The sequence below is a fragment of the Amblyomma maculatum genome, chromosome 6 (assembly GCF_055883805.1).
Source record: "Amblyomma maculatum isolate TAMU_Amacu chromosome 6, ASM5588380v1, whole genome shotgun sequence".
NCBI classification, from domain to species: Eukaryota; Metazoa; Arthropoda; class Arachnida; order Ixodida; family Ixodidae; genus Amblyomma; species Amblyomma maculatum.
The window spans coordinates 95,816,886-95,888,974 of NC_139349.1; positions in this window are offsets into that span (position 1 = coordinate 95,816,886).

The window sequence follows — 72,089 nt, forward strand, 5'->3', positions numbered from 1 at the left end:
ATCAGAAAGATTTCCGATTGCTGAAATAAGAAAAACCATCCCACTTTTGGATGCCAAGAAATTTTGAATGCTAATTGTGTGCTTAGAGTTTTGAGCGTCTGAGCGAATGCAAACGAGCTGAGTATTCTGAGAAGTGAATACAAAATAAGTGCACAAAGTGAAATTCGTGCAAAGTCAAAACCATATAACATGCTCTAGAAATCACTGCCTTTTTTTTTTTTGCAGCAAACCGCAAACAAAGAAGTGGGGAGAAACAAAATATGTCACGCACTAGAACATGCTACAGTAGGCCAAAAGATCGCATTCTGCTCGAAATCCCCGGAATCACGTCCACGGAAGCTCGAGCGGGAAAGTGCCCGTATATCCCAGCTCGCAGTACCAAGTTCTCAAGGAGAACATTCTCTTTCTCTCTCTCTCTTCTTTCTTCTCCTTTCATCTGGAGCATTTTCGCTGCTGGTACTCCCCCAAGCCCAACAAACCGACGCGTACCTGGAAATTGGCTGCTCGCGATGAGACGACCCGCTCCGGTGGTGCACGAAGTGCACTCTTTTTCATTTTTGTCGTTGCTTTTAAATCTTGCTCCGAGCATAGCGGCTGCCACACACACACAGTAGGACCTTTTCAATGTAGCCACTTTCGCCGAGCACGCGCAAAGCGCGCCGCGGAATTTTCTTTTCCCACGCGCGTTTCCTCCGCTCGGCGGAAAAAACGCGCGTTGGCGCCCGGCGGCACGGAACGGCCACCGGCGGCAGCCGCGTTGTCCGGGCCGGCCCGGACGCTGCGAACAGGGAAGTACGGAGAGAAAGTGATTTGCCGGATAAGGAAGCAGGCATTTCGACGGCGGCGCCGCCACCGCCGCGATGAGGCACAAAAGCAAAAGGAAGAACTAGGCTTCGGCCCTTGATCTCGACGCCCCAGTGCCCGCGGCACCGAGAGACTACGGAGAAAGGCTTGTCTTGCTTCGGCATACTGCATACACATGCATAGCCTCGCCGGGCCGCTCCGTTCTTGTTTTGCTCCTGAGAGCAGTGCCACTGTATCATTTGTTCTGCAATTCCCGCCGATTTATTTTCATCGCCCAGCTTTTCAGATTTTACAGCCCTGTAAATATCCTGTCCCGGTCTGTGGAGCATAAGTTTAAAAGGCGGCTCCTGCAATGGAAATCGCTTATTTAATGTTTCCTGTCTACCTTCACAGAGATCTTACGTGCTTTCAAAAGTAAGGCTCTTTGTCTGAAAGCTACTGCAGACGTGCGTACTGGTGACTGCAAGTACATATGGTACCTGAAAAGAAAAGAGTACAGAAGCGATAAAATAACTGTTGACATCTGCTCTCCGCTGTAGAGTTTTCACTGGGCTACAGTATTCGTTTGGCAAGACACACTGGTACTGAACGCCAAGCTAGAAATTCAAAGCGCTCACACGCACACACGCACACGCACACACATACGCGCACACGCACATACACGCGCGCGCACACACATACACGCACGCACGCACGCACGCACGCACGCACGCACGCACACACGCACACACACACACACACACACACACACACACACACACACACACACACACACACACACACACACACACACACACACACACACACACACACACACACACACACACACACACACACACACACACACACACACACACACACACACACACACACACACACACACACACACACACACACACACACACACACACACACACACACACACACACACACACACACACACACACACACACACACACACACACACACACACACACACACACACACACACACACACACACACACACACACACACACACACACACACACACACACACACACACACACACACACACACACACACACACACACACACACACACACACACACACACACACACACACACACACACACACACACACACACACACACACACACACACACACACACACACACACACACACACACACACACACACACACACACACACACACACACACACACACACACACACACACACACACACACACACACACACACACACACACACACACACACACACACACACACACACACACACACACACACACACACACACACACACACACACACACACACACACACGTAGAGAACAACAGCATAACGATTATTGGGGATCATGTTATAAAACTCTCAGTAATGCATGGGTTGAGTCGAAAAAAAATCAGGAAGGTTGTGAATGAAGCGACATTTACAGAATAGTCAATTGTAGTTTGATGGCATACTCATGAAGCTCACCCGTAAATTGTCAAGGTTGACCTAACGAACAAAACTCCTCGACGCTCGTTAACTGGTTAGCGAGTCCTTCAACTAAACAAACGGCATGCTTTCAGCGTAGAACAACTGGTAAGGTTCTTCGGATGTTCTTCCACGGGACACATATCAAGCGCGCAGTTCTTGTTTCTCATTGCGAACCCTGGCTTAAGAAAGCGTGAACAAATTTATTGTATTTCCTTTCCCAACACCAATTAATGTTTTTGGTTTAAAATGGCTTTCCGGGATAACCTCAGACGGGTTGAGAGGTGGCGCAGAATCAATAGAATGTCCCTAGATGTTAAAAAATGCCCTCATATTTGCTTCACCAGAGAAAAGAAGAAGTTTTATCAATATTCCCTCTATGGACAATTAACGCAATCAAAAGCGACGTATAAGTATCTAGGTGTTATTCTGTCCGGGGATGGTACATAGTTGGCGCATGTCAATAGTTTAGCAAGAAATGCAGGTAGAGCCCTCAGTTTTCTCCAGCGCAATTTAAGACATGCGCATAGGGAGGCTAAAGAGGCGGCGTGCCAAACACTGTACGTCAGGTCCATCTTAAAGTATGCTTGCCCTGTATGGGATCCGGTTTACTGTATTTATGTACAGATGCTTGAGTGCATACAGTCTACCGCTGCGCGATTTGTCCTTGGCTTCTACGACCGCTTCCTTAAGTAAAATAAAAAAGGAATTGGATTGGGTTTCATTGAGTGAACGCTGCAAGGCTCTACGTTTAAAGCTCTTTTATACAGTCTATCATGGTCAAGCATGAGTTTCATCCAAAGTATATTTGCACCCCCCAGCATCATGCATATTCACAAATTGATCATAATCACAAAGTGCGAACGTATAGCTCAAGGGCAAATATTTTTTAGTATTTTTTTTTTGTGTATGAACCATCAAGAAATGGAATGCACTGCCAAGAGAAGTAATAAGACGATGCACGGCGGATTTCTTTTATAAAGACTTGTATCCCCCGCAATAATGCCTTGTTGGAGCTGCGGGTTTTTACTGAATAGAGAATAAAGTATTTTATCTAGAGTTTGTCCTTCGTAATGCTGTACTGTAATGTTTTCTTATGATTATTTTCCATCAGACGCAAAAGACACATTTACTGGCATGAAACTTAAGTTTAAAAGTGAAACGTTTATTTCGTGTTACTAAATTAGGAACCATCGTGTCAAAATCAATAAGGGCTCCGCGATCACCATATAGAAATTGACGCACGCGTGACCCAACTTAAAGGATGAGTGGACAAGCTATAATCTAATAACGTTGACACGTTGTCTTGCCAAAACAGCAGCAAATCTGTGTTTTTTTTTAAATATTTTTTATTGTTTCTAGGCTATAAAATAAACTTTCGGTGGCGGGATCCTAGCGCTAGTAGACGATTTAATGTGGCTACTGGCCAACTTTTATTTTTTCCTGTGTCTTCACAGTGGCGTAAAAATCACAACACTGATCATCGGAATAATGCCGTACACGTTTCTAAGGCCAGACAGCCTGGTATCGTCGAAGGTGGTAAGGTTATCTGATGGTGAAAGGGATGTAGCTTCGCTTGCCGCTTTTGAGGCTACTGCGAAAACCGACGCGGTACACTTTACAAGCATCCGCACTATACTACCGCTCTGCGCAAAACTGCGTTCCAAGGAAGTGTCGTACTTTAAGTGCTTTGGCAGAACTGATCTAATTTTGCTGCTCTACTGAAGCATGGCGTCTAGAAAAGGTGAAGAGAACAAAGTAAACGCAAGAACACAAGTGGCCTGAAACAAAAGTCTCACCGTACACGCTTTTCAACGCGAGCGCGTTAGTGCAGTCATGTCAGTAAAAAAATGTCTTTAGGCTTCGGCGGTGTTGACATAGGCTGCTTTTTAACTGGAGATCATTATTACCCCTAGGTAAAAAAAAAAAAAAAAAAAAAAATCTTACGGAATCGGCGTCGACTGCCTGAAGTATCGCAACATCGGAAAATCAAGCGGATGATATATGGAGGTGGCAATTGACAAGTGAGACACATCAAGAGACTTGCACCCCCGTTTAAGCTAACTGGTGTCCGGTTGGTGTAGATGGGACTCTGGGTTGGGGCAGGGACAGCATTGCGGGATGATGCTCTGAACGTTCTGAGCTTTACTTCCTTTTTTTTATGATGAATGTAGAAAACCCTAAAATGCGCGAGCAGGAGCGTGGCTGATGACATGACAAATCATTCCACGGAGCCAATCAATGGCCGAATGAGTAGTCTGTATACTCTAACATATACGTGCTACACTGGAGAACCAGGGACGAAACGATACACGCTTTTCTTTGTTGGCATGCGTTTGAATCCTCACAGGATGAGGCATGAAAAAGCTGTGTGCTTAAAAGTTTTTGGAGATGGGCCTGAAAACCTGCCTCTAGCGTCTGCAAATGCAACGGCGAAGATTTGATAGTAGAGCACTGCAGCGGAGTGGTCCATCGATTAGGGGTTTGTGTGCTGTGTTCTCAAACACTGTGGAAAATAATGCTCACGGTGAGCATTTTACGCGCATTTGTTTACAATTAGAAGCGAATTATTCGTACTTAGATCTAAGATAATCTTTATCCTGTCGGCAAGGTTACAGACCTTTCATAAAGTCATGGATATACATGACAACATGATTAGTGCCGGTCCTGTTCTCTCTTTCCGCATCATATAACCCTCGCATTTTAAGGCGCAGTTTTCAGGTTTAACAAAGAAGTTAATGCGCATGTTAAGAAGGAAACATCATACTCCAAGCAATATAATTTGAGCAAATACACTGAATAACAGACAGAACTAAGGTTGGCATAACATACTGCAGAAGTGATCGTTCCCAAGTAAAAAAAAAAAAAAAAAAAAAAAAATATTGTTCTCAAAATGTTACATTTGAAATATTAAAACTCTAACTAAACGCAAAAACAAAGATTGTTAAACTGTAAGACCTAAACGTAAACCATAAGCAGCTTCAGCCCCGTGGTCCACCGTTTCCCTTCGTTCGATTAGCATAACCTTGCAACGTTTTATCGTACTCATCCAAAACGAGATTTAATACTCCCCGACTAGGTACAAGCTCTCTATCGGTACACAGTGAAAGTCTCCTAGGGTAAAACAAGGTTGCGGGTAAGTCAGATGTCCAGCGGCAGGCACTCACTATATAAGCGGCTCGATAAAACGTTACTACTGCGTTTTGGGATCACCATCCCGCATCATCAGTCTCAGCTTGCGTGCCACTTCCGACCCGCAGCCGGCGCGAACAGCCACTTCAGCGTGTTTTTGCACGCCATAAGCTACTATTTCACTCATGCCCAACAAACAAGCTGAGGTCGTAGAGACTCGAAGGGAAGCCCTCTGTAACACCCCTCTGATGTTAGGCTGGATAATTTAATTGCTTAGTGACAGTCGAGGAATATATAACTTGTCCAGCTGTACGTCAGATACATTGAACCCTGCGTCCACCATGGGAGAGTCGGTCTTCAGATTACACGTTTCGTAGTCCACTGACACTGGAGGGTGAGCCGCCGCAGATGGCACAAAAAGGGGCCCATCAAGAATGTCTTGTTCATGAAAGAATCTTTGATACATCATCGTTCATGAAAGCAGTGAGCCCTCCGTCACTTCTCCGACTCTGTCGGCCCGACTTGTAGTTTATAAACTGAACACACTAAGTGAAGAGGTTTGAAATTTCCTCCACTAATTGTTTGACGCCAATCGTCGCTTCGTTTTCAGCGCGGACACAATTAGGAAGCGATTTTCAGATTTTCACGTCAATAAGCTGAGAGCGGTAAAATGTTTTGATTGAATTATATTCCACTAGCTGTCGTGTTTGCAGTTTATTTCCAGCTTTAGAGCTGACGTCAAGGCGGCAGCACCATAAATCTCCCTTCCCGCTAGCGTATTCGTTTATTAAAATAAAGCGAAGAAGCAATGCGAGGCTCGGCCGCAGTGAATATAAAATAGAATTCTGACAATTAGCTTAATCCTTTGTTTCTGATGCATGACTTGCAATCCGCATAATGGCTTAACTGCAGGAATCACTTTAAGGACGCACTCCTGTAGATCTATTTAATGTCCATACTGCAAACACGTACTCGCAAAGGGGGGAAAAGAAGACAAGGACTATGCATTCAAACGAAGGGATGATCTAAGCGGGTTTCTTATTGCCTCGGGGCTTCCGCGGCGATTTTAACACGCGCCGCGCTGACACAGTGCGCCGGCACGTAACCGCACCGAGATTGAGCACGGTCGTGCCGCCGGGCGGCCACGGCCGCGCTCAACTAATGCCGCTGCGGCGAAAGCAGGTCCGCCGCCGAGGGGTTGAATCGGTTACACCGGGCGAGGCGATTGCCGGGTCACTGCCGGGGCCGCGCCGCCGCTGAGGCCAGGGCTGTTTACCCTCACGAAGGGGACTTCCCTTTCCTCCACGCCTCTCCGCTAAGCCCTTTTCCTGGACTCAAAGAGGCTGAGCGCAAAGATATCGTGTCCGCTTTTCGCTCGCGCGTCACCGGGGGGCCTCGTGGGGTCAACCGCTCACTCCATCCAGGGCTGCCATTCTTTATCCGGAGTTCAGTTTTATTCACGCTCGAGGAAGAAGGCGCGCCCTGCACCTCCTCTTGCAAGCTTGTCTGCGCTGTACACCGGTGATGGGCCACTTAAGGGAACCCCTTCTTCTCGTTAGGATCTTGGACACGCAACGCAACACTGCGCCCGCCAGGTGTGCAGCGCATCGACGGGCTTTCACGAGCAGAAAGCTCGTTAGTGTGGCAGCGCGCGCAGCGCATCAATCGTGACTGAAAGATCTGGTGCTGTTTTCCAGGCCCTAGCTTCCTTTCCTGGCCCTATCAGACGGGTCCGCGACCTTTCCGCAATGCTCTTATCACGATTCAAAAAGGAGTAAGTAAGGTAGGAAAATAAAGAAGCTGCTTGTGATGGAAGTCTAAGACTGGTGTGTACGTAGCGCACTTCGCAGTAACCGAACCCAGCAACGAAGGAATCCCTTGCGGCTGTGCAGAAGTCGTATAAAGCCATGCACTATTCACCGGCGAAGCCAAGTGGCTCTTAAAACAGGCTTCGGTTAGGTGCGTGGCATAGGCTCCAATAGTGAAGTGAGCGGATATGTGATAGTAAGTTTCATTAATGAGTTCTCTATGATAAGATGTAAACTAAAACCTATGCATAAGCACAGCCCTTTGATTTATTGATGCTGGTGCGTTACCTCTGTTAGGAATTCAATACGGGGAGCGCTCATGAGTAAGTGCGTCAGTGGATTGGTTCCGCAGGAGATCGCTAAGTTTGCTATTTTTCAATAAGTTTGCTGAGTGTAGGTATATGGTATAGCGGTTGTGATTCTATCAGTTCAGTTCAGTCGTTCAGTCGTGTCCGACTCTTCGTGACCCTATGGACCATGTCACGCCACGCTTTCCGGTCTCTCACTATCTTTCTAACATCACATAACTTCATCTGCAGTGCCTCGAGGATGACATCTAACCATCGCGTTCTCTGCCTACCCCTTCTCCGGCGACCCTCAACCTTTCCCAACATCAAATCTTTCTCCAGCGACTCCTCTCTTCTCATCAGATGACCAAAGTAGCTGAGCTTTAACTTTAGAATTTGACCCTCCAATGAGCAGTCAGGGTTTATAGTCGACAATATCGACTGATTTGATCTTCTGGCAGTTCAAGGAACTCTCAAGAGTCTTCGCCAGCACCACAATTCAAACGCGTCAATTCTTCGGCGGTCAGCCTTTTTCACAGTCCAACTCTCGCATCCATACATCACAACTGGAAAAACCATAGCACGAGTTATACGGATCTTGGTTGGCAGACTAATGTCTCTGCTCTTTACTAGGCGGTCAAGGCTGACCATTGCTCTCTTTCCCAGAAGCATGCGTCTCCTTATTTCATGGCTGCAGTCTCCTTCCGAGGTAATCTTGGAGCCCAAGAAGAGAAAATCTGTCACAGCTTCCACTTCTTGTCCGTTGATGCTCCAGGACTTGATAGGGCAAGACGCCATGGTCTTTGTCTTTTTAATGTTCAGTTTAAGCCCAAACTTCTCACTCTCTTCTTGTACGCGCATAAGAAGTCTCTTGAGTTCCACTTCACTTTCTGTCATTAAAGTGGTATCATCCGCATATCTATGCTTTTGATTCTATGCTTTTGTCTATACCCGTGCAAATTTCTGACGATGATTGATGCCTGGGGTTTTAGAAAGTGCTGAAACAAGATAAGGTGTTACTAGAAGTGGTGAAAAATCTTGATGGAAATTGCGCTTAGTTAGTTTGCTAGACAGGTGTAGTTGAGAACATTTCAGTGGGTAATATTAGTTTGAATTAACATATGCCTTCAGTTCTGAGCCATTTCTGAACATAGGCTTTCCACAAGGTCCTCCCATTAAAACCCGACGTCGGACATCTAAATAACGCGAGAAAATCATCCGTGTATGGCTGTTCGAGTATTTAGAGCATACCCTTCTGACGTTACAAGAGTTGAAACTAAAAATTCCGCAGTGTGTTTCCAGCGGTCCGAAAATATAAAACGGCGCTAAGAATATAAGATACACCACTGCTAATGTTTAGCATTTAAATGGCAAACATTGTCCACACACCTTTAAGGTGCTTACATTCACTGTTAAGCGCGTTATAACGATCCTCTTACACAGCATAATCTCTCGTGCTTTATCACTTCTAGGCTGAGTATAGATTAAGGCGAAAGCCTTTAATGTCTCGTACTGTCAGCGTTTGTTCGGTCACACTATAGCTGCCAATCAAATTCATCAATGAAGATGTCATCAGAAAAAATGAAAATCCTTTCTTCACCGGGAATCGAACCCCCATGGCTCGGATCCCCAGCTGAGCGCTTTAACCAACCACACCAGGGATCATGAAAGGCATATCATACTTCTTATCTACCGTGAGGGTAATAATAGCGATGAGAATGACGCTGCAATTTCTCATAATGAAAATGATGACAGTAGCGATAACAATGACGGTGAATTTAACTTAAGAACAAACGTGATGACCCTGTGCAGCAGCAAGGCTCAGGCTTTCGCATTTCTGCAGTGTAGATTCAACAGCGCTCTCGGAGTTTTCTATCTGAGATGTTTTTGTAATGAGCGTTAGCTCGCATGACAATTTGTGTTCCGAGTACCACGATTTGAGATTATTAGGAATGCAGCTAATTGAGTCCAGTTCTTGTGAACACTAATACTGCATTACTGACATCGACAAAGAACCTAGGACGGTTATTGTGGCGCTTCATAGGGATATATTCCAAATTTGGCACATGTTCTTGAGCATCCCACATAATATATAGTGTCTGAAAATGATGCTTGATGACAACGCATATAGTATCTGGAATATAATATAACCATAGTACGGCGGAGTTGTTCAACGCGGTGGGAGCAATAGTAACTTTGTTTTTCTTTCTAAAAACATGTCTGGAGGAATAGTTGCGGCCACATGTAGGCATTTTTATGACCATTTATTTATCTGCCTTAGACATCTAGCCTTCACTGCCATATACACTAGCCCGAAAGCGTGGTTTGCATTGGAATCCAATCGGGTTCCGTAGTACTATTCTCTTGTTAACGCAAAAAAAGTGGCAGGAAGAGCAGGGCTGCCGCCATAAGACATATGCTCTGCACTGAGCAGCCACCACGCCTACCACGCTTTCGAAGAGGAGTTACACAGGTCGTTTTCCGCGCTAGGTTCGGCACGCTTCCCGGTGCGTCAAAGCGTGTCAAGCCTCTCTTTCCCTCAGTCAACAAAAGCAGCTCCGTGTCGGACACGTCTTTGCGGCTGATATACGAAGCATTTCTACGCTTCACTGGTTTCCACCGCATGTCCTGAGGCGTGTTTTTGCCCGACCGCTCTTGGACTGCAAGATCGAAGTGGTCGTTTTCCCCTGGTTCAACGTGTTTCTCTATTTTTTGCGGATAAGGAAGAAAATGAAAAGGGTACTTGCGTTGCATGGCCTGAAAAGACCATGGCGTTAGTGGCCACAGCTTTAAATAGTGCGCTGGGGATCCATTCGGCATGCGTCATTGAAAGCCGTAGCGGAAAGGCACTTGTGTGTGGCGTCTTATCGGCGAGGCAGTCTTGCTGAATACATCAGGTACACTTGCTGTAAAGCGTCCTGAATAAGATATATAACGCCAAGCTCTTGTGAGGGGAAATACAGACATATGAGTGTATTCCTGATAACGTGATTTACAGCGTTTGAGATGCGTGATCAGCGAGATATTTTTTCAAGAGCGTTAGCTCTTACTACTTACACTTGCCGGTTTCTCGTCCGTTTCTCCGTCGCTCTGAGATTCAAGATAGTGGCCAAGTCATGTGTCATAGCTAGCTCGTTGCAAATATTTCACAGTTACCACGTGATCGCTTATACAATGGAGTCCATCACCTGGTCCACCATGTGTGCCATGTGTGCCGTCATGTTTCTCCAAAACCATTACCGAGAAAACGTTTATTTAAGGATTGAAATTATTTGGAAAAGAGAGTTTAGGATGTTTGTTGCTTTGGGTGGCGGTCCCTACTCCGGGATGCCATTGGGCGTTGCCGCTGCCCAAGCTTTCGTTCGGATCAGAGACCATTGGGCCCCCAGATACAAGCTCGACAGGACCGCTACCTAGCCCTCCCTAGTTGGATGACTGATATTTTTAACTGTTTTCCCTTACAAAAATCATCCCGAGGTCGTGTTGGTGTTCTGTTGAGCAGGCTCAACATGTCATGTTGAATTTGTGTTGGGATCATGCAGAGTGGGGGTTGGAAGAATATTGAGACACAGTTAAATTTCAAAAGAAAACTGGTCGCCTTGCTAGGGTTGAGCATTCTTATCATTATTTCTAAGTTAATTTTTATGTTGAACCCATGTTGAAATTATTGGGCTGATTCAATACACGAATACCTTCTCTGCTAAAAATAATATCAGTAAACGACCGTGTGACAAGCAACTTTCAGAGGCGCTCAATAGTGATACAGCCTACATTTCAGCGTTATCTGCAATATCTAGATGTGGGGTGTTGTTTTTGGCACATATATAAACTTACCAGCACCCTAAAAAAAATACGAGGAGGCAAGCGTGAAATCAGAAAAAGAAAACCTGACCGATGGCGATAAGAGATGACTTTTCTTAATAAATGTTGGCTTGCCTAGCGCCACCGCTTCTGCATACGTTACTGCCCGCTTTTTCTTCCTCCTCCGTAACAAGTTGCTCTGTAAAACCACAACGGAAAATCCACTAGTACCGTTGGGAAAATCAACCCAAAGCCCTCAACTTAAAATATATGATGGGGAAGCACAAGCGAAGTTTTCGCCAGCAGTTGTTGAGTAGACTAACATCTTTGATTTCACGTTCGCATTTTGTCGATTCAGCTCGTACCCAGCAAGGCTTCAACACCAGCTCAAAAGTCATTTCTAAGGGTTATGCTGGCACGCTCACACTACGTAGTATGTATGGGTCAGTACGCGCAGAATTTGCGCCTACCGGTGAATGTCGGGTCCACGTGTTTTAGTATGGCGGGACTTGGGAAGGATTCGGCTTATAGCCTCTCATGTAGCACTTCTTGGATCTTTTGAGGCCCTTGGCGCGTACCGAGCGTGCCCTCCTACAGATGCGTAAATGACCTTCAATCCCCGAATAACAGACTAGTGGGATTAGTATGATTAACGAGATAGAACTTTAGGACTGAGTGGAACGCCAGGGGAGGAACGCGCAGGCGGTATCATGAACGGGCTCGTTACCCTTCACCTCCCGGTGACCACGCACTATTTAATCTATTTTCCAATAGTAGGTGAGTTTGAACTCCTTCTATGTGTTAATTATTATTCTGCGGTCGAGTGGCGCTGTACGAGCACGCGCGGTTTTTCGGCAGGCCTGCTGCAAGTGGAACATCATGTACTCTGCGTCAGATTGTGTGGCGGCCTATGTTATTGCTAATTCCTCCGAGATAAGCTAGTCTTTAGTTTTTACCGAGATCCAGTTCACCTGCTTTCCCTCGTGCACAACGGCGATGTTGCAGATGCCATCCTCGGTGAGACCCGCTGAATCTACGTAATATATTCGCCTGTTTATTGCCATAATCATTTTGTGTAAATTTTCCCTCCTCTTCACGCCTCTTCTGGTTATACCCCATTTTTTATTGCAATAGCAAAAACTGCGCCAGGTTTCGGTCAGTTGCGTCGTCCCGGGAAGGGCAACGTTTGACCTTGAACAGCCAAGAAGATGAGGAAGAAGATGAGGTAGAAGAAGAAGATGAGGAAGAAGAAGAAAAGGAGGAGGAAGAAATATTTTTGGGGGGGAGGCGGCTTAACCATCAAACTATTTTTGTACATTTCTACTTAGACCTTCTTGAGCGATGAAATTAGTTTTGCAATCCAATCCAATCCAATGTACGCTTTCAGGATGACCAACCTGCTTTTGGAGGGGGAAGGGGATTTTGAGGTCACGGAGGAATCTCCTGCCGGCGCGGGTCGGTGATTTCTATTTTTGTTTGTCGCGTTTAGCCACGTTGGTTAAGTGAGATGTGGACGGCGTGCTGTGGTTGTCCCTTTCTTGTGCTTTCTCCTGTAGTAGGCGGTTTCTGGTTTTTCTGTTGGGTATTTTAATCACTTTTAGGTATGGGAGCAGCAGCTGGCCTCCCCTATTATTCAGGTCGTGTCTGTTGGTGTTCATTTTTAAGAAAAATTGAGGTCACTGTCTGCATGTTTTGCTAAATACTTGTTTGTACTTGAGGTATGCACTTTGGTTTATGGACATTTGTATTTATCTGTCTGAGCCTTCGACTGCTGTCAGTTTAATGAACCCGTTTCATAATTAAGACGGCTTTCTCACATAGCACGTTGCCATAATCATGTGTCACTGGCTCTACATGAAACAAGAATAAAGTACTGAAACTGCTTATTGCCACCTCACATATGCACGCGGGAACCACGTGAAATTATTTCGCTACAAAACGTTCCCGATGATCTTCACTTTCAAAACTTTGGTTTTGCGTCATTAGTTTAGCCATCAAACACCGAAGTGAATCTAATTTATTATTAGTCGTTTCACTGTTTCAAATGTACATAAGGGCGCTATTGTGATCAGAGAATGAGTATTTGGCCGCAAAAGTAGGCAGATTGCTCGTTGGAGCAAGAAAATGCTATTCTTAGTGGTAGATCAGGCCATTTGAATGCGCTGAATTAGTGCTGTGCCAAGGGAGCTTACTCGTGTGCAGAATGTGCATACGCTTGGTGAAGTTCTTAATAAATAATAATTGGTTGACAGGAAAGTAAAGGTGCAGTATCTGTCACATTTTTTTCTGTGGGCACTTGAACCGCGCCGTAAGGGAAGGGAGAAGGTTGGAATAAAAGCGGAAAGAGAGAAAGAGGTGTTTTTCTGGGCAACTTTCCCATTTGCTATAGGTGATTTCACATGAAGCGAGTTAGATCGGAGGTAGGGATTTCTGTGGGTGCAGTGTGCTCTTTTTGTGTTGCTTCATTTCAGTCGAGCTGTAATTTACTATTTTCGGTGAATGTTTGTATATCTGTAGGGCTATGAGTTTATTCGTCCAAATTCAATGCGGGTGTGCTTCCTAGTTTTCGATTTTGCTTGCGGGGTTGACCACTTTTAAACCTTGCTATTTATTAGTAGTGATACTAACTTTAAACATCCGGTTAGGAGAGCTTGCTTTTTATCTGGCGTAATGACTACAAGATGGCGAAGATGTTTCGTTTAAGAGGGCCATCTTATGCAGAATACTGCTCTATATTTTCTGATGAATACCCGGGCGGGCAGATGGTTAACCTACGGTAAGGGAATCCGTTACACAGTGGGTCGGAGGCTGACTGCGTTTCTCTTGTTGCTAAAGCGATGAAGTCATGGGCGCACTTTAGTTCTTTAGGGATGAATTTTGTGTTACAGCGCCAAAAAGACCTTTGAGTCTAAAAAAGGTATTGCTGCTTCGAGAGAGAGAGAGAAAGAAAGAAAAAAAGAGAGAGAACGCAACTGAGAGAGCTGTTGTATTGTGCATCAGCCAAGACTACTGAACAGTAGACGCCTTTCTTGAGGCGGGATTTTCAGCTACTATCGGTCTGGATATCCTGTTTACCTCATTGGCTCATTTCTGCGGAAAACATTTATTCGCCATGGCAGTGAGAGGGGTGATAATGAACTACAACAGGCTTCTTTAATAATGATACCGACCAGATGTCTCTAGAAGACGATCATACTTTTCACAAACTCATGCAAGGGACAACTTTCAACTCTTTCGAGCTGCTATTGCATTATTTGTGATATTTAGTAACATTCCGAGCCACGAGCGGAATGTCGTCGGAGCACTCAGACAGCTGTCATCCATTGAAGAAGAACGGCTTTTTAGTGTCATGACACGTGGGGCCTGAAATTGGCTAGGAAGCTTCACCATAGCCGGCCTGTAAGGAAGAAGTAATGAAAGCTGGACACAATGATACAGGAAAGTAGGTAGTAGTCTGAGACCCAAGGAAAGAGAATTGTACCACTTGCGTATCATGAATGTGTTGCACTTATAAGATATATCCCCTTCTGCTACGACATTATGCGGAGGTGCTGTCGCAGAGGTATAATTAAGCAATGTTTGTTTTGAAAACGTTATTTACAAAAACCCAGGTTCTGATGTATAGTTTGATTTTCTATATATTGCTACGAAGATGACGAAGCGGGCAGTGGCGCGGGGCGGAGCGCTCGCGCCAGGCCCGCTGGCCAAAACAGCATATTTCATCGTCACGTCATCACGTCATTCTGTTTCTGTTGTGTCGCCGTGTTCCATCGCTTGTCATGCCACCACGTAACAATATTATTCCATTTTGTTACCTATAGTTCGCAAAAGTTTTGGCTTTACATAAAGGGCCTATTGAACTTCGTTGAAAGAATAAATTTGGGGTAAAATAAAGCCTTAAAACGAGCATAAGTTTCAATAAATATGCTCTATTTCTGGCCAGCCGCTGCAGACCCATTGAGTGAGCTGTTCATTAACAGAAAGTGTTATCGTTTGCCGGCCAACAAATTTTGTCGGGTGGTTGTTTTCAAAACCGTACACAGATGGGCTGTATGGCAATAGTCGGGATGTGGTATAAAGTTTGTCGGTCGTTGCTGCTGTTTTGTGTTTATCAAAATACTTCTACGTCGCTGTATATATACCAATTAACCCTCTGACAACAGAGAGCATATTCTCCTTGTCGATGGCTGTCGGAATTGTAGTCGAAGTACTAAAGGTATCATTAGAGGATACCTTAGGATATAGTTTATTTTGATTTATGGCTCGTAAGCTGCTGACGACGAGCCAGAAACGAATTTAAAATCGATGTTGGAGGAAATAAAATAGACTTCTTGAATTTTATTATTGAATACAACTTCATCATCATTGTTGCAATTAAAGACAATAAAAATCACGTGCAACTTTGCCTAAACACAACTTGAATGCGATGCGTTAGTAGATAGGGCGGACATGCTTTTCCCTATGTGCTAGAGCTGTCTGTATGCGCGAAAAAATATCTGGTTTAGTGTGAGCTAGCCTTAACATCTAACATTGAGATCTGTTTTGTTCCTTCTTCAAGAAATGTTTTAGATGTGTTTCTCCTATGGGACTGTGACGCAAAAATGCTTCGATAAACTGTCCGCGATGCTTGCATGATTTTTATTAAAGGCTTTATGAGCATGGCTCACATAATATCGATGAGCACTCGGTGATCCACAATATAAAATGACTTTGTTAAGTCTAAACAAATTGTACTTGTAAGTTTACGCCTCTTTAAGGCATGTGAACAGGGATTTATAGGGTTGTCTGGAGGACTGGAGGCGGTGACCAGTGGCGCAAGGCAATTGCGTTGCCAAGCGCAATATAGTGTCGACCAAGGCAGTTCGAGCTTCAAGCACGCGCGCGACAGCTGATTTGCGAAGAGCTCGAAGGCTTCATCGTCGTTTCTGTTGGCACCGTGGAATCTTATTTACACATGGTTATTTTCAGTGAAAGTGATAAAAAGTCATCGATGTGGAATGTTTTGCCCCAGTGCTTTGCCCCTTTATGACTATAAAGAAAACTTGCATACATTTTAGCAATACTTTTTTCCTAATTAAATTTGTTCCACTCAATATCGCAATTGGTCGATAATTTGATCGATCAGAGAGGTTAGACTATACAAATATGACAACTTTGGCTATCCTTAGGCCTGCCACGTACACTGAATATTCCAAAGAATCTTTAAAAAGTTTGCAGGGGATTGATCTAATATATCAAAATTTTCTTCCTTAGTCTCATGTTAACTCCATCAAGAACGGGAGATTTATTAATTGGGTCATTAGCTAAAAGGGAGTGCAGTTCCCTAATTTTAATATTGTACAATGCAAACATGTCAACTACAGATCAGCAAGATTTACTGTTTATGTGCTGTCACGGATTGGATGATTTTATTCGCAGATGAACGCAGGTTATGGGGTATGAACTCGAGGCAGAACAGGCAGCCAGACCAATGTGCCTCGCGCTTCGTCAGCCTGCTCTTCGAACCACACAGTCACTTGCACTTCTTTCACAACAGCTGCTGCGTAGCGTGTGAAAATGTCCCCCGTTGCAGACGAATCTCGTCCTCGAGCAAAGCACGTTGGACGACGTACACAGCGCTTAAGACGAGCCACATGGGCTACTTGGATGGTGCGAATGTTGGTGGTGACTTTGGTGATCACATCTTCGCCTAACCGAGTAACCACGACGAAAGGGCCCGTGTACCTGGAAAAAAACTTCTGGTGCAAGCCTTGATTCCGTAAAAGTGTCCAAAGCCACACAAAATCTTCAGAAGAATAAGTGGCCTCAATGTGGCTCTTGGCATAGTGTTCTTTGAAGTGCAGCTGTGAGAACAAAGTGCGCAAGCGGCCCAGACGACGAGCTTCCTCAGCCCGACATTCCACCTGATAGAGAGAAAGGTCGTCGTGAGGTGACAAGGGGAACATGGTATCTAAAAACGTGCAGGGCATCCTGGCGTAGAGCGAACAGAACGGGGAATAACAGGTGATATCTTGCTTCGCGGTGTTATAGGCGTATGTCACGAATGGCAACACGGTGTCCCAGTTCCGGTTGTACAATGCGACATACATGGACAACATGTTGATGAGGGGGCGATTTGTGCGATCAGGCAGACCGTTGGCCTGTTGGTGGTAAGGCTTGGAGTTGCGGTAGTTTAAGCCGCACTAACTAATCCTTATATACGACGTCAGCGGTGAACTATCGTCCGCGGTCGCTGATGATAACGAAAGAGCACCATGACTAATAAAAATCGAGGGCAGCATAAACGACGATACATCACTTGCCTCGGCGGATACGACCGCAGCAGACTCCACATACCTTGTCAAATAATCCACAGAGGCTATGACCTGGCGGCGTCCTTGTGAAGATTTGTGAAATGGGTCGAATAAGTCGATTCCAACTTTCTCAAAAGGCGCCGATGGTGGCTTTACCGGTTGGAGAAGACCTGCCGGAGGAGTGGTGCGAGACGTGAGGCGCTATATTGATCATAGCTGGAGACGTATTGTTTTGTGGTCTTATACACTTTCGGTCAGTAAAAGCGCTGGCGAAATCTGTGCAATGTAAGGGAGAACCCAAGGTGACCCGACGCGGTGTCGTTGTGCATATAGCGTGCAGCACGTAATTGCGAAGTTTTCCAGGACAATCAAAAGCACGGTTGCACCATCAGCCGAATAATTGTTTTTGTACAGGAGTCCATCTTGCGTGATGAACAGTGAGAAAGTACTCTTGTGTTGGCCGCAGCAACAAAAAGTTGCGATATGAGGTAATTTGTTGCTCTCGACGGAAGGTACCTGTGTTTGGAAATAGCGTGGAAAGCAAGGACAAACATCCTTCGAAGTCTGCCTCTCCGGTAGTTGTTGGGCAATTGATGGCGCGAAAAGCAGTCAGCATCACTGTGGCGACGGCCACTTCTCTGGTGACAGAAAAAGTCATATTCCTGCAGGCATAAGGCCCAACGTTCCAGACGAGCAGGTGGATCGCGTAGGCCTACGAGCCAGCATAAGGAATAATGATCGGTCCCGATTGTGAAAGAAAGGCCATAAAGGTATGGGCAGAACTTATGGAAGGCAGAGACAACAGCTTAGCAATCCATTTCAGTTACTGTGCAATTTGCTCCCGGACTTCGTTAAGGCAATTACATGCTCGGCACCGCTATGAATCTTACTAGCAGCGCCCCGCAAGGCCGACGCCACTACCGTCAGCGTCAATCTCTGTGGCTGCGGCAAGATCAACGTGGCGCAAATGGGGCGCCGAGGTCAGAGCAAATTTAATCTGATTGAAAGCCGAACCATAGACTGGTGTCATCTGGTGTCCAAATAAACTGCGAGTCCTTGTGCAGAAGGGCAGTTAGGGGATGTGCAAAATGCACAAAGCCCGGGATACAGCGCTGGAAATGTGACAACAGTCCAAGAAAACTCCGAAAACTTTTGATCATACGAGGCATTTCAATGTCTTTAACTGGAGCAAGCTTCCGCGGATCAGGTCGAATGCCATCTTTATCCATCAGGAAGCCAAGAGCAAGAGTCAGTCGTTCTCCGAAGTGACACGTCTTAGAATTGAAGTTGAGTTGCTTGCAGGATTCCTTTCCTGAAATGTCATTTCTTCTAACGAGCGACCAGTCGGGGAGGCGAACGTTGACTGACATGGCCCTGTGACCTAAATAGGTTTAGAGGATGAAAAACTGATGTCTGTAGGTGTGCGGTGCTTTCCTTGGGCGGCGTTTGTGACATCGCATTTGAACGGATTATCAACGGATGGTGTCGTGCAAGCTAAATTGACAAAGCTAATTACCCATCTGCTAGCTCGACAATACGTGGCTGCTAGTGCTTTTAATACAGCTATACCGGTGGCGACGAGGAAACATGAAGGAATTTGGCGCCTAGTATCATAGCATACGCTTCCCCAAAAGGGGAAGTGTTCAATAAAATCCCCACCTAACAGATGTGGCTACGGTAATGGAAACGAATCAGCGTACATTCGGCCCGGCTGTAGCCAGTCGCTTTGAGCCTATGCTATGCGCTGGAAATGCACGCATAATCATGAAAAACTCTTACGAGCTGATGAAAGATTTTTCTCGTGGGAAATCCTGTCTTGCTTGCCGGCGATTCGCATATTCACATTCACATTCACATTCACATTCACTTTATTATTTGCCGTTATTTAGCGGCCCTCGATGGGAGTACTGATGAATTCCTTGCCTCCTTGGAAAAGCTCTTGAATTTTTTGTGTGTGTGAATCAACTACACATCACCATCGGTGGGGTTTGCAGCATTAACATACTTCAGCCTACTTCAAGTTCTCAAGGTATGTCCTTGATTCTTGATACATTTCACTTTTAAATCATGATAACAGAACCTACACCCATTCGGGTGTGTGCTCGGTGTGTGTTCGCCTATGGCATAAAGACTGCTTGACTCCGGTAAGAGAGCTCATGTATTCTACTCTTCACCTAGCTTATCCAGAATGGGACGAGGAGGCTATGAGAAGTGCTATGGTGTGTAGAACGTGTCGAGCGAGACTTAAGGGCCTCAAAGTCTCACTACTTCAGTGATTCCCGAAGTGTCTTCATAGGTATAAAAAATAAAGCTAAACAATGCTAAACTCTAATGTGTGTCCTGTGTTAATCGTACGGTCAACATGGTACACCACAATTGGCTACACTACGAGCCCGGTAAGTTACGAAAGCAATAATAGCATGGCTACGCTATAGTTCAGCTCGTAGTGTAGCCAATTGTGGTATACCATGTTTTCAAGCCGTTGTTGCTGTTCTTTTTCTGTTTCCTGAATGCGTCGTTTCCGCCTTGTTGCATTTCAACTTCTTGACTGCTGCGTGAACGCGTCGACAAAGAGTCTTCACTGTTCAAAGCGTCCATTACAGTGTCGTTTTCATCCTCTTCCTCTAATCTTTGAGAGAAGAGGTGACAGCAGCGCCTCCACTCGGTAGCAGCGCGGCTCCAGCTGCAGCGCGCTGTGCCTACCGACTGCTGCTGCCACCCGACGACTCGAATTGGTAGCCCATCTCTCGCAGCCGGTATGACGTCACAGGAACGTTATCATCTCATTCGCGGCGCGCCGTGCCTACCGACCACCGCCGCCACCCGGCGACTCGACTTGGTAGCCCATCTCTCGCAGCTGTTATGACGTCACAGCCATCACGTGCCTAGCGACCATGCATGGCTACGCGAAGGGCTGAAAATGGGAGTAGTAGTGCTTTCGCAATAAAATCTATAAATGCCCCTAGTTTTAGTTTTCTTTGTTCGAAACCTGTAATAATAAATTCTTTTCGTGTGAAAAGGGCCAGTTCTGCTGACATACCCTGTCGGAAACCAAACTGTTGGGGATATATTATAGCATGCTTACCACAAAATGATACCACTCTTTTACGAATTTTCTTCGCCATCCCTTGATACATTACAAAAATGGGTCTACAATATGAAAACTCAATGTTGTCTCCCGGTTTAAACAGGACAGGACTCTGGCTATCTGCATTTTTTGCGGGTAACCAATAGTAGCTAAACAGGTGTTAAATTTATGCGTAAGTGCATGTACAAAGAGATCGAGCACAAACTTTATCGGACGAATCAGAAGGACATCAGTATCGCGCGCTTTGCAGGTCTTTAAATATATAAAAATGGAATAAACTAATCTGCAGTAACTGGATAAAAGACAGCTGCATTTGGTCGGCCCAAATACGAGGATGCTATATTATTGTGACTGGTATTTGCTAAAGTCGTGAAATATTCAATAAACTTATTTGCAAGCTCTCTTTCCTTAACACTTCGATTATTAATCGTAATTTCGCGGTCCTCACTTTGATGTGTACTTCTATTTAAGAGTTTCTTCAATCCATGCCAAAGAGTGTCCCCCCGGGCGGCAGCACGACCAAAAAGGTTTTCAGTGTAAGATTATTTAGAGTTCCGTAAGAACTTTGTTACACTGTTTCTGTGTTTCTTAAATGCAGAGAAATCGTCGAGGTTCGTTGTTTTCAAATCGTGAAAAACATCATTTTTCTTTCTAATAATCCTAATGCATTCTTTAGTGAGCCATGACTTACGGTATTTCTTACGCCTCTTGATAGGCCTGTACCTAAAGCAATGCATATATGCATGCTTAAACAGACTGGGGCATCGTCAGCAGCAGTACACTCAAGCATAGATGTGAAGTAGATTTCCACAATAACACTCCTAAAATTTTCAACCGTTCTTTCATTGATTTCTTGAACCAAGAATGACTCACAAGGAATTCCACAACTTTTACATAGTTCATTGTGCTTGAAAAGCATAAAATAGGCAAATGATCACCCGTAGCTGCCGTTTTAACGCCAGTCCTGATGCAGTCTGTCGGATTATTTCTGATAAAAATATCAAGAAGACTTTCACAGTGATAGGTGACGCGTGTAGGTTCTGCTATCACGATTTAAAAGTGAAATGTATAAAGAATCAAGGACATATCGTGAGAACTTGAAGTAGTCTGAAGCATGTTAATGCTGGAATCCCTACCGATGATAATGTGTAGTTGATTCACACACAAAAAATTCATCAGCTTTAGGTAAGGAATTCATCAGTACTCCCTTCGAGGGCCGCTAAACAACAGCAAATAACTAGAGTCTCGTAATCCGGAGTAATAGTCCTGAATTCGGGGAGCACTACACATGGTATCCGTTCCGACACCAATTGGATTACTTCGCCATCACGCATGTAGGGCCTGTTTAGGTAAAACTTTTGTATCCTGGTACAGAAAGGACTTCTTGCGTTTCTTACCATGTTTTGGTAATCATTATGAAATTAAACCGGAGCCCGAATTCATCAAGAAATGCAGTTACCGAATCGTACTTATTCCTTGCGGACTGTACATTAAAATGTAGGAGGCAAAGGTGTGCATTATCGTTTCGACAAGCTATATCTTTAGGTTTGTTGTCAGCACAGGGAACAAAGACGTGTTAAAGCATGCGAAAGATGCTTATAGAATTCCATGCGTGGTGACCTGCCAGACAATGTTTTCAAGAAGCCAAACAACACGTGGTGCTGCGCGCGTGTGGGTGGTACTTCTGAGATAATTTCTAACCTTTATCGAAGCATATTCGCCTTTCCGATATGTAAAAACATGAAGGCGACTACACACTCGCATCACGCTTCACTCGTTCATGACGTGCGAAGCGAAAGCGATAGCGTAAATTACGCCCTTCTTCAGCTTGATTGCCTTAAAACCCTCATTGTTGATTGTCCACATTACCACGTTACCACATCACTCAGCTTCAGTTAAACCGGCAGCTTACATACATCACTGAGTGTCCTTCGAAATCAACTTGCCGACGTCGCCTAGTCGGAATCGTGCCTGGCTGGCAACCCTAAGGTCGTGATTTGGAATCCCACTATCGTCTTCGGGTGGTCTTCTAAGGTCAAAGTGCGGATGCTAATGTCGAGGAACAGGGCTCTGCGGAGCAGGAGCAAGAAGAGTGCCTGAGTAGGCCAAGGAATGGAGGCAAAAACAACGAAAAGCACCTCGTTAGTGCGTTGTTTTTTTATTTATCTAATTTCGCTAAACGTTTCAACGGGCTTCCACAATCCTATTGCTTTGCATAAGCCTCACTTCTTTTTGTTTTGGTATATACCGGGTGTCCCAGCTAACTTGAACCAAGGGGTACAGAATAATATATTTGAGGTAGGTCAGTGAAACCAATTGCATTCAACTGCCAGCCTCCTTGCGCGCTACAGACAATTTTTTGTTTTGCAATTACTTAATTAGCTAATTATGTTAATTTATCTAATTTATTAAATATCGACTTTAGACCAAACATGTAAATTGGAAAGTTGTAGAGCACCTTCAGAAACCCCCATTTCATTAATTGCGATAAAGAAAGTCTCACGTGTATCTTTTTTTCCGGGCTCAGAAGAAAGCCCGCGAAATACAAATAATACCACGTGACTAGTGCATTTGTGCGCCGCGATTGTGGTGCTCTCAGTCGTGGTTTGAGCGAACGAAACCAGCTGCGGCCGTGTCTTCTTGGCCCCGTTAAAGCGGCAGGCCGATATGCCTGCGATGGCTTCTTCGCCCGCGTCAGGCAGCCGGCCTACGTGACGGTGCAGTAGCAGCGAGAGCGGCGAGCCGACACCACCGACATTCTAACAAGGCCTCCTTCTCTCCCATTAGCAAACGTCACGACAAACGAATGAGCGATAAGGTATCAGCCACTGAATCTGCGCATAAAGGATTGGGTAAAGGGGCGAGATGACATCATGTGACTCGACTAAAATTAGCACTGCACCTTCATTTGCCGGTTCTTTATCGCCATCCCCCTGTCGTGATGTAGGCTGCTGCGGTGCGCAGGCCTGGCCAAAATCGCGGTGGCGACGGGCGAGCTCGAGCTCGCTCGAACCATCGCCAACATTTCTGCCTGCCGCTGCAACGGGACCATCGGGTCACGGCCGCAGCTTATGTCGTTCGCTCAAACCACGACTGAGAGCACCACAATCGCGGCGCACAAATGCGCTAGTCACGTGGTATTATTTGTATTTCGCGGGCTTTCTTCTGAGCCCGGAAAAAAAGATACACGTAAGATTTTCTTTATCGCAGTTGATGGAATGGGGGTTTCTGAAGGTGCTCTACAACTTTCCAATTCACATGTGTGGTCTAAAGTCGATATTTAATAAATTAAAAAAATTAACATAATTAGCTAATTAAGTAAATGCAAAACAAAAAATTGCCTGTAGTGCGCAAACAGGCTGGCAGTTGTATGCAATTGGTTTCACTGACCTACCTTAAATATATTATTTTGTAACCCTTGGTTCAAGTTAGCTGGGACACCCGGTATAGATTATTCAGATTTTCGGACCCGTTATCTGGCTCATGTAGAGGGCGACGTGCGTCCCTTGAGCGTCCAAGACACCAACGCTTCAGTTCCTGCTTCGGACCTCCTCAAACGGGTGGCAAGTGTATGCTAGCACGCGGACCGATCAAACGTCAGGACTTTTATGAAAGATGACATGGCAGGCTTGCTTGCCTGTGCCGGATACAAGGACCTCGAAAATCTGATCTGGGCAGAGTCCAGAGCTTGATACGATGCATTGCCGTATGCATCACATCAACAGTGTTTGTTTTGGCAGTGGATTAAATATTTTCCTTTGTCGTCAGTGATCTAGCTCGTTTTCAGGTTTGCAGAATGAGGGATATCTGCATTATGTAAGGCACTCTTCGGCACACTCTGCGCACTGTGTCGCATCTTTGCAGTCCTCAGGTGAGCCAAGGAACATTCGAGCACATTTGTATTAAGTTATGCTGTCGGTATATAACTTGAGCTAGATGTAATGTCTGCATTGCAAACGCAGAAAAGTGAAGGTTTTGATCCTGTGGACACTGATTATATTTCGGTTCGTGTGTCCACAGAAAATGTCTTCTGTAATGCATAAAAACTGGCTTTGGGAGATTGTGCCATGGATATGGTTCAAAGATCAGTAAGTAGGAAGCGACAGAGAGAGGGATGGTCTTCGTGGAGCGGCAAGTGAGGTTTGAGACACTGTATACAATGTTTCGGGTTTCGCGAGCAGATTACAGGTGGCCAGTTTTAGAACGCAGCTCTTTAGCGCCCGTTCCTGGGTTTCACGTCGGCGTCGCCGTCGGCCTCGTAACCAGCTCCGCCCCTCTTTCAGCCCCCCAGTTCAGCCCCCTCTTCCTGCGTGGCGCCGACCGAACGTGTTCGGAGTACCCGGGTTCGAACCCAACCTCGGCGGCTGCGTTTTGATGGAGGCGAAATGAAGAGGCGTCGTGTGCTGTGCGATGTCAGCGCACGTTAAAGGTCCCCAGGTGGTCGAAATTACTCCGTAGCCCTCCACTACGGCTCCTCTTTCTCTCTTTCCACTTTCACTCCCACCTTCCTCCCTTCCCCAACGGCACGGTTGAGGTGTACACAGAAAACAAGTGAGACAGTTACCGCGCCTTTCCCTTCCTATAAACGAATCAGTGTTATCCGATTGCTGTGCGCGCTCCCCCGTTCGCCGCTGCTTATACCCTCCCTCCCCCCCTCTTCCTGCGTGGCGGCAAAGGTGCTCTCCGGTTGCCGAAAGGCCGGCTCGCTATCAGCGGATCACGGTTCGTGCATCCCAAGCCGAAACGCAATCACGTTCTTTTCATTCGGCATCTGAGCGCTATCCTCTAAGTAATTTTTCAGTCTATTATTGACAACCCTCTCGAAAATCTTTCCCAGGCACGAAGTTAAAGAAATGGGCCGCAAATTCTCTATTGCCAATTTTTTCCCGGGTTTCTGGATCATGATGACCACCGAGTGTTTCCACTGCGCTGGCACCGTTCCTGCTTCCCAATGCTTGTTCATGAAATGCGCCAGTGCCTTGATATTGCTGTTGCTCATGTTCCGAATTATGGCATTAGTGATCTTGTCGTCACCAGCCGCTGTGTTTCGAGTGGCACTTGCTATTGCCGTCCGGACTTCTTCCTCCGTGATCGGCTCGTCCATTTTCGGATTTGGGTTTCCTTTGTAATCTTCTGCGTATGGATATGGATCCTCTAGGTCTACTCCGTAGCATTTGTCGTGGACGGCTTTGATCACATCTTCCTTCGTGCCTGGGAATGTGTGTAGCAACCGCTCCAGCGACTTCTGCCCCTCTCGCTTGGTTTTGGTGGGGTCCGTGATGGCTTTTAGAATTCGCCACGTCTTGGAAGTGCTGAGCGTCCCCTGCAGAGAGTCGCAGAATTTGCCCCAGTTGGCTTTCGTCAGTTGTTCAGCGTACTCCGCCGCCTTGTTTGTGATCTCCACAATTTTCATCCTAAGCTTTCGATTGTGCCTCTGTTTCTTCCATCTTCTTAACAGTTCCCTCCTCGCTTCCCACAGGTGGAGTAGATGGGCGTCTATTTCTGGTGTCTCATTTGTGCGTGTCAGTTCTTGGGTAAATCTCTGCTTGTTTTTCCGCAGCGCCCCGCACCAGCTATCAAGATCCTCATTCTCGCCTTGGTCCTCCTCCTGCGCTTCTCTGAACTTGTGCCAGTTGGTAATCCTGGCTGCGCCCACCTGTCGCCTGATCTCGTAGGTGTGGATGGTCGTGCTCACTATATAGTGATCACTGCCGAGATCGTTAAGCGTGTTTATCCACTCAACATCGCCACAGTTCTTGACCATCGTAAGGTCCGGGGTAGTGTCCTTGCTCACACTGTTGCCCGTTCTCGTGGGCACTCCCGGGTCTTGACAGGTATCCCACGCTCGGCAGAACACGTAGTTTTGGCAGTGGACATTAAAGGTGCATTTGATAATGTTAGTCACAAGGCGATCTTAGATGGCCTGTCAGACACGAATTGTGGAACCAGGGTCTACGAGTACGTTAGGAGCTTTCTGAGTAACCGGACGGCCGAAATCAAGATTGGCAATATAGAAACAGAGACCTTCTCCCCGCCCAACAAAGGGACACCTCAAGGAGCAGTCATTTCGCCCACGCTGTTCAACGTGGCAATGATTGGCCTGGCCAGGCGCCTCGAGAAGGTGGAGGGCATACAGCACGCTATGTATGCTGATGACGTCACCATCTGGACGACCACAGGATCACTCGGGGAGAAGGAAGCGAAATTGCAAGAAGCAGCATCTGTCATCGAAGAATATCTAAAGCAGAGGGGTTGGAGTGCTCATCACGAAAATCAGAACTGATCAGATTCTGGCGAGGGAAGGGCAACCGCTCTGCTCCCACAGATCAAGACCACAAGCTCGAGATCCGGCTATAAGGGGAGACAGTGCCCGAAAAGACAACCGTGAGGATCCTGGGGATGTGGCTCCAATCGAATCAGAGGTGTCAACACACGCTTAATCTGCTCAAGACCTCGACCCAGCAGGTCGCCCGAATGATAGCACGGGTGACCAGCAAAAAGATGGGGATGAAGGAGCCCGACACACTCAAACTTGTCCGGAGCCTCGTTATTAGCAGAGTAGCGTATGCTCTACCCTACTTCAATACGACTAAACGAGAGGAAGACAGAGCGGACGCCATCATCAAAATGGCTATCAAGACCGCACTCAAGCTCCCCAAGAACACACCGAACCACAAACTAGCAGCTCTGGGTCTGCACAATACAATACAAGAATTAGCAGAAGCCCAAATCAAGTCACAGCTAAACAGACTTCTACAAACGAGGACGGGAAGACGGGTGTTGGAAAGACTGGGATATAGCACACACCTACAGGTTTATAACAAGACAAGAGAGGTATCGCGGGAAGTCAGAAATTGGTACCGAGTTCGGCCCATACCTAGAAACATGGACCCCCGCCTGCACCCGGGAAGAAGGCAGGCAAGGGCAGAGTATTATGAAAAAACATTTGGCCAACAAGACACGTCAAGGTTCACCGACGCAGCCTTATACGAAACCAACGCAAAGAGGGCGATAGCCACGGTCACAGACTGCGAAGGCCGGGAGGTAGTTAGCGCCTCGATCCAAAACTGTACAGTCACGGAGGCAGAAGTGGCTATCGCACTGGCCATTAGGCAAGGAAGAGAAACGGGAGAGAGTCTGACGATACTGTCAGACTCTCAATCCGCATGCAGAAATTTTCAACGGGGTAAATTATCTAAGGTAGCGCACCAAATCCTTTCTTCCACAAGCGAGCCAACAAAACAATGCACTCAAACACTAGTGTGGATTCCGGGGCATGCAGGGGTCACGGGGAATTTGTACGCAGACAGGGTAGCACGAGGACATGCAACCTACCGTGCGCCCAACAGTCTCGGGACAGAGGACCTGATTCCGCTTGACCCGGACTACACCACAATACTACAACACAATAGAGGCTTGCGGAAAGTATATCCGGAGCCGCATAAAAAGCTCAGCAACGAGGAGGCCATAGATCTGAGGCGGCTACAGACGGGCACCTTCATTAATTTACACATATTACACATGATGCATCCAACGATATTCAGAGACGAGTGCCCGTGGTGTGGGAAGACCCCTACCCTGTACCACATAACATGGGAATGCAGCTCACATCAACTACAAAAAATTGAAAACCCAAATGAAAGACAGTGGGAGGCTTTGCTGGCCAGCTCTGACCCGGAGGCTCAGCTCTACCTGGTCACAAGAGCTCGCAAGCTGGCGAAAGCCAGTGGTGCCCTGGACTGGGGGCGCCAACCGCTCGTCAGCCTCGGTTGAAGAGGCGAAGAAAAAGACCCCCAGCAGTTAATAAAGTTCACTCACTCACTCACTCTGTTCATTCGCTAGCGGCGTCAGCGGCATCAGTCAGTCACTGCTCTGCTCGTCGCGCAACGTTCCTATGGGCCCATGCGATGCCTCCCGCAGCCTCCCGATAAAGTAATTGCTCTCTTCATTTCTCCGACCACAAATTTTTTTTCATGGCAGTTAAGGACTGTTAGGGGAGTGTTTCTTGAAGGAATACGTGTGAAAAATTGAAAAACGTCTAATGGTACATACCTGTCATGCTCGAAATGTTTGCCTCAATCTATCTAAAAGGTGAAACAGCTGACAAGCTATGCTCAAATTTCGCATTAGGAAGTAACGTAATCGTCGGCAATTTTTGTTCTGATGAACGGAGATGTTATGCGGACTGGTTCAGGGTTATTTGGCAGTGTAAGACGTAATATATTGGGAGTGTTTCTTGACATTTTTTGGTAAAACTGGTGAGTTACATTGCTCTGTCCTCTTTTATAAGTGCGATCATCTGGTGAAGAAAGGGAAGTAAAAAATAATTGTAGAGGAGTATCGGGACTGGTTTTATATATAACATGCGAAAGCGCTAGTTTGGCTTTTTTTTATGGTAGATGCAGGGGACGTTGTCGCTCTGTTTTCGCCGGCTGTTGTTCACGTTTCTTGGCGTGTCGTATCTCAGCCTACGACGACGGCTGTGAAGGGCCAGGCTGGCTACAAATTTCAAAGCTGACTGATTTCCCCTGTGTCATCACGCGAGTTCGCAAGGTTGAATATGCGTGGGCTGATGGAGTTACGCATTTAAAATGTCAGTAATAAAGAGAGCAGCGAAGTGCATGTTCCGAACGGGAGCCATTAAATGTGTCGCGTTATGCTCTTAAAGGACGAGCTTAAGCGCTTTCCAAATTTGTTCCAGCCAGTTGTAAGCGCAACCAGGAATGTTTTCATCATACCTGTGTCGAGCTAGCATCAACTAGAAAAGTGTACATGTGAAAACTTTCTGGAACTTCTTTCTGTAGTTCATGGCAAAAAGGTTGTCTTGAAAATAAAAACGATTTATTATTGTTTCCTTAAGTTGTTCACTGCTGACTTGGGGTGTAGCCAGGGGGGTTTTAATGTTTATAACACCTCTTGAAATATTCTTAGCATTGCATACACCCATATGTTCCGCCTTGTTCATCCTTATGTACTTCTTGCCGGCGGCCCATGACACCGCCGAAAAATATTTTTGGCTACGCGACGATTACACATGTGTTTTCTTCTTCTGATAGCTACTGTCAATATCACGACGCCAGTATGCGGCCACTTGAGGCTGGACGAAGAGTACACAGGTGGATGAAGCGAAGTGTTTATTGATGATTCCGGTCTATAGAACCTACATGATATGTAGTTTGAGAGCACCCGTGGAGTTCCGCGCATATTCAAGCAGCATGCAGCCTACTCATAGACCTATGGTCTAGGCGGAAGTTCGGGCAAATTGGTATAACATTTTAAAGAAAGGTAAACCAGCGCAGAATACGGGACAAAGGCATAGAAAAGGACATACAACGTACTAACAACCCATGTTTATTCCGCCAAAAGCGAAATATATACCTGTAAATGGAAGGAAAACAAAGTAAAAACACTGCATGACGGAGAATTCGACGAATAAAATGCGATCATCAAGTCAAAAGATGGCCGAGTTCTTTATCGAGCAGTTTGACAGATGGCTTGCTGATACAGCCACTGCCTCTCTGCTGAATGATCATTGCTTTGTCGAAAACTTCCCTCCCTTTCTTGGTTTTGTATTTTTTGATCGCGCTGGTGGAGGAACGACCTGCAAATGTTTGAGGGATGTTGTTTACGGTGTACAGACAGGTTGCTGCCTGTGCCTATTTTATGTGATCTCGCGGGCTTGCTTAATCTTGTGTTCAGATCGTGACCCATATGCCCTGCGTATGTTTTACCACAAGATAGTGGAACATCACATCATACACCAAACAGCACTGGCAATGAGCATATCGTTCCTAGTGGTTCGTATCACATCCTGGTTAGTATCACATGAAGCTCGAAATGGTCTGTCATTTTCTGGGTATATATTTTATTCCTGACCGAATAAACATGAGTTGTTAGTGAGTGCGTTGTGTGTCGTTTTCTGCATTTCGTCCCGAGTTCTGCGCTGATTTACCTTTCTTTCAGAACTTAGTCAACTCAAATAATATACTTTGCAAGATTAGAAGATTTATATGAGCGTGTTATGCGGCCAGTACTGATGTCTTCCTGAAATTTATTTAGCAGTGTTCATATATTTTATTGAAATAGATGAACCTCATCGTACGTCTTCTGAAACATCATATATTACCTCTATACACCTGGTGACATCTCCTACAATATAACTTTTTCATTTAAATGTCAAGTTCGCAATTGCCGCGTATATTTTTTCTGGGGTCGTGTTCTCTATTTGTCCAGTAGCTGCATGAGGCATCAGGCAGTATCTGTCCTATGTTCGTGGAGATTCTCTTTGCGACGTCTAGCTAAGATTTTACATCCATGCACACGAAATATCGCTTAAAGATGCGAAAGCTAGAGATAGGACTCATCTCGTATAAAACGATGTAATTTGCAAAGAAGCGAGGATACATAGGCCATCAAGAATAGCTGTTCCTGATGATGCAGCACGTAAGAATAATGAGCTGGAAAAGAAATAACACATAAGAAAGTAGTCTACTGTTACCAGCATTAACACGTTGCCTATAGTTGAGACTTCATCGTTCTGACAAAGGTGAAACTACAGCCAAACGGAAAAAAACACCACAAGTAGAGGACAGGACGTGAGGCTTTCCTGTTCTCTTGTGGTCATTTTCTGTTCGCCTGTAGTTTCATCTTTGACACGAACCACCTAACTCAGATTCAGATCGGCCTGTAGAATCATTTGAGTTCCGCATTAAAAAAAGAAAAAGAAGAAAGCATCCACTTCGCAGTGAATAGACAGCAAATTTCAAAAACCCAACAAAGTGGCTACCATGCTGTTAGTCGGAGCAGCTCATTTAAAGCTTGATTGTCCTGCGTACAGTGAAAAATGCTTTGAAAAATTATTGTATCATTGGCTCCGTTTAATACTGTCCTTGATGCTCTTTCCTATGTCAGAGCATGTAAGCTTGCGATCTATGATTGAGATGTGAACAATTGGGATGCTAACTTGGTTTTTCTGAAGGCCAGATACGTAACCCCGTGGTGATCGGCATGATAACTGTTCGGTTGGATTTAGTGCGCGCAAAATAAGATATGCATTTACCTAAGCTTATTACAAGGTAGGTAGCACATGAAGGTGTTATCAGGCTACGAACTAGAAAAATACTTTTATGTTCCGTCCTACCAATACTCACCAGAGGGACTACAGCTTAGGAGATAAAAGATAGAGGCTTGAGATTAGACTGAGAGCATCGCAGGGAGCTTAGGAAATATAGATCAAAGTACAAAGGCTGAGACACAAAAAGGGAAGATAACGGTGAAGTTTGTTCATTTGTGTCCAAGCATAAACAACGAAGAGAAAATAGAATTGAAAGAAAAAGTTGTGCGGAGAATAGGTAACCTGTTATCGCTCAAAGTAGCGGAGTAGATTTCAAGATAACGATAATGTAGTCGCCACAATAGGGAGAGTATATCGGGAGTGGGATATACATCCCACTACTCTGCAAAAAAAAAAAAAAAAAAAAAAAAAAGAAACCATATCGTCAAGGAGCTTTCGATCAACCCTCATTTGATTCATCTTTACGTCACACCTTCTCCTTCGTTTTTGATGGGCTAGCCGAAAGCCCTCAGGAAATGCGTGCCATGCAAACTAGCTGATGGCTCGTAAACTTTGTTGAATGAACTGTAGGGGTGAAGGCTGGAAAGATGTAGAAAAAGAAAAACGGACAAGATGTGGGCAGACCTTTAGGCTGGACATTTATTTCGGCTCTCGACAAGATTCGCAAGCTTTCTCTAGCACCCACTAACCGGAAGTGATGCAGATTAGGGGAAGAAACTCATTAGTCACTTGCCGTCAGTAACAGTTCGTACTCAGCATGATAGAACATCTCTTATTTCTTCACTTATTTTACAAAAAGGTATCTTATATGGAGGAGTAAGTAAAAGCGAAGGCCGCAGTCATGTGACAGGCGGGATAGCGCATGAAAGGTTCAATCTACTGAGAGTAGACAAGTCAGAGAGTTCTTTCACTGGCGCTTATGTATATTGCCACCAAGTTGGGTTGCTTAGTTGAAGCGCCCACACACCAGAAAAAAAGAACCCAACTTATTCATTGCTCTGCAAATTACGCAACTCAATCATGTTATATGATCCTACTGACGGACGCTTCTTCCCATGTTGAGCTGAAGATGTATGCACTACAAAAGTGTAAAAAAAAATTGCTACGGTAGAACGTAGCCTGTGCAGCGTTTCACAATTTATGCGCTTCGGTTTTTCATGAGTGAAAGTCTGCACAATTGCAAGAATTTTAGAAAATCGGCAAAGTGGGATGGATACGCTAGTACTTATCCACATAATACGGATATTTGTTTTCACAGTTGACTGTGACAATGGAAAGAGTTCTAAAAACTTTACAACTTCAAGTTGACAGTCAGCCTCTAAATAAACCTTAGATGTACACTGTCATGGGCGGTTCATCTAGTGCTTCTCAGCCCTGCATTATATTTGCAGTTTTAAATTTACTTTTCCATTTGGCGAAAAGTTTATTTGCTCATTTGATAAACAAACAAACAAATGCATGAAACTACAAAGACACTTCATGTTGTGCGTAACCGCAGATTCATAGCCAGTAACTTGAACACACCAGAGGGAAATTTTGGGCCGCATGTTTGGAACCGCCTTCACGACTTCTATACCCTGTTTAAATAAACGAAACACAAAAGAAAGTATGGGTCAACAAGACTTTGTAAAACATAAATATCGCGTACAAGAACTCACCGTGAGGCTTGCGCACATCCAGAGATTGTTGTGCAAAGAAAGACACTCAGGTACGTACTGCCACCAACAATTCTTCGGTTCTCGCCATCTTCTTGATTCAGGGAAAAAGCAAATGACACGATCAGAATAGAAAAATTATTCGAAAAATACTTGCATGTAAGCTGTTATAAAATGTACTGTATTATTTCTTAGCTGCTCATTTGACTGACTCACATAGTCGAGTGTTTTACACAGCCGTGTTTATGTAAGACCCAAAATGCGCAGGATGCGAACACTGCTATATACAACCATGCTTGTCGAGACTACAACGTTTTAGACATAATAAGCAATTTTCAACGGAAAATCATTTACGCTATCGCGTTTTGAACTTTTTCGTTACCTCTCAATTTGTGAAATGCACCTTACCTTTAAATATAGCCTTACGAAATATAACCCTGGAAAAACGGAAGTGAGTTGGGGATAGCACCATGTTAGTGCTTCATATATGGCGGACACACGCTGTCCTTCCCGCATGGCCGGCGATGATGCATTTGACTGCTTAAGACTTGCGGTGAACGACATTCCGAGCGGCTATTCTGAGCTCTTCATGCCTGCAAAAACAGTTACCGCGACAGCAGCGAACGCTGCGGCAACGACAAGAGGGAAGGTTGTAACAGAAAACAAGGCGGCCGCTCAAGCTCTTCCAGGTTTGGAAGCGGCGCGGCTGGCTTCGTGATGTAACTGACGGCCCACTTAACCCCTTCGCGGCGTTGCGGAAGTGCCCGTAGCATGCACAACGTCCTCCGCCAGCGCCAGCTCTTGTGCGTGCTTCCCTGCTGACAGCGAAAATGAGCAGCAGAGACGGAGTATGTAGTGATCCGCACGTCACATGTTCTTCCTCATAATGTTCCCCCTAGACGCTGCCGCGGACGAAAATTGTTTCGTAAGCACCAGAGCTTCCCCCGCTCTGTGCGCGCTAGCAGGCATACGCTTCTATCGTCCCCTACCACAGTTCCCTTATGCCCACTTCTGATGTTCGCAAGTAGGACAGTTAACTAAAGCGTCACTTAAAATCGAGCGCGTCTTTCCGAAGAAGCACGCTCGAGTTCGTCTTCAGATTTCCTTGGTGTATAGCCTCGGGCAAGATGTCCGCCGCGGAAGTAATAAGCAGTAGAAGCTAAGTTTCTAATTTTGATCATGTGCCAGTCACTGCAGCAGGAACTGCCAATGCCAAAGGGAGGAAAAATGCAAGACTTGATTTTTGACCGAGTATCTGCGCGAGACTGAAATGGAGTGTATATGTCTTCCTGTTGAATGCGCCGAGCTTGCACTTATTCTACCGGTTTTAACTGCTGTATAGCCACGCCATCATGATCACTGTCGGTGAACCGAAAAAAAGCGTAGAGGCTTAAGTGAAATTGCGGGTACTGCATAAAATATTAAGCACGGAAATAACGAGACTATCCGAATGATGGAATGAGAAGCAGTATCAGAAAAAAAAAACTAGCAATGTAGAGCTAGTTAATTAACCCAGATCTCTTAGGCGACAGCTCTGCTTCTCGAGCGCTTAAGCTCCTGTGAGATGTATGGGGCTAGCCAAAAGTTCTGAAATCATAGGTCCGGCTTGGAGCAGTACTGACGTACAATTACGACACTCTCGAAGCTCAGATGCTTTGCAGAGGGTGGAAGCAGCACCATTCTTACTTTTGACAGCCTTGATAACTTTTTGAGAGCTTAATTTCCTGGATACAGCGCCAAGAAGGAGGTCCTCCAGCCAGGGAAATTTTTAACAATCGTGAACCGTAGTTCGAAGTTTCTACCACGAGCCCACTGGAGTGGCTTATTGTGTGTAGCGTACTCGTTCGAAATCAAATCTTGTTGGACCCTATCCCGGCGGGTGGTCTTGTATCTACTGAGCTTTAAAGCAAATACAGCCATGAAATGAGCAGTGCTAAACCAAGCTAAACAAACACTGCTGGTCGAGGATAATACGACGCAGCGCCTTCACATCTGCTTGCGCCTTAGCCCATGTCAGCTAGGGTCGCGAAACGTCACATGCGAATTTTTTCCGCCTAATGAGCAGCATTGTTCTGGTAGAAATTTATTTATTTATTTTTACAATGCAGCTAAATCCTTTAAAGGATTTGTGGCAAAATGAAAACTACATTGCTTCAAGGCAAAAAACAAAAACAAATAACGGGAAGAGGAAATGGAAGTAAACATCCCAAAAAGTGACAGTAATATACACAAAGCCAAGAAAAAGAAGTATTCGTTACAACACCAGAAAACAAATAATCGAAGCTTTCAGCATGACCTTAATAAAGAAGAAACGTACACGCATATCGGGCCAGCAACAAAGTTTTTCAAAATCATTCAGGGAGACAATAGATTCATCAAGTTGATTCCAGTCTACCAGAGTGCGCGGAAAGAAGAATATACTTGGAAGTGTCACACTCTGTATAACCATTTATTGCTGTCAACAAGAAGCCCAAACGTGATGGTTTTTCTGCGAAGAATGCGAGCCCTTTTCTCTGAACCAGGTTAGAAACACGCTACGACGCGTACTGGCTGAAAATGAATCTTACTGCCTTGCTTTGTATCCTTTCTAGGTTATGTGTATTGATTCGAGAAAACAGATCCCAAATAATATTGCAATTTTCAGTAATCGAATGATCGGAAGCATAAGATATTTATATGCCAAACTCTTTGTGCTACAGGAGGCGTGTCGGAAAGTTCGTTTTTGAAAGTGGAGTTTGTCTGTAATAAAGGATATATGACGGTCCCCGTGCAGATTTCTTCTAAAATATGATCCAAGATATTTGTGCTGGATAAGTTGTCACAGCAGTCTTCCACTTGATGAGTACTGAACCATGAGCAGTGGCTTTTGTTAGCATCGACATAATGACGATTTTTTTGTTGTTGTTCACCGACATATGCCATGTGTTACACCAGTCCAGTAGCCTCTCTAGTTCCCCTTTTTAGTTCTACCTGGTAATCCCTGGAGTTAATAACACTTTATAAGATAGGCAGAGTCTGAGCTTCAATTTTAGTCCATCAACAATACCATTATGAAGAGTAAAAATAGCAAAGCGCCCAGGAGAGCCCCGTGGAACATCTTACGTAACTGGCAACATTTTTTAGAAAAATTCGTTAAAAGTCACTTACTGATCTCGAGGCGATAGGTATGATTACATCCTGCTGGGTCTACGGGAGGAGTCAACAACTGTATTTTTGAAGGTTCTTGTGCAGCGGGCCCAGGACAGCGAGCAGCACGCTCAGTCGGGCAGGGTCCTGTAGCTTTGGCTCCGAAAACGGTGAGCCTGTATGAGGCCACCAGTTACACGTTGTCCCTCGCTGCTGTTCGGCGCAGAAGTCTTCGCTCTCATTTCTGTTGTGGACTTAAGGCCCAGCTGATCAGCAAGAAAGAAAGGAGAGTACTCATAGAAGACGCTATCAGACAACGAATGACAAGCTAAAGGATGTGTACCGCAGATTTGCATAGATATGAAGACAATCTCAGCGCAGCGAAACGAAAATCATGGAAAGAATTGTGCGTAACTAGAAAAGACCGAAGTCCTTTCACTTTGTCGTATAATCTGGCCGTAAATAAGGTTAAAAAAGCAATAGTAATATCACCAGTATTGAAACCAATGAAGGGCAAACTTCCAATTTGGAGCAAGAATCTGCAGAATATATAATAAACAACCGTTGTGCTACAGGACAATCTAATGAAGGAGGAGAAATAGGAAGTAATTCAAGTGAGTATTTAGAAGCACTTTATCTAGTTTTCACAGAACAAGAAGGTTTGGTTTGGTTTTTGGGATTTAACACCCCAAAACGACTCAGTATATGAGAGACGACATGGTGGAGGGCTCCGAAAATTTCAACTACCTGGGCTCCTTAATGTGCACCAACATCGCAAAGCGCACGGGCACGTAGCTTTTCGTCTCCATCGAAAACCAGCCGCCGCTGTCGAGATTCGACCCCCGTCGTTGGGCACAGTTGTCGAGCTCTCTAACCACTGACCCTCATGGTTACAGAACATAACATTCATTCAATCAGTGTATTATGGCAGCAAAAGGTTGTTTCGCAATATTTTAATTTTTTGCATTTGGGTTTGTTGTTTCCCAGATATTTACAAGGTCTTAAAAAAACGTATTAATTCTAAATACTAACGGAGAAATTCGAACAAATAATTTTAGGGCCATAGCGATAAATGTTATCCTGGGTAACATACCGGAGAAGGTATTAAGAAACAGGATATATTTATTTGTGCTGGAAAACGATCTACAACCAAAAACCTAATTCGGGTTTAAAAGGCAACTTCAGCTACTATGGCATTAAATTTCTTGAGGAAAACTATTAAAGAGCAAATACAAGAAAGAAAGTCCTTATTTATCATTAGACATAAGAATGCGATAACTATATAAATTATCATAGAAACCCTTCATGAAAAGGGAAAATAGCCCGTAACATATACAGATTAACCTCGCAAACCTTATGCAATAGAGTAATGAAATGATTAGTTAAACTGCTAGTTACAATATAAATTCAGGAAAGGATGACAACAGGGGTCACTGCTATAGCCCGCGCCTCTGAAATCTAATGATTTCGAAACTATTAAAACTGCGGACAGGAACACAATTCGATATTATAGCCTTTATGGAAAATATCACCATATTAGTCAACGATGGTATTGATGAGGCGTTCCGTCAATCCATTTGTTTGAGGGTGACAGGCCGTCGTTTATGGGGACTGGTACCGCTGAGGCGGAGAACGGTCTCCAAATGTTCGGCCGTAAATGCAGTCTCTTGGTCAGTTAAAATGAGTGCCGGAGCGCCATGCCTGAGGACGATGCTGAGGACGGCGATACCCCTGGGCAGAGCCTGTGTCTCTGCGTAACGGGTTAAATCATTTTTAAAGACAGTTATTCATTTATTCCCTGCTTCAGACGTCGTAAATGGTCGGTTGATGCCAATTTGCTTGAAAGGTGTCTGGCAAGTGAAGAGGGTGGTGTAGGCCGCGTATTTTTACAGAAGGGGGGGCGGGGGGGAGGGGGGATCTACGGCGCTGGTAGTCTACGCACGTCCGTACATAGTGCTTCACTGTTGCGGGCAGTTTCGCCCAGTAGTATCCGCGCTGTACTCTAACCAACTTGAGGGTGTAGCTTAAGTGGCCGGCCGTTGGCTCTTCGTGGCACGCTTTCACGACTTCAGTGTGGAGAGCCGTCCCATTGGGACGACGAGTAGATCACTGTTCCCCCCAGGACGGAAGGTTTGTAAATGGGGCTGTTGCAAATAGTGAATGCAGAGAGTCCTCGTCCGAAATCTAAGGCACGTCCGTAGTTCGCTTCTCCAAGAAATCAATAAGAGTGAGCAATTCCTGGTCCTCTCGCTGCGGTTGGGAAAGAGTTGCGTGATGTATGACTCCTAAAAAGGCGGTGTCTTCATCGGTCATGGTGGAAGGTTCGACCAGTGCTCGCGAAAGGCAGTCAGGATCTGTATGCTTCCTTCTGGATTTGTAAATAACTGTCATGTCGCGCTCTTGTGACCGAAGGCTCTAAAGCTCGAGTCTCCCTGAAGGGCTTGTCAGCCAACAGAGAGAGTGATGGCGGCTAGTGATTTGAAAGGGCTGAGCGTACAAGGGCGGAACTTCATAATCACCCATACCACTGCAAGGCCTTCTTTTTCAGTTGCCGAGTAGTTCGCTTCTGCTTTAGACAGTCCTGCCGGCGTAAAATATCTCTTCCACATCATCCTGGCGCTGCACCAACACAGCGTCTAACCCCGCATTTCATGCATCCGTATGAAGCAGGGTAGCGTCTTCATCAATGGACGCCAATACATTGATGACGTCTGGCGTCTCTAGACGTCTCCAGAGCTCATTGAAAGCTTGGTGCTGTTCTTCACACCAACGAAAGACAACGTCGTCGCGTGTCAGTGAATTTAATGACAGGCAATTCCTGAGAAGCCAGCAATAAATCGTCCGTAATAGGCGCAAAGGCCAAGGAAGGGCCGCAACGTCGTTTTGTCCCTAGGTCTTGGGAATTTGGAGACTGCGGAGAGCTTTTCAGGGTCAGGCCGGAAACCTCGTTGGCAAGAGACGTGACGTAAAAATTGCAGCTCCTCGGGACACAAGTAGCAGTTCTCGGATTGTAGTGTGAGGCGCGCAGATCGTATGACCTTAAATACATCTAGAAAACGACGGAGATGCTCATCGAAGGTGGCCAAAAATACGATCATATCGTCAAGATACACCAGACATGTTTGCCACTTGAGTCCAGAGAGCATAGTGTCCATCAGCCTCTGAAATGTTGCTGGTACCGAGCATAAACCGAGCAGAAGAAGCTTAAACTCGTACAATCCGTCGGAGGTGACGCATGCTGTCTTCTCCCGACCGCTCTAATCTGCTTTGATTTTACCAATATCCTTCTTTTTTTTACGGACCGATTCAAGTATTCACAGAAGCACGTGTGACAGATATTGCGCCTTTCCATTCCTGTGGACCAATTATGAAAGGCGCATCAGAGCTCAAGTGGAAGACGTGACCACACATGGTACACACTGGAAAGATAATTCATGAATAATGCGAGCGCTCACACCTAACTGCAGGGTAACATGTGCAGTAACCGGGAATTCACACAGTCACAGAGAAAAGCATCATATTTTGATGTAATTTGCGTTATACAGCTAGTTTGATAGTTCAGGTCTCTAGCCGATCGTCCCTTGGCTTTCGTGGAAGGTCTTGCCCGCATCTCACCCGCCCTCATTTTCCTTTAAAACATGCTGCTAGATATTTAGTGAGATGCTTGACACCTTTGGCTACAGCGTTTTCAAGTCAGTTTAAGCAAAGGTTCTCTCTTCTCATCTGCAGCTTGTGGCATTAGTCTCTTCGCCGCGCAACTTTAATATGGTCCCACGCGCTACCTCTCGCAATCTCCCGACAACTTAATTGCTCTCCTTATTTCTCCGAACACAAAGTTTCCTTCATGGCAGTCAAGAACTGTTAGGGGAGTGTTTCATGAAGGAATATGTGTGAAAAATAAAATAGCTGTCTTTAATTGTACATGCATGTCCTGCTCGAAATCCTCAATCTATTTGTCTCAATCTATCGAAAAAGGTGAAACAGCTGAGCTCAGATTTCGCATTAGGAAGTGACGTAACCATCGGCAATTTGTTTCTTACAACCATAACCCGAACAGGATATGAAGCATGGCCATTCTAGAATCAACTTTAAAGTGGAAATCAAATACGCTGGACTTAAGTCTTACGTTTACGATTGTGTATTTCATTTAAAAACCAGGTGTAGACCATGCAGTCAAATGCCATTCTGCTCTTTCTAACCATATTCACATACTCTCAGCGCAGTGCCATAAGTCTTGCAATTAGCCAGAGCTCTTGGTACAATTACCTCTAAGGATATGTGCGTTAGGCTTCGAATCAACCTCTAAGGATATGTGCGTTAGGCTGCGAATCAAGTTGTCGGAGGTGGTGAAGAGGGGCTGGTCTTGGCCTTGATGGGGCTGGGACAGATAGGTCACCGCCGCTTGCGGCGGGCGCTAGCCTGCCACTGAATTTTATCTGTTGGCCGTCATTGCACCCACCACTGCTTCGGCGGTGGTGGACGACGGCTTTTGTTGCGGCGCGCGTCTTTCTCTCCCTCTTCTTTTTTCTTTCCTGTCTATTTTCTCTTCTGTCCGCAAGAGGCAGCGGAGGGGGCTCAGCTACAGAGCCAGTAGCAGGCCCGTGCATTTTCTTTTCTTTCTTCCTACAGCCACAACAACAACAAGTTGTTGTTATGCGCAGTGTGAAAATCTACGACTGGCTCGGGCGGCACCTTCGTTGAAAATGTAAACGTTAAGTTCATAATTAGAAAATGCGCTAGTCACCTTGGGGCGTGCAGCATACGGAAGTTCTATTGAGCGGGCATCCCTGGGTGTTTCACGTTAGAGCCTGCGTCCCCTGACTTCGTCGCCATGGCACCTGCAACGCACGGAGTACATCGAAGATTGGTCTTCGATATAGTTGTCCCTGCGCTGACCAGTCCTGCGACCGTCGTTGACGCGGCGGCCTCAATAGTGGATTTACCCGAAGTCTGCTGTGTCCAGCATATGGGCACCCAGTCTTTTCAAGTGACAATGAAGAGCATGGCTTCCATGACTAATCATTGACGCCGGCTGCCTCGTTATCGGCAGCGAGCGTTCCTGCTGGGCATCAAGTGACCTATACGTTTCCCGCCTCTTCCTGCCGTCTTACGCTTCCAACGAAACGCTCGTCCAGCTCCTCATCCAAAATGGCAAAGTCCTGTCCGTCATTGTAGGCTAGATCCCTAAGGGTATTACGACTGGGACGCGGTATGTGCGGATGGAGATGTCTGCCACGATGCCTTAATGGCTTCCTAAACTCAATGCTCGATATGGCATTGAGACTCAAAATTCTTTCTTTAAATGTCCGGGGTTTCAGAACAAACGGAAGCAGACAGAAATAGTAGTTTTGGATTTAAGAGCACTGTGACATATCCTGTGTCTTCAGGGAACGAGTTTTACTACTTTTTATGATGCATTGCCTTTCAAGCGCGAGTTTCATTCGGAGTGCTTCTATTCGTTCGTTACTTCGCACTCGAGTGAAGTAGGAACTGTGGTACTAAACAGATCCTTTTTCACAACCGTCACTTCACATATGACGGGTTTGGGAGTGTGCTAGCGTTCAACTGTTGATTTTTGGCTGTGAGGTAGCGCATCTTGTGCATTTATGCATCGGCGGATGCAAGCCTCAAATACCGTCATTTATGGGTTGGATGTTTACGTTCTGGATGGCCGCCACGTAATAACAGTGGGTGACTTTAATTGTGGCATAGACTCACACGTAGATGTCCGAGGCCCTCGTTGAGGGCGACCGACTTGAAACGCATGTGAACTGCAACGCCTGGTTCAGAACTTTGCGCTTCTTGATGCGCGCGAACTCATGCATAGGCCGCGTTTCTGCTGGATATGGCGTCTTGGGCCATCAGCGGGCAGGCTTGACCACGCGTATGTGCCGCAGTCCCTTTCTACATGTGTGACGGCTATGGATGTTTTGGCCTTGCTTTGTCAGATGGACCTCGATGACCTGCGCGGATCGGCACGGTCTCCCCCGCCCGCTTTTTTGCGGGCTAGGGACATAGCCTCGCTTGCCCTAGCGAGGCTTAGGCCTCGGTCCAGTCCTGCCCTTGTGGTGGCCGGGTAGGCGGTCCCCCGCGACCGCTCCCATGCCAACCACGAGGTCATCGAGGTCAGCGTCGCCCACCGGGCCGCCACAACAACCGGCGGCGTCAGCATCGAGCTCGCCGGATGCCCGCCGGGAGACTGCCTCTGGCACCGGCGCTGCCGAGGCACACCAGCTGTCTCCCGACTCCGGCTCTGGCCGCTCTGCACCCGCTCCCGGTGGCGGCCAAACACCGCGGTCCCCATTCTCGGATGGGGGCGACGTGACCATGGCGGCTGTGCCGGACTCGGATCTGGCCCGTTCAAGGTCCCCATCAACTGAGGGGACAACTTCTGCGGTTTCTGCCGCTCCTACGGGGCGACATCCCGATCAACGAGTCGCAGGGTTGGCGACTGAATTTGCGACGACCTCTCCGGCGACGGGGTCCGCTCCTGCGATGCCTGATCCCGTGCCCGCGCCCGATGCGGATGTCCCGCTGTGTGCTGACCCGGAGCGGGACCGAGCTCGGGTCGACCTAAACTTTGCGGCGATGCCGCATTTCGCCGACGTCACCAAACAACAGGAAAAGATAATAGCGTTCCTGGCGGCGCCCGAGAACAAGATTGGCGTCAACGCTCGCCAGGCCCTCGCCCAGATGATCAATGTGATCATCCTTCGCTGCGCGGAGTACCACTCCCTGGCGTCGGACGCGAGGGCTCGCGCGGAAGTCCTCCGCGAAATGTGGAGCACCGAACGAAAAGACGCGGTGGATGCACGAGCCAGGGCTACGTCTGCGGAGGTCCGGCTACAGACGAGCCTCACGTCTCCGCCGGCTCATCACCATCCGGCAACGTTTGCACAGGTCGTCGCCTCCTCCTCCGGGCTACCGGCGGAACCCAATCAGCCACCTCCGCCTGCGACACGGCAAGTACAGGGCCACTTGGCATTTCTCACACCAACAAACCCTGACGCAGTCACACCCGCGCAAGTAGTCCAAACTTTAAAAGCAAACATAAATCCAGAAGACGCGGGCATCGGCCCTGTACAAATTCGGACCAATTCAAACGGAGTAACAATAGTGGCACAAGACAGAACTACCATCGAAAACCTTCAGGCGGCGGTTAGGGCAAACGCCGTAACCTCAAACGTGTTTACCGTACGGATAGCGGAGAGGCGACGACCTCATATTCGCGTATGGGGCGTGGACCCGGATGTGGCGGATGACTCGCTAATAGCAAACATAGCGAGCAAAAACCCTGAATTAGAATTAGACCAGGCCGCTGCAGCTCGGCGTTACACATTTAAAGCACGAGACGGGACAAAAACTCACGTCGTCTCGGTGTCGCCCGGCGATTTCAGGAAAATCATAGCAAAGGGGCGGTTGAACATCGGCTGGTCCTCGGCACAGGTGGCCGAGGACCTCCACGTTCCGATGTGCACATACTGTGCACAGTATGGCCACTCAAGGCGAAACTGCCGGGCGGCAACCGACGCTACTCGTGCCGTATGCACGCGCTGTGCGGGTGACCACACTGCGGCTTCCTGCACGCAGACGGCGGCAGACGCGCCGGTCGCCTGCGCGGTTTGCAGGCGTGCAGGACGGCAGGGTCCGCCGCACAGGGCCGGGGACAAGACCTGCCCTGTACTTCAAGAAAGAGTGGTTCGGATGCGCCACCGAACCGATTATGGTCCGCCGTAGCTGCAGTGGTCTGGGACTGGGCGGGAGGGAGACCGAGCATACCGGTTTCTTAACTGACGTACACTGTACGTCATCACGACGGAACATTTCTCCTATACTTCTATCATTAACCCGCTTCAAGAGCTTACATACCATAATTCGTAGTAACTCATCCTTTCTGTTCAAATTGTTATGCTTTAATAACTTCCAACAACTTCTTATATTGCAACAATTAGCTCTCCCGATTGTTTCTCACATTGCTCGGTCGTCCCTCTCGCCCACAGCCCTGATCAGCCACGCACGCGGACGGCGCTTTGAGAATACTGTCAATTTAGAAGCAGTAACAAATAACAAGGCAGTTAAAACGTGGAGCGTAGGTTTTTTTTTTTTTTTTTTTTTTTTTTTTTTTTTTTTTTTTTCCCTACGCGTCGCCACTATCGATGCTTCGTTCCCTCTCGTATTACATTGGCATTCTTGCAGATCTATTCCCCATTTTATTCCAAATTTTCAATCGGCTTCTAATTTTTTAAAATGACATCTCAATTAGCTTTCTCAATCATCCAAGCCAACTTGGACCACTGCAAAAATGCCACAACAGCATTGGTAGATAGAATTAAAGAAGCAAATTTTGATTTCGCTTTAATTTCTGACCCCTATACGAGAGCGAACGAAATACCGAACATACCGCACAATTGGACAGTTTTCAAGGCGCCGTCCAATCCTCGCACGGCGATAATCATCTGCACCACTCGATTTGACATCTTTCCATTGTTCACTTCATCACGCGTCACTTCCATTTCTTGCTCATTAGCAACGGCATCGTTTACACTTATTTCAGCATACGCACCACCACACTACCCCATGACACCTACACTCGACGACATACGCCAAACACTCATACACACGGAGGATACACCAGCAGTCGTCGTTGGTGACTTTAACGCCAAACACACTGCTTGGGGACCGGAACTCTGCGATGCCCGGGGAGCGGAGTTCCTCGGCTTCGCTATGGGTTCCGGTCTTATAATCCTTAACGATCCGTCATCCCCTCCAACCTATACAACAAGTTACACAAACAGTTGGATAGATGTCTCATTAGCTTCACCATCACTCGCTAGGGCAGGTTACACGTGGACAGTGACAGACAACATAACATTTTCTGAACACAAACACATAGAAATACGGTTTGGGTCACCTACGCAAACAAACGTTCGCAGACTTACATACAGGGGCACTACACGTTTACTAAATTCACTCTCGTCATCAGGGTACATGGATGCCGTTGCTAAAGCTCATTTGACTTCACCGGCAGCATTAGATTTAATTCTCCAAAAATTTCAATACCTATTCGACCACTTTAGGAAACGAAATCAAACAAGAACCCGTCCGACTTCTCGACTTCAATTCAATAATTCGAACCAATGGTGGACGACCGAGCTGACTATCGAGCGCTCCAGGGTGCGCGCCATGCGTAGGCGCTATCAAAGAGCTACTGAAATTTTAATTAGAAAATACTACGGTGACATTTACTACACCGCATTGGCTACATATCGTTCTAAAGTTTCGGAGGCCCGAGACTCATATTTAAGAGAATTGGCAAGACAATCAATCAGATCAGGTGTCTTCGGGCGTCCGTACAAAATTGCGTTCCAAAAGCTTTCTGCACCCGTTTTGTTACCATCAGTGGAGCGGCCGGATGGAACAATGACGTCCTCTGTGCTGGAAACAGCACAGACGCTTTTAGATAGTCAGGTCGCGTCCGACACAAACGAAATCGATACGGATGCCCACAGGGAGATGCGTCAATTTGCAGCGTCCCCGTCTCTAGGTGGGCCCGACGATGTGCCGTTCACCGCTGACGAGGTGGACATGGCGGTGTCCCGCGTCAAGTTGGGGACGGCGTCGGGTCTTGACGGAATGACGCCTCGCATAGTACGCGAACTCTGGGGGCGTCATCCTAATTTTTACCTATTTATTTTCAATGCGCCCTTGAAACTGGGTCACTTCCCAGTGGCCTGGCGGAAGGGGCGCATCATATTTTTGCCCAAGCCAGGTCGGCCTCCGGAGATGCCCACTTCATACAGGCCAATAGTAATGAATTCGACATTCGGCAAAGTGTTAGAGCGTCTATTATACGCCAGACTATACCATTTCCTATCGCGATGCAAATTACTCCATTCGAATCAATTCGGCTTTACAAGACAACGCGGAGCCGTCCAGGCTTTACACGCGTTAGTCTCCAAATTACGAGAAATGCGGAACAACGGCCTCCTCGCACTGCTCATATCCATTGATTTCCGGGGAGCGTTTGACAGCGTCTGGCATCCTCTGGTTCTGAGTTCGCTCGGTAACTGGGGTTGCCCGAGAAATCTCTGTGCACTGCTCCGGTCATTTCTATCTGACCGAGAGGTGGTTTTCCGCTCCCAAGCGGGAGACGCGGTAGCGCGTCCCACCTTAGGCAGCCCACAGGGTTCTCCGCTGTCACCTCTCCTGTGGAATATAGTGGTGAGTGGATTGCTCGAGCTCACGATGCCAGAGGGTGTGTCGGTGCAGGCTTATGCGGATGACGTTGTCATCCTTGTGCCTGCATCCGGCAGAAAGGAGCTGACGGATCTGGCGGAAAATGCTCTCGGTAGAGTGGCGACATGGGCGGAGAAAGCTAGGGTTAACATCTCAAGGGAGAAAACGGTGTGCGTCCTTATTTCGCCCCCAAGGAGTGGAATGGGACGCACATTACCCACCGTGCGGCTCGACGGAGTTCGCCTTCAGTTTAGGACCTCCGTCAGAATCCTCGGTGTCGTTTTCGACCGCACTCTATCTTTCATTCCCCATGGCGACCTGCTCAAGGAGAAAGCCGAGATGCTTGCCGCGCGCCTCAGCACCTTCATGCGGCTCAGCGGCACACCGGCACCGTCGCAGCGCAGAGCCTTATACAATCAGGTCGTCCTTCCGTCTCTCGCATATGCCTCACCCGTTTGGTGGACGGAGACCGCCCATTCGGGACTGCGTGCTCGGCTGCTTTCAGTGCAGCGCGCCCCGTTGCTGGCGTTGACGGGAGCGTATTCCACCACGAGCACAAGGGCATTACAAATTTTGCTGCATGCGCCGCCACTCGCGCTGGACCTTGAACGGTTCAACGCAGAGTTCGCGCTCTTTACGCAGCGATTGGATGTTACCTTTGGTCAGAAAACATACCGCGCATCGGAAGTGGCGAAACCGTTTGACGATACGCTCATACACCCGGCGGAGGTAGTTTCGTTTGCGCACGTTCGTCTAGACAGGGATGGCGCGGAGGCAATGGCGCTGTCACCCGTCTACCATGTTTACACGGACGGTGCATATACCTCCGTCTCTGCCGGGGCGGCCTACGTCGTCATGTCACCAGCAGGCCGCATAACATCAGTCGGCCGCTTCAGAGTAGAAGGAGCAACTGGTGCATACGCCGTAGAGCAAATAGCGTTTGAGGAATGTCTCCGCTATATACAGGGATTGCAAGGGTCGACGCCTGTGTACATTTACACAGACTCTTTATCGACTCTTTCTGCCCTAGCCGCAACTAAAACAATTAACTCCAAAATCTTTGACATCAAGCAATTGCTTACATCCATAATCATACGAAGGCCGATTAAATTATTTCACGTACCTGCACACGCAGGTGTCTTGGGCAACGAGCTCGCAGACATAGTCGCGTCTCGAGCACATATGTCGAGCCGGACCAGATTGGCATTAGCATCTAAATTTGTGGTCCGTGCTGATTTCCGTCGGGTTGTTGTCGCGAGATGGGCCACATGGTGGCGAAATAATAATGAGGGCACGGGAATCTTTGATTTTGTTCCCGATGCAACAAAAATACCCATCTCGTTCCCTCCTGTGAAGTCAATCATCCATCTTGTCACCGGTCATGGCCGATTCCCTCATTATTTGCATCGTTTCGGCCTTTCACCATCATCAAAATGCCCCTGCGGTGCATCAGAAGGCACTGTTACACATTACCTCACCTCATGCTCACTCACATCATTACATCGTCAAAATTTAAACCCGCCAGCTCCGCAATCTTATGACGCCTTTATTTGGCGTAATTGGTTAGACAACAAAAAGAACTGTGCGTGGTTGATTAGGCTAGTTAATTTTATAAGCAATTCTTTGCCAAATTACAAACGACAAAATTTAAATGCAGATTAGACCTCAAAATTAGTTGTCGCAAAATTTAAAACGTCGGTTGGGGCCACTCAGGCCCAACGAGGTGGGCACAATCCTGTGCTCGCCCTAAACCAACGCATTGAATTTGCGACCATTTTGTGTATATACTGTACATAATTTCTCTAAATAGTGTAAATAGAGTGTATATACTGTACATAACTTCTGTATATATTTTGTCATCCCTTTTTTACCAGCACTTTCACACACCATTCAATTCTTAATTCAATCTTAATTCAATCTTCCAGAATCCTTTCAAACACCACTATTCCTTCTTGTTTCCTATTCCTGTCTCCTGTTTGTTGCTGTCTTGCTTTTCCACTTCTCTTTCCAGACTCATCATGACCGTCTCCTACTAATCTCCTGATTCGACTGACATGTCCTGCAAATCATTACCTTGTCTTTTGCTCATTTATTTTCCTAACCTTTTTGTATAAATAAATTGGTTGTGGTGTTTTTTTTTTTTTTTTTTTTTTTTTTTGTGTGTGTGTGTGTGTCTGTGCTCTCTTCTCAAAGTTATGTTAATATGTTGATATGTATATATGTGTCCCTGGGCACATTTATTGTTTATTATCCAAAGAAAATTCAAATAAAACAGCTCTGCGAGGATAGCCCACCCTCTGTGCTCGTTGAGCCCTTAGGATGCAGATGTGTTACCGTGCCCACTTTTTATTTTTCCTATTGGCTTTTTCCACCAAATTAAACACTTTGGCCGACTGGGCCTTATTCATTTATTTTTGATTGGTTTAAGCCTGATATAGCTTAGCTGGTGCAGGCATTTTCTCATTCCGCTTTATTTTTGAATTTACTTTCCAACATTGTCAGGAATGAGACTTTGGATTGGGGATTGGGGCTCTAACCGGGCTCAGGCCTGGACCAAGGTATATTTCTGTCGGGGGGGCCGGGCCGACACCCCGATCCCGAGCGCCGCCTTGCCGGCTCCGTTAAAAGCACACTGAAATGCACACGCCAGATGAGCTCACCGAAGTACTTTGCCATAGTATCAACCCCTTGTTTAGATTCAGAGCTAACGCACTTCTTAAGAATCAAAAACGCCGTTTGCACAGAGCTTGCTTTCCTTCCTAAGAACGTGGTAGTCATTGCACTCACAAGTTAAAGCACCAAAAGGAACTTCATCGCTTTCGGACTGATCCTTCAGGAGCGCCGCAGATGTCTCAAACTTTATTCAATGCATACCTTGTTTTTGCATAATTCCTTATATTGATAATTCTATGAATGTGGTATGTCTGTATATTCTACAAATTTGTACTGTCAAAAGTGAGAGCTTAAAATTTCAACAACTAAGATAAACTCATCATCCCGATATTATTTCTTTATGTATCATCACTTCAACTGCAAATGTAGTATGCCGGGCCGGGCCGGGCCGGGCTCAGGTCTTGTTCATGCCCTCTAAGTTTTGGGCCTTGTCAGTCTCGGGTCTGTAGTACAGGGCCCAGGCCTGGCTCGGGCTCAAAATTTCAGCCTGTGTACACTTCTAGCCGCACATCACGATTCGTGCTTCGCATGAACGTGAGCATCAAGTATCTTTTTCAGTGTCAATGGATCAAAAGATGGTGACGTTTAGAGCTTCGAATGTAGAGAAAAATATAAAAACGCGGTCTATCTCGTCGCCAAGAATATCTACGAGCATAACCGTATGCTCTGCTCGGCGCAGTTCAGACATCTCGGCCAAGTTAATGCGTGTTTAGCGCGGTGCGCGTCTGCTTTTTAAAGGGCAACTCCGGGGTTTTTTTGACATTCGAATATTCTAATAAAATTTTTACTGTAGATTCTCCTCTCCGTCCTGACGCATTCTACAAAATTTGGGCGCCGTACGATAATCCGTTCGCGCGTAACACGACTTTAAAATATGTTGCTTTCATGGCTTAAGTTAAGACTATTTCTGCCGGCAACACTGAGTTTCTGACGTCACAAACAGTATACCGGCGTTACTGTCCACTTCCCGCATGATTATGAAATTGTGAGGCTTATATTGAACTACCTCAGACATTTTATGCAATGCTTCATGATTTCCATACTTTATTTTCACCATCCAAAGCACGTACGAGTGTTTCTCTAATACTGAGTGTGACGTCACCATTTCGTCACCCGGGACGTCGTTTCTGGCCGTGAAAGCAGTTTCGGTTTCGATTTGCTGTTTTTTCATTTTATAAATACTTCTAATTGGAATTTCGAAAAACGGTTTTTTGTGTTCGAGTCAGGACGTGCCGAGGAATGTAATTCAACCAAAAACACAGAATGATGGAAGAACCACCGGAGTTGACCTTTAAGGCCCCACTTGGCTCTTGAGTGTTGTCTGCAGAATGTGACCGTAGAAAGTGGCAGTGCACGTTAAAGATATCTAGGTGGTCGAAATTAGTCCGAAGATCTTAACTATGGCACAAAGTTGTCTCTTTCCACTTTCATTCTCCCCATCCTTCCTTACCGTACGGTTTGGTTTGGTTTACAGAGGTTTACATCCTGGGATCGATCCTGACCGGCGGCGGCTGCGTTTAGATGGTGGCGAAATGGAGAGGCGTCCGTGTGATATGCGATGTCAATGCACGTTCAGATCCCCAGGCGGTTAAAATTGCTCCTTAACCCTCCACTGCGGCACCACTTTTTTCCCTCTCCTCTTTCACTCCCATCTTCCTCTCCGGGTTCGATCCTGACATCTGTCGGCTGCGTTTCGATGGAGGGTAAGATCTCGAGCGAGGGCGTACGTGTGCCTCTTCGTTTCCGGGTAGTCCCACATGGGCTAGAACACCACGCCGCCTCTTTCTAAGGGGAGTGTCTGCTAAACTTCAGAGACATTCTTGAACACTGTCGCTCCACTAGACAGATATACGCGTCTCCTCACCCGTCGCTATCTAACATACAATCAATTTTCTGGCGGCGGCTATAAACTCGTACATTCCTATACCCTACCCGATAGTGATGCACGGATGTTTTCCCGACCTTTGCTTCGCTTCCAACCGACTATACGGCAAACCAGCCGATTTCCTTCATGTATTACTCACCTGTTCCATATACCCACATTCTCCATCCCCACAGGCGGAACTCGCTTACTGGGAACAGCTCATGTCGAGCTCATCGCTATAAGATCAGCGGCTCACGGTCACCAATGTCATTAACAAGCTGGCCCTCCCGGTGTTGGCACACCATTTGTTTGGGAGGGATCGTTGCGTGGGTCCTTCCCGTTAGCCATGAGGGGGACTCTGGTCCCATCTGCATTTTTATGGCCAATAAAGTTTACTCCACCACCTTTCTTTCAATGGAGGCGGAACGAAGAGGCATATGGGCTGCGCGATGTCAGTGCACGTTAAAGATCCTCAGATGGTCGAAATCAATCTGTAGCCATCCACTACGGCACCTGCTTCTCTATTTTCTCTTTCACTCCCACATTCCTCCCTACCCAGCGGCGCGATTCAGGTGCCCACAGAACAAATATAACAGATACGGCACCTTTTCCTTCCTTGAATCAATTGAATCAACGATAATAATAGTAATAATAATTACTATTATGTTTTATGTCCCAAAGCGACTCGGGCTATGAGAGACGCCATAGTGAGCAGCTTCGGAAATTTCGACGAACTGGGGTCATTTAACGCACGCTGATGTCACATGGTTTCCTATCAAAATTGTTGCACAACTTTTATTTTGCAGCGTTCATGGTTCTGTTCATGGTTCTGCTAGCAACGTTGAAGGGCAGTTTCCAATAGGCATTCGAATCGACGACGTATGTGCCTCCAATCGTATGCAGTTTGTTGCGAAATTCTTAAACATAAGTGGTGTCCCCCGAGATGCAAGACAGATAATCCGCCTTTTCTTTCTTCAAAAGCAACCGATTTTCATTTCGGGGGAGGCGCAGTTTGCCAAAATCTGTGCCAGACTTTCAATCCTTAACCGCCAAGCAAAACGCTGGAAAACTAAGCCAAACAGTGCTTTCGCACGTCTTAATCGGTTTAGGCGGAGTTAAACAACGTATGACCTTTCTCCTTGGCGTTTGAGAAGCGCTCAATTTCATTAGTAGAAATGGTTGATAGTGGGCGCTTATTGTTAGATTTTATTTCACAGTAAACTTTGAAAAATTGCCATGGATGTTATTCTTTCTGGCATAGTACAATTATTTGCAAATACATTGTAGGTGTGTTCCTTACCGACCCTGCGTCTTTGTATAATTAACGCAGAGTTTTCAAACAGCTTTAAGTAATAGGGATCCCCAGGTGGTCCAAATTTCCGGAGTCCTCCACTGCGACGTCTCTCATAGCCTGAGTTGCTTTGGGACGTTAAACCCCACATACCAAACCAAACCAAACTAAATGGGATACCTGCATCACGCCAGCGGTATGCACCTTAACTTCTTAACGTGGCTCCTCCTGTCTGGTGACACGTTAAGATAACCAGGGCGCGAATGTCCTCCATCCGAAGACCTGCAGTAGGACGCAAACATAGTTACTATGGCTACCACGCAGTTACCGCTCAGCTGCTTCCGCTTCCTTTCTGAAAAAGAAAGAAAGCAAGAACGGGGGCATTTCGAGTACACTCAAGAGTATGTTGTTTTATATCTTGAGCGCCCTGTCGTGATGGACGACATTTTTCTCCCTTTTTGTCAGCCTCTTAGGGCGCGCTTCTTGTCCCTGGCGCAGAGAGGGAGCACGCAACCACTATATCCCGGTCTTGTTCCACGGGAGAGGAAATGTGGTTTCTAAATACCTGAATACCTGGGGTCTCTTGTCGGCGTGAGGCAATGTCCTTCATTTTGGGCTTCCAGGAAGTGAAGAAGGCCGCGCGCTTGTGTCCCGTCACCTGCGCAAAATGGTGGGATGCGCCGACCCAGAACGGCCGCGTTGTGCATTATGACACCTGTTAGGCGCTGAAGCGGCACGCAGAAAGTAAACCTGCCCCACATGGATGCCGAAGCGGTTGTGTTAAAGTAGCACCTGCAAAGGAATAGGTCACACGTCCTTTTTTAAACCAAGACATGAACGCGCAACAACGATATTTTCGTATCCGTCCTGAATTGAACAGCTGGGCATGATTGTTCTATTTTCATGCCTGCAGACCCGTGCAAGAAAATGAAAATCTTTGACCGCTTTTTGGTTAAGAAAACAGTGTTTATATGCATGCAATTTGTTTTGAGTGTTCTTCCTAGAGCTTCTGCTTTCCCATACTTTACATATTTATAGTCAGCACTGAGACCGGTCGTTATTTTTAGATCCCGAAATTCCAGACGTACGACTTGGCATAATAGTGCAATCATTTCATTTGTTTTCTTTTCGATGAAACGACGAGCTTAAAGCTATTAAAACGTAAGTTCATTTATCTTGTATTCCGAATCCAAATAACACCTTAGCCTAGAACGTGCCCCACAGTTACAACAAAGAATAGCAGCCGCTGAACGCGAAGTGGCTCTCATACGTTTCTGTTCGTTAGTTTAATGAGGCAGAAGGAAATGCAGACGTTTCCGAAAGGTGAACAAGCTCTGTTCACCGTTACACACGTACAAGCGAGGCACAAAGTATGAAGCATGAAGTGACCATCGGAGACTAGTTCATGCATCCCTGTAGGCAGCGAGTGACTAGCACTGTACAGCGCTTACTGGCCAGTCACTTTTTTCAAAGTTTCTAGAAAACGCGGAAATAAAACTGCTCCCAATCAGTCCGCACATTGTCAGATTGGTGCCAGATTCTGTCAGAATATGGTCATAGTATGCTATAACCCACCACATGAACAAGACAGTTCGGTCAACAGTTCCATTGCGTGCTTATGTATTAATCTGAAGCTGGTAAGAAGCTTAGAATATAGAACAATGCCAATGCCTTCCCTTCAGTGTGCCTGTGATAAATAGGGATCATAGCGAAGTTCCAAATACTGGCTCGGACCATTATCTCTCTAGCTACGCATCCCACTAAAATCGCGTTAATTAAATCTCCTGCACCAGGCCGAAGAAGCATGAGATGGCTGGAGAAAAACTAAACCCCAGCTTTGATCAAGCCAGCGTCAACGGGATATTGTATCTCAGATCTCGTTGTTGTTGCGACTGTAGGAAGAAGGATGCACTGCGCAAGGTCCAGCGAAGCGACGAAAGAATCTCACTTAGCAGTATTGCCCTGCTTTTGATTCAAAGCACACGATAATACTCTATGCCATTCCTTCCTAATTTTTATAAGTGCTTTTACGTACTCGGTACGCAACGGTACTGTGTGTGTTTTTTTTTTTTTATATATATATATATAATGTGGGGACTGAGAGTTCCCAAAGCACACCACTTTCTGCTTCCTCTATAGCTCTTTAGCTTCTTCTTCCGCCTTTTCATGACGTCCCAAAGCACGTGACAATAAAAGAAGACATATTAAGCGTGAGATGGTGTAGCTGCCATTTTAGCCGATTTTAGTTGTAGAAAATAGGGATAAAGAATAGTCCAGACATCGCAGAGAACCTTAAAACGAACACATAAGTGAACCTCAACATAAAACGGATTTTGTGCGAAGCATTCCGAAACTTTCGGCATATAGAAAAAAAACTTCGGAAGCGTTACTCAGGAGTGCTTACGTGCATGGGTGCCAAAGCATTAAGTCTCCAGGGTGAGCTGCTACCGCAAGTATTTTCCCATAGTGTACTTACTGCTGGTATTTGAAATAGGGGGACCCAACGGGTTAGGGTGATGTGGTAATGGCGGGGCAACGGTACGCACCCACGGAATGGTGCAATAAAGGGCGGAGGGTGCGATATATACTCTGTGCTTGCGCATGCGTGGACGCTAGGATTGCTGTGTGTATTATACGACCGGTTGATGACGTCACCTTCTCTTTATTGCCATTTCTAGATGTTTGACCATCCCACGAGGGAAATGAACTACACGGCCGCCTTTTTCTCGTAATGGAACGCGTAATGCTTTCACATCAAATCTCTGCTATAATGCAGCCTCAAGGCGAAATCGAACCAGCGACGGTGAAAACGTACACATTCACTCTCCGAAACTAGGCCACATGGCGAGCGCTACCTTTGATTTTATTTTTATTACTAACTAGCACTGCTTCTTCCCACTACTTCTACGCTCTTCTAATTCACATTACTAGTTAGCCCTGCTACTTAGCACTGCTTTCTAGCGCTATTAATTCATGTAAATTCACGCGACAACTCATAATGTTCATACGGCAATGCTCTAACATCAACGCTTGGTCAAATATTTATTGGAATCCCCCAAGGTGGAGTAGATATGTAATAAGGGAGTAATTACTCAATGGCATCCACCCAAACAATACGGCTACAAGGGAAAGCTATACAGCTTTCTCAGAAACTTCGTAGTTAAATAAAAATTCGTCCTGGTCCGAGGATCAAACCCGGCACCACCGCCTTTCCGGAACAGTCGCTCTACCGACTGAGCAACTCTTAGGCATCCAAAAGCGTTCTTTTAGCCTTACTCTTGCTTATGTATACCACATACTCGCGCCATTTCAAAAAACAGCATCGTGCGTTGCAGTGGCTTCACGGAATCCGCGGTCAAAAGTACACCTACAGCTGTTTTCAGGCTCGAAATTGAGAATTTTCAGTGAATTTGACTATCCCGCGAATGTTTCTTTAAGGGCCAAGGAACAGAGTGTTTTATGGACGGAATGGTCTCTACAGAAAATATAATTAAAGTCTTGTTAAGTCTACCTTCATGGGGCCAGGAAGTATGTCGGTATTTTCGGATGGGGGGGTCTTAATGAAACGTCTCTTTTTTTCATCACGAAAAGTCTATTTAATGAAAGCCTGACTATTTCTCTCTGCATCTGAGATCAAAACAAGCTGTAACGACGATTTTTTATGGCTTTATCAAGTAATTTGCACAACGTACACTGTCGATTATGTCGGAGAATTGCCCCTGAGGATGCTTCACCGCAAGGGGAGTGAACACCGCGTGACCTGCGCGCAAGTAATTGAGGGGAAGCATGTGGATGCAGCAAGCAAGGAAAATATTAGTAGCCGCAAATATGGTGTGATGTAATACCAAAATAAAGATAAAAGACCCTCACGCGGCCAGCAACGCCAGGAACGGCTCGACTTTGAGTAACCTAATTACTGATACCGGACCAGTGACCCTACAACGCGACTGGCCGCTGCGTGCGTCCGATGGTGTGGAAGGTGAAACTATCCTTCCAAGCTATATTTCGGTAATAGGGGACTTCCGATTGACGTTGCGCCAGCCGTATAGGGCGCACGACTGGAGTGCGCGGCACCTCTGTTACATGCAATTCAAGTTCGAGGAAGTCTGCTGGATGATCGCTGGATTCATGGGTCATACCATGACGTGACTCAACTCCGCCCCCCCCCCCCCTCCCCACCACCACACACACACACACACCTTTGCCCATCCGAATGAACCAGTGCCAGCCCGCTTATGTCCGAATTAAGGAGCGCCCGACGCTTACATGGGTGTCCGTCGGGACCGTGCTTATAGTCCGAATCATTCAAATATCCGAATTAACGGGCCTCGAATTGACTTTAGGCTTGGCTTATGGAGTTTAACTTCGCAAAGCAACTCAGGCTTTGATAGACAGCCGAACCGACTTTTTTATTGCATAAATCTTTTTTAACAGTAACATGAAACATAATATGGTTTTATTTTCACAGTTCACGAAAGTTCACCTTCCTTCCTTAAAACGCTGCATTGATATTGACAATATCCTCCGCATTTTCTTTAGCTGTCTTCCTCACGACTCACATTGTGTCCCTTGTAGCTGCAGCGTAAATATCTGCTGAAGCATTTAACTCGGTAACAGCAGATTCCGACCACTCTTTTCTCTCTGAAGTGTTTACTCTTTTGCGCCGAGGTTACGCCTTCCATTGAGCTGTGCTTCGGACTTTCCAGTTCCTGCTTCTTTTTAGCCTTCAGGTAAGCACGGTATTGCTGCCTGGCAGAAGCCGCAGATGTCCACATTTATTTTGCGATATGCAGGTATGCAGGTTAAGAATGTCATCCGCTCCTCCCCAAAATCAAAGACAAGCAAAAAAAAAAAAAAATATGAGGAAGTTTTCAAGTCTAACGGAATTTACGATCCGGGCTGAATTCTCGCTCCTCATTTCCCTGGCCGTGAGAAAAAGTAGGCATTTCTTTGATCCTTTCCCATAATTCCCTGTACAGTGCAGTTACATTCAAAAAGAGTTCATAAAAAGGGTCCTTATGGAGTCTAAATATCTAACTACATTACCTGGCGCTATTTGCTCCTGCATAATCTCGGTAAATTCCGAAAGTACAGTGTCCCTTTTAATCTTTAGGACCGTATTTGCTGAAATCAGCAAGTACACAACTCTTAAGGGCTTTCATATTCTTAGCAGTGATTGAGCACATTTACTTTGCGTTCTGTGAACAAAGGCCTACAAGCAAAAATGCAGCTCCGCCGTGTGGGTGGTACGGCGATGACAGCCTTGCGTGCGTAATCTTCGCGGCTGAATTCATCAAGAAAGTAACCATAATTAGGTTTTTTATGAGGTGAGGATTTGAAACTATTGGAGTACAAAACGTAGTCTCTATTTGGCGCTGGCGCTGCGGTTCGGGGGTAAACTTGGGTAGGCTTAGCAACGCCCACGACCTACAAGCAGCAGTGGTGCTCGTCGCCCGACGCACGAGGGAGGAGAGGGTGGGAGGGGTGGCATCACGGCGTAAACCTTGGTACTTCAATGTGTAAACCTGCTCTTTTCTTGCCTGTATCAGAGAGAGAGAGAGCAGGCAATTTAGTGAAATGAAAGATGAAGACGTTGGCCGTCGGCAAGGTGACTCTGGTCTACTACTCCACAATAGGGAAGGGGGAACTGAAATGAGAGTGTAGGTTAGGAGAGCTAGGCGGCCGAACACGTTTATATATAAGACCTAAGAACAGCGGACGAATGTTGTTCCGTGCTAAGTAGGGAAAGCAGCGTGAAACGCTGAGCACATTTCCAAGCACAACAAAGAGAAAAAGAAAGGAAGGTTGAATGCAGCAGCTTGTTAAACAGCAAAACAAGTGAGGGACGCCGGGCCCGATTTTCAGCAAGCTAAAATGCTTAGGTAATGACAGCGGCTTCTTATGGTACGAGAGGAGCGAAAACCATGCTGCCTGCTCTGCTAGAACAACACAAGTTATAAAGAGAAGGCGGTAGCACATCCTGCAACTAATAGAAAATTAATGAATTGGCCGATGACCGACTGCGGATGCCATCATGTATGAGTCGGCCTAGCACACAATTCATGAATTGCAGGAGTGCATTTCATGATTAAATTCACTCGCGACGACAAATAAAGCTTGCCTTCTTTTATTGCGAAAGCAATACTGCTCGCATTTTGAGCCTTCAGCGTGGAATGGCGGTGACCACCGTTCACCTTTGACCTTTAGACGACCCCCGTAGACGACCCCAAGCTGGCAGCAGTTGCCAACCTGGGTCTCTCGTTTCACATGGGACGATTATGTCAGAATCAGCCTGCCAGGACCCTGGCATTCACGTTACTCTTAGAGCCCAATAAGGCACGTTCATACCGCTTGGTGAAAGAGGGGCTTTATATGTGGGCTGGCAGGAGCTGCCAACTTGGGTCTCTCGTTTCACACGGGACGCTTATGTTAGAATCAGCCTTCCAGAACCTTGGCATTTCGTTACCCCTCCAGCCCACTAAGGCATGGTTAAAGCAGCGCTTTATGTGTGGGCTGGGGAAGAAGAAGAGTTAGAAGAATGCTCGGTCACCCGCGGCTATTGCTTTCGCTCAATATTCGGTTCAGCAGCGTTACACTTTTGTAATTTCTTACTTCACCTGACAGTCCAGCTTTCAATACTTATATCATGTGTTGATTCCAGATTCTTTGCAATCCATTTTCTACTCTAAATATCTACCGTGTAGGTACTTCAATAAAAACAGTGATTTGTACCTAATCCACTCCTCTTGCCCACTGAACTGTTTTAATGTTTTCATAGAAATGCTACAAAGAAAAAAAGAGAAAATTAACTCAAATTCCAGCCACCCAGTCTGGCACTAAAGAAACTATGCAAGACATTGTACAACTATATTAATTTATTTTTCATTTAGTTATACCCTCAGGTCCTACATATTGTAAAGAAAAGTGGTCGTACAATAATTGGTGCATCCTGCTCCGCTTTATGAAAAGCACAGGCCTGATCGAAAGACTATGAGTTTGCTATGATATGACTGTGACGTGATCTGATGCGGCATGTCTCTTCTGTGACTGTACTAACTTCAACTATCCCTCTCTCACAACGTTTATATCCACTCATCCCCTTCCCCTCAGTGCAGGGTCACAAACCGGTTGCTTTTACTGGTTAACCTCCCTGCCTTTCCTCCTCATCTTCCTCCTCCTTCTTCTCCTGTTGCACTGAGAAGCACCTTGTTGTTTCTGAAACGAAACATAATTGTGGCGAATTCAAGGCTAATTTTCACGTTAATTTACCATGGAATGCGTTACCGTCACACATGAAAAAGTCTCATGATTTTATTCACATAAACGTAAGCCGAAAAGCTTTGTGCTTACAATTGCATAAGTTTTGTTTATCACCTTGACTAAACACGGAATAGTTCCGATTTTGTTTCTATATATATAGCCTAATGCTTCTTAATATTGTTTGCTTTGTAGGGTTAAAATTTAAGGTTTTGTGACAGAGACAGGCAGTCGGCCCACCGAGAGCAAGGCGGCAGCTATCTGGGAGATGCTGGTCCCGGAGGCGGCAAAACAACGTTTTCTTCCTCTTCGTTCCACCCTGCATGTCTCCTAAATCTTTGTCGTCCTTCGCAGACGAAGCCCGCTTGGCGAGGTAGGCATTGTCAAAATAATGACAGTGCTTCAGAGAGGCTTTCTGCGTGACCGCACTTGACTATCCCGCGAATGTTGCTTTAAAGGCCTAGGAACAGAGTGTTTTATGGAGGGAATGGTCTCTACAGAAAATATCTGACGGTAAGTCATGCAATCCAGTAATTCAGGTCGCTTAGTTGCTTCACAACCACGCAAGGGTCAAGACATTGTGCCTCCATTTGTTAGCGTAAACCGCGCTTTCTCAACTGTCGTCAAAGCAGGACTAATTCACCAGGAAAAGGTAGGCGATTAGGCGATGGTGGTCGCCATAGCGATCTTTAGTACGGTCTTGGGAAACGAGAGCGCTGAGGCGGGCAAGCCAGCTCGCTTCTTACGACGGTATTCGATGTTCTCGGATGTTGCCGGTGAACAATGGGAGGGTGGTGTCGAAGGAAATGGGCATTCAGAAAAACGAACTGACTGAAGCTCGTTGTCTCATGTCTGGTAGTGTTGTATGCATGTAATTATGGACGTTAGAACATATTACAGTTTTTGTGGCTTAAAGCGCGACCATTTTGGTCGCAAAGCGACTGTCTGAAATTTAAAGATCAACAGGTGGTCTAAATTACTCCGTAGCCCTCCGCTACGGCTTCTATTTCTGTCTTTCCACTTTCACTCCCACTCTCCTCCCTTCTCTTAAGGCGCGGTTCAGGTGTTCACAGAAACAAGTGTGACAGATACTGCGCCTTTTCCTTGCTCTGAACCAATTATATACAATTGGTCGCATTGGCGAAAAAGCGACAGTGCAGGCCGTTCGACCACTGCTCGATCTTCCAGCTTTGCGACTGCTGGTCGCAAACTGTTAAACAGATCAGCGGCTCAGCTGACGTGAACGTAAGTTAGCGTTACTCTATGTGGTGAACAGTCAAGATAGATAAGATGTGGAAAGCAACTCGTAGGTCGCATTCGCAATTGTGAACATTGGTCGCGCTGCGCAGCTCTCGGGTCGCATGCGACAGCCGGCCGATCGCGCGCCCTTCGCGCGGTCTTGATCTGTAGTTAGTGCCTGTCCTAAGTACACCTATTATCCTACTACTTCCAGTGCTGCGCTACCTATTTTAAAATGCTGTTCTCTTCCCAGGTCGTTGAACATTACGTTAGTCTTCTGCATACTAGTTTCGATGGAGGTGAAACGAAGAGGCGTCGTGTGCTGTGCGATGTCAGCGCACGTTAAAGATCCCCAGGTGGTCGAAATTACTCCGCAGCCCTCCACTATGGCTCCTTTTTCTCTCTTTCCACTTTCACTCCCACCTTCCTACCTTCCCTTACGGCGCGGTTGAGGTGTCCACAGAAAACAAGTGAGACAGTTACCGCGCCTTTCCCTTCCTATAAATCAATCTCTTCTGCATACTAATCATTAGACCTACATTTATACTTCTCCTGTCTATGTAATTCATCGTTATTTGGAGTTGGTCCCCTGAGTTACTTAACACGGCAATATCATCAGCAAATAGCAGATTAATGGGGCATTCTGCATCAATCTTTATTCCTAACTGCTCGCATTTCATGTCTTTGAATACGCCTTTTAAGCAAGCTGTAAATAGCACTGAGGAGATGGTGTCTTCATTCCCAACACCTTTGTGAATTGGGATTTTATTACTTTCTTTATGCAGAACTATGGTTACTGTTCAGCCACTAAGATATCTTTCACTAATTTAACATATGGCTCACCTACACCCTGATCTCTCAATGTCTGCATGACTGCTAAAGTTTCTACTGAGTCAAATGTTTTCTCGAATGCTATGAATATGGGGCTGGTTATATTCCGAGCACTTTATCGCCTGGTTGATAGTATGGATATTATCGATAGTACAGTACCCTTTCTGAAACTGCCTGATCCTTGGTCTGATTTAAGTCCAAGGTTGTCGTGATCCTATTAGCGATTACCATGGTAAATGCCTTGTATATAGCGGATAGTAAGCTGATTGATCTGTAATATTTCAAGTCCTTAGCGTCCCTTTTCTTATGAATTAAGATAATGTTAGCGTTCTCCCTTGATTCCGGTATATTCGATGCCATCAGGCGTTGCGTATACAGGGTGTCCAGTTTTCCTAGCATAATATACCCTCCATTCTTCAACACATCTGCAGTTACCTGAACCTCTCCAGCTACTTTCCACCTTTTCATAGCTTCTAAAGCTTTCTTAACTTCATCCTTCGTTACTGGCGGAACGTCTGATTGCTCTTCACTACTACCAATCTCATTATTGTTTTGACTTCCTCGGCTACCTTGATTATCTTGTCCATTTACTGTTGGCACTACTCGCCTTGTCAATCGGTGCATGTATTTGATTGCTGCCTATATGGCAAATTTCCTCTTCACTGCATTCAGGCTATGACCGTTCTTTAGAGCATGCTCCAATTTCCACATGTTATATTTCCTTATGCCGGCCACCTGGCGCTTATTTATTAGCCGTCTTGCTATATTAGTTTGCGTAAAATGATAGGTTTAAAAGATGAGTCATGTCGCTTTATTCGAGATCGCTTCTGACTGCTCTGCAGAAATTTAAGCCCTCAAATCCCATATCGCTTATTCAGTCTAATTGTGAACAAGCAATGATTTTGTGTTCAGAAAAATTTTTATCACACACTACACATTGACATATGTGATGACGAATGACAAAAACTGAAAACGTACATGGTTAAGAACAAGACACTGCACATAACATACCTTATGTCGAGGAAATACAAAAAACATTACTATCTACATTCAGAAAAAATTAATAATTGGCTGATCGTAACGATATGTAGTTTTTATTGACATTGTAAATGAAATTATACAGTGTAAATAATTTGATAATAAATATAGGTACAAAGATATACAGCAATCACATGCACAGTGTGTATTACACATGTGTTTTGGTACATATACAGCTGTGAAATGACATTGATATTTACATTATATTACAAGTACCAAGGTGGGATGAAAACCGCCCGGACACGTCCATTCGACACGGAAACAAAAGGACAAGACCATTGGCGAAGGAACTCGCGCTCCCCAGACTAGAAAAGTTGCTCACTTTGAAAGTTTACTATCTCATTTCGAATACGCGCCAGGACCGCGAAAAGCGTACGTCGGAGCCGGCTTGAGGCTTGCATGAGTCAAGCTAATGTCACGTTCCACACGCAGTTGCACTTGTTGACGACGTATTCAGAGCTCCTCTATCGGCTGAGGTAAAACCGATATGAATATAAAGCTACTCTTAAGGTGCGAGTGGTTCGAGAGCAATGACAAAAAGACAGCATGCCGGTAAACTAATTGTCGGGACGCAAAAATTTACATTCTTTACCATTTACTTCCTTTTGCCACTTTTTGTACCGGTATGCAGTGTAATTAATTTCTGATAACACTGTGATTGAAAGTGTTCCTACTTTGAGGAAAAATAAATCGATTTATATTTACAGGTTGATAAAAGGAGGTTGCTTTAATTTTAGGATAACATTAGCCTGTGACAAAGCGCGCAGGAAATGCGGATTGCCATAGCGAATTGTGAGCAGTTCTTATAGCACTGTCGCAACGAATATTCTTCAGAGTAACGTCGCATTGAGCCAACGGTTTGATATTATACTGATGTTTGTAAAGACTCTTTAAGGAAATAATTTTGGTTGTTTAATAATCTTTCATACCTAATCTCTTGACTCATGCCTTTTTTTTTTTTTCCACGTGCAGATGGGTAACGGATTTATGATGCAACGGCAATTTTCTTTTAAGTAAAGTAACTAAAGAAAGAATAAAAAGACGACTTACCAACTAGCTTGAAAACATAGTCTGACTTTGAATCAACTTGGCTTCCCTTCTAGGCCTTGCATTGGCTTAACGGTCCGTCATAATTTTCCATGGGATATGCCTTGCTTGTTCTTCACAACTGTTCCGCCGCAAAACACAGCACATAAAAACATTGACGACAGACACAGGAAGCAGGAGAGATGTCATGTTGTACAAGCAAAACCAACTGGCCGAACTATATTTTATTCAAACATCTCTGTTTCCAGTTATCTTAACTATCCTGTTAAAATAGTAGGGCTTTGTCGAATACTGCAGTGCCATACATTGAAAACCAAGTCGCTTTCTGTAATTATTCTCTACTTTCCAGAAACAACTTAATACCTTTCTAGACTCTGAGCTAATGAAGTATCACAGCGTAGATATAGTAACTCGTCATGTCGTTCCCAATTTGTTCTTTCAGTTCATCAGGCTTGAGCTGCAAAATCGTAAGATAATTACATTTCTATCTTATTTTCACCAATAAGGTGTGCTTTATATACGGAATACTTACTATCGCCTTCACGGCAGGAAAAATTAAATGGCTCAGGAGATTAAGCCTAATGCATCATTACGTTGGTTCACACATTTCCTTCAATCCGCGCACTTGTAGCCGCTCACTTGTATGAAGTATTACTGAAAAGTTTCGGTTTTCCGCCTCTTGTGATGCAAGCACACACCGTTATTTTTGAACACACAACTGCGAATTGCAGTGATTGCGAGGGCCATAGTGGATATTTGAAAAAAAAAAAAATGCTTTATTGCCGAGTAGTACGAAACAAGGGCGAACGAAAGTATTAATCGATATGTGACAAAATGCGTTGGTTGCATTGTGGCATGATGTTTTTACCCGATTGTGCAAAATGCAGAAGCATGTTTAATAGAAAACGTGCCTTTAACCACCCTTAGTAGCCTGAGTCGCTTTGGGACGTTAAACTCCACAAAACCAAAACCAAACCAAAATGCTTATGAGAAGAACATTCTTCGTCGCCGATTGTTCACATCAATTTCGTTTCCTCCGACTTTATACAGGTTGCCTAGAACTTGCACAAGTAGACTAAATCTCTGCCGAGGTGGCTCAGGGTTTAGGGCACTGAAATGGAGATTCTAAGGACGCGGGTAGATCCCTGGTGGTTTTTTGTTTGTTTGTTTTTTATGCCTGTGCAATATCAATGCCCGCTAAAGAACTTAAAGAGCCCTAAATTTTCGCAGCCCTCCGCTACGGCGTCGCTCGCAGCTTGAGTGGCTTTGGAACGTTCAACTCTATAAACTTAACCAAACTATACAAAAGAGGCTAAATTTTCAAGCCACAACCAATTTCCACTCGACAACTGTATGTGTTGTGATGTCGAATAAGGCTGATTACAAGGCTCAGCCTCAACTGGCAAACGGGTTTCAGTGGTCTCCGTGCTGAACTGGACGTTTTTGTATGTAAATAGCAGCCGTTCCTTGTCAAAGCAAAACGTGTTGTCTCCACGCAAGTGCTCGGTCTCAATACGCCTCTGATAGATGCTGGCATCACGTAAAACGCATCACGTCATGTCATCGCATCAACGCATCTTACGACGCGATGCTTGAGCGCCGATCCTTGCTTGCTCTAAATGGCGACCACTCCTACCTCGGAGAAAGAGCGCCGCGGTGTAGTCCAGGATCACAGGACGACGCTTCCTCGTTGAGAAAGCCTTACGCCGTTCCTATAGCCTCGGCGTGCTTTGGTGCTGCAAGGCGTGACGCACAACGTGAAAGGTTCATCGCTGGCGAAACAGGGATAAGGATGAAGTAGAAATTGCAAGAAGCGAGAGCAGCAAACAGCCAAGTCGGGCAAGCGTGCATACATGGCAAGCAGGCCGTCCATCACGTCACTCACGACACGGAGCCCGGAAGAGGGCGCTTAGAGATGCTATAGCTTACTGCCGTCTTAGACACGCTGCCTCGCTGCATCTTTCAGCGGCGTATTCGGCGAGTAAGAGGGTTTTGCGCGCGACGTCAGTGAGAGCTATAAGCGCTCCTGCGTTATGTTCTCGTGTGCTAGTATGCCCTCCATATTACCGTCGTTGCTGCATGTTATTCCGAGCAAAACACCACGCCCAGCCTGTCCATGTAGATCGCTGGGAGGCTACTTCGCAAACTGGACACCTTGGCATCCGCCCTAATGTAACCCAGCTTCTCACTTCATATTCTCGTAACTCCTATTTCTGGTCCTTTTTTTTTTTTAGTCAATATTTTGACCGCGTCTCTTCGCGCTTTCACCTACGGTAAATGGGACAGTGTGTGAGTCCTCCAATAAAACCATCCGAGGTTTGTAGGCCGTGCCGATCACTTCATAATTCTTTGTCGAATCAAGGTCCTTTCTCGAGGAGGTCAGCCGCTAGCATCAAGAACAGCTGTTAGCGAAAATATTATTTGTGCTTGTAAGCTACGATTTTTCGGGGTTAAAGCGTTGCGACTGAAACTGGCGTCCTTTTTCATGACTTTAGTGCGGCGCAAGCGCCAATTAGGGAGCTTATCAGAATGCAGGAGACAATGCTGAAGCGAAAAAATTGAGTTTCACTATAGACACGTGAAGAAAGTAAGAAGTCTATAATCGTTTACTAACAAGTATCTTGACCAAGTCATTAATTTCTTTACGCTTTATCCGCCTTGTCTAAATAGTTAAATTCATCATGCCTTCTCTGTTAGACGTGCAGCCATCACAGAAAAGAAGAGACCTCCAGCCGCACCGTGGTCGTTTGTCCGCCACACGCCCGATCAACTACGCACTTACCATCTATCTTATAAGGACAGTTATAGGTTATAACGATTATACCGGAACTGTCATCCTTTACTATACTCCTAGTCGCTTTAAAACCACCACGGAACAACGTTTTGAATAATTTTGTCTGCTCCATCCTACTTTGTAAAGATCTGCACCACTGGGGTTTATATTAGAAGTAAAAAATGAGAACGAGAAGATTTATTTGCGATTCAAATAAAGAAAAAGAGATGACGCGTGCAAAGGGAACAAAGAGTTGAGCAGATTATGTTGCGGCATAATTTCTAAATAGCATGTCATTATAAGTTCTAGCTATGATGTGCTCAGGAAACAAAAAAAAAAAACGAATAAGCGTATGAAATGACAGTGAAGAAGTACGGCTTCATATTCAAATCGCGCTAAAAGACGAAGATGGAACAAGCACAACAACACAAGCGCTGATTTTCAACTCATTATCCTCCAGCGTCGCAAATGCCGACGGAATCAAAGATACTAACATAAAGGAATTGTTATAGGAAACACACTGAGAGAACCCAGAGTCCAAGGAACTAGAAGTCATACTTAGAAGAACAAAATGCCGGGGAATATTTTGTTTTTGATATCCATAATCAAACAGCTCAAAAAAAAAAAAACTCTTAGTTTAAAGTCAAAGCTCGTGTTGTTGTCCCTGTTCTGTCTTCGTCTTTCTGACGCTGTTTGAATATGAATAGCAAAAGCCACCTTGCCCAGTTTTCTGTTCTTTTAAGTACGGCTTGTAAGGCACCTTTTGGGTATATGTATTTTGTTGAGCATTTTATATTCAGTCAGATCTTAGAGCCAGTGCAGCACTCCTTAGAGGAAATGGCCCAAACATATAAGATACTGGGTGTCTTTATCGGATGCGCTTGAATTCATTAAGGAATGCATGAAAACGATGCAATGAAGGAGAAAAAACAACAACCGAAATTTATAATGGATCAGGCTCAGTTAGAGCGGCACTGTATATTGCGCGGTATAACACACTGAATCGACACATTGGCCATGCCCACCTCTGTGAGTGCCTCCGGACTGTTTTAATCCCTACTGGGCTCTTCACACTGCGCTGGCGTTGGACAGTACTAGAGTGATTTTGCACTTTACCGCGATAGAATCTCGCGAGCTTGGTATCAGCTTGTCTAACACCAATTATATGCGCCAACTCATAGTATTCGTCACTCTGTGCATGAAGTGATATATTCTCATGCGTCACCAATGATTTGCCAACTTGTGGCTCTCTACCCAAATGCTGGCCAATAGAAACCATAGTCTGGTGATTGAGAACCAAGGCCTTAAATTCATACAGGTTGCACGGTTTTTCTCGAATCAAGCGCAGATTCTCGAGAACTATACGATAGCCGTTTCTCTGGCAGCCGTGAAAGGTACCGAGTTTCCTTCTTCCCAATTGGTGCCCCGTACCGGCCGCCTATGGGGTGGTATGCATGACACGTTTCGTATGCCCGTCTGCACGTCATGCAACGACAGCTACTATGCGCAAGGGTGTAATAATTTATGTATTCGGCGCACAGCGTGCTCTGCAACTCAGGCCCTCGTGGCAAATAAACGTTTTGTGATTAAACGTGCAAGCATATATACCGCCGGCGCATGGCGGAGCTCGGGGCTGTTATGAACGACTGCAGCTTAACGCGTTTCGAGGAATTTTTCCCACGTTTCGTCAATGCTTGCTGATGCCCCTTACTGCTGAGAGCTATAAATATGCCCTGCGATCGCTCCATAACTAATAAGTCATCGCGTGTCATAGCCCAGGATTTCAGGGTTAAATTTCGGCAGCTCTGTCCACATTTCGTAAATGCACAATTGGCCACGTTATATTCTATGTGAGTGTGTGTTCAAGAACCCCATTTTATAGTAATACGGAGCTCTCACTACGTTGTATCTTATGGCTGCCCTACGGTTTAAGGTCATTACACCTCTTATAACCACGCACACCAAATTATATCGTACTAGGTCCTACTATACCATACCTACCGCAGTGGTTTTCACATTCGAGTGACCCAAGCTAACGGCATCGAGTTCCTGCCGCGGTGGCTGCATATTTATAGAGGCAAAATACTATTTCGCCCGGGTGCTGCGCGATGTGGTCGTGCGCGTCCCAGACCCACAGCTAGATGAAATCGATTGTGATCTTTCCATTACACAGAGTTTATGATAGCGTGATGCAGCTTCAGGTTGCTAAGCACCACGTATACCTAACCATATCATACCTTCATAACAGAAAAATACTTTCATGACTCAAGAAGAAAGGGCGTACCCACCTGAGCACGACGAACAGTAAACTGGCCTGTACTATTTTCCTGCCGAGTAAGCACTGCCTTTGCCGCCAACCAACTATGGGCTAACGCTACAAAGATCTTGGACGCGGAACGCCGCCTTCGGAGAGCACGCGCCGCGGCCTGTCTCGGGCTGGTCGAACCACTCGGAACCCTCTCCCGCCTCCCCTCGCACTCAGGCGTGCACCGTAGCACTGTCAGGAAAGAACGAAAAGAGCGTGAGCGTTCTTCATCAGTACGGCTGACGTCTAGGAAGTTCGCTGCACGTACTACAAGTGGCCAGTTTCTTAAGTTGGCCATTAAACCGGGTCATAACGAATCGGCTCAGACGTCGGTGCCTCGCACTTCTTACCGGGAATAGATATAAAACGAGAGATGTTAATATGTTCCCTCTCTTGCACTATAATCTTCCTGTATGTACAGTGATATTTTTAATTAGGAATCAGTATGGTATTGAGGTTTACAGTTAATTCTTTCCTTTATAGCCTGAAGACGCTACGATGATGAAATGTATATTTGGTTCGATTTGCTTATCTAAGGCAATTTTAATGTAAATTGCTTTATAGGAAAGGAACAGCGCAGTATATTTCACAGATGTCCGTGGACGCCTTTACCGCGCTGCATCTTCCTTCGTCCCTAATTTTGAAACGTTCTTCTAAAACTGAGCCCTGTGGAACACCTGTTAAGAAGGGGCCCCTATCTGACCTCACGCTATTGTCCACAGTATATTGATATCGGTTGCTGAGATGGCTACTTATGAGGTCTGTGCTGTGGCCTTGATTCCATAACGCCCCAGTTTTCAAACCAGTATGTTATGCTGAACTGAATAATGGCCTTGAGCAAGCCCAAAAATATTCCAACAGTTTAAAGCTTATTTCCAATGTTATATAATAGCTTTTCTTTGATTTCTAGTAACGAAGATTAAATGTCTTTTTTTTTTTCTGAAAACTGAACTGCTGTTGCGTAATTATTCGCATTCTTTCAATGTACCGGTATAATCGCCTATTGATTACGTGCTCTAATACTTTTGCAAATACTGATATGATAAAAATTTGTGCGCAGTAATTTAGGTCATTAACATCGGCTCCTTTATGAATGACACTGACTCGAGCAACCTTCATTTCGTCAGCACCCCGCCGGGGTGGCGCAGTGGTTACGGCGCTCGACTACTGTTCCCAAGGACGCGGGATCGAATCCCGGCCTCGGCGGCCGCTTTTCGATGGAGGCGAAAAGCAAGACGCCCGTGTGCTGTGCGATGTCAGTGCACGTTAAAGAACCCCAGGTGGTCGAAATTTCTGGAGTCCTCCACTACGGCGTCTCTCATAGCCTGAGTTGCTTTGGGACGTTAAACCCCACAAACCAAACCAAACCATTTCGTCAGGGAAGTGACATGTGCTCAACATTTGATATATGCCGTGCGTTAATTGGCAAGTTATGATATCTGCAATCGGTTTGATTGGTTTCACCGATATACCGTCAGCGCCTGGAACACTGTTTCTCGGGGAGAAATAATTATTTAGAACACTTCGGTTTCACTGCTAGAGTTTTAATAAATGAATTTGTGTAGTGGTGGTTTAAATATCTTACTGGGTCTATGTAGACGGTATTAGCATGTGTCGATGAACAAGCTTTACAAAAGTTGCTAATTTTGTTTGCTAGTACAGTTCCTTCGTAAATTTCGTCATTAAATCGGAAAGAAGATGGAATATTCTGCTTGCTTTGGCCCAGCAAATCACCCAGTACTTCGCAAGTCTCTCGAGGACTACTACCTGTTGAAAATTTCCTTGCATTGTATTTCATTCTTGCCCTATTCATGTCAGTGCCCAATTTATTTCTAACACTTTTGAATTGCTTGAAGACATCAATGTTCTTGTTTCAATAAACTGAGAGAAAAGGCGATTTTATTCTTTATTCGCTTGTATATCTTTTTTTGGAAACCATGGTACACTGGCTTATATTTTCTGAACTCACGTACTGGAAAAGCTTCATCGTAGATTCTCTGCAAGCTGTACATTAATATGCTGAACGATCTGCTTGGATCACACTCCTGGACAACTTCATTCCAGTTTGTATTAAGAGCTATCTGTCGGAAGTTAGCCAAGCTGGTATCATCCTTTAAATGTTCTACTTGATTTATCGGCACTGGCCCGTTTGCCATAGCGAGGGAGAAAACAAAATATTGGCATATGGTCACTTATAACAATGTCTAAACTGCCAGCGAAGGTGTTTCCTAGAGAAGCGCTTGAAAAACAGATGTCAATAAGACTTTCAGTCTGATCCGTTATTCTCGTAGGGGATGTTATTAGGTTTTCAAGTCCATAAATGCATATCATGTCGCACACCTCTTTTGCGGACGTGATGTTCATTAACATGTTGTTACATATGTCACCTACTATAATAGCTACGTTATGCACAAAGATATAATCAAACAGCTATTCGAAGCGACGGTAAAGTTGGCTTGTTCTGCCCGAAGATGGCCTATACTACAGAAATGAAACGATTGTCACAAAATATAGCTAAGATTTCTGCCTTATTATTCAAATCACATAATTATGGTATTTGGCAATAGTATTTTCTTTTCTAATGCACAGAGAAACACCTCCCCTTCGTTTGTACTCTCTGGTCAAGAACAGGCTTCTATAGATCTCACACGTAACGAAATTTGGTCTGTGTACCAATCTAGCGAGAAGAAAGCTAGAATATGAAAATGTAATTGGTTAGTAAAATAGGCGGCAAGCTCCGCGCCTTTGTTACGAATGCATTGTGCATTCAAATGATAAACAAAAAAGAAATTCTTTGCGCCTTGCTTCCTGGTGTTGACGTAACGATTCAGACTGCTAGTATCGAAGTTAGCCATTCAAGATATTTTGTCTAGCTCATTTTCACTTTCGATGGGAATATCAGGAGCGTCCATTCATTTTCTCAGGAACCCCTTTGCTTCTCGGACCAACGCATAGCGGTAATCGCTTCCCTTTGCTTTCTTCTATCGCTTC